We start from the raw sequence: 72,089 nt of genomic DNA, 5'->3' as shown, positions 1-72,089 counted from the left end.
TGATTTCTAATAAAATGGATACATAAATGACATCTCCGAAAGTTTTAAAGAATGTTCATGAAATTATTTATTAGAGCAATACTATATATATACACGTTTGAGTATATAAATAGATATACGTAAAATAGATATACATATAATATACCATCATGTAATTAAATATTATTTTATCTTTAATATAAAATCATCCAATCACAATTTAATTACATAATAATACATCAGATATATACCCATTTATATACTAAAAAATATGTACATATAGTTTTATTGTATCCACCAAAAGAAAGGTTATCCACAATAGAAAGGGCATTGTATATTTTAAATTAATATACAATGACATAATTAAATTGTTTTTATATATAAAGGTGGGAAAAATTAAGAGAATTGCACACCAATGAGAAGTATACCAAATTTAAGATATTTATGTGCATGAATATGAATAGATACAAAATATAAATATAAGACAAATAGTTTTTATGTGGTTCAATCAAGAAGATTAATAATCTACACTCCTGATATTGTTATTTTCTCAGTAATAGAATATTACAGAGTAGTTAAAAAATAATAATATTGTTAAATGTTGTTTTGTTATAATCAAATCCCTTGTTTCACCTGTTCACTATATTTATAATAGTAAAAGTTAAGATTACATAAGTTTAAAATAGTAAAATAATTAATAAATGATTATGATCGAAATGGTCACAATATGACTCCCTAATGATAAAAAAACATTTAATTAGTGTTAAACGATTGTTGTGATCATGACCAAATTGATCATTATTTCCTTGTCTTGTGGCTTCTAGAAGAAAGACATCCTACTCAAGAATTGTCCTATGAGATGCAGGTTTGAATGATAATTGTTCGTTTGTACCCTTGGGTTCACTTGAGAAAGAATTTTGTCTGAATAAAGTAGCTTAAATGTAGAAATTTGTAACTTTTTCTTTTGATCTTTTAAGCGTAAAAGTAATTGGTTTAGAGGGTTAAAAAGTGAATATAACAAAAATATGAAACACATGCCACCAATTCATCTGAAGCTCAAATAATACTCTTATTTTTCTACTTTGTGTATTCACAACTGCAACCAAAATTAAACTATTTTCTTCTACATTTTTTACTTCCTTTCTCACTGGCCAAATCTGAAACCCTAATTTGAGAGAATCCAAAGCTCACTTAACTTCTCATGACCGATGAAACTCCTAATCAAAATTTTCATGACTCCAAGGAATACAAATTAATTAATTGCCAAGAAAATTGCATTTCCTTGCCATTATGAATTAATTTGATCAAATTAATTAAACCAATCAATCTTCGAACTTAGCATATCACTCCATGGTTATGCAACACTCCTTCAGGTTCCAGGGGCCTGATGCTCACAGCTGTTTCCTGCTCAGATGGCAAATGCGCAACCGCTGATCCTGACGAGCCTGCTGGCTGGCTACACCCCACAATCTTCTGGCGAGTCTCAATCAGGCAGTGCCTGCATTTGGGGCAAGAAGAATGAGACTTCAGCCACTTATCGATACAGCAGATATGGAATCCATGGTTGCATGTCGGCAAGAGGCGCACACGCTCTCCAGGAACAAATTCGGACAGGCATATAACACATTCTGAGTCCAATCCTGGAAGATTCACCTCCGCTGAGTACTTCACCACAGGAAAAGTTTTCAGGGCCTTCTTTTTGATTCCTGTGTTGGGAATTTTAGCTGAGGAAGTGGCTGTGGAATCGAAATTGCCAAAGGCAACAGATCCTGATCTTTTTATTATACACCTGATGAGAAAATTCAATCCCAGAGCGCAAATTACGGCACACAGGAGGACTGACATGACCATCACGACATTGGGGTCAAAGATTCTGTTGGTTCCAAAATAATTCGAAGAGGGAGCAGCAGCCCTTGGTGCCGGCTGTTGTTGGTTAATGTGGTTGAACAGAAGCAATTTTCTTGAGGGAGAGTTTCCGGGAAAATCCTGGAAAGTAGGTGACATTTTGAGAGAGTTGGGAGGGATGGAGCTCAGGAGTTCTTCGAGGAGGTTGATTTGCTGGAGAGTACAGGAGATTACTCATTGTATATATATATAAAATTTTGTTATTAATTATATGGATCCACTTGCTGGTACACAGCTAGCTGCAGCAGACAGTGGCAGTTGCTTTCTATGAATCAAGATCAGTATCTTGAACCTACCACCTCCCCAGAAAGATAACATTAATTTATAAAAAAGGAAAAAATATCTCAATCTGAAATGACAAGGAAGCTGTGGTATTACCCAATTCAAGGTGTTTTTCCAACATTAATCACTAATTTATGAGTCAGATTCAACTCAAGTTAAAGCATACGTAGCTTAAAACAATATTTGAGCTCAGTAGCATGAAACTTATCTGCCATAGCTCTATTAAAAACTATTCACCAAATGATTTTGACCATGGAACCAACCGCGGACTCAGAAATAAAATTTAATGAAGCAAATATTGAACAAAAATAATACATATATAGAAAAAGTTAACGAAGAAATAATGATATTTAAATAAGTTAATGTGAAATTTTAAATGTTATATTGATATTTTATCTATACAAACTAAAAATTTTTAAAATTAAAAGGGTTAACGATATTTTATATGTGTCAAAGTAAAAATTTTTTAAAGTTAAGAGAGGTCAATTGGCCTTTTTTGGCCCCACCTTAGTCCACCCTTGCATGAACCTAAGGGAAAATCATATTCATCCTCAAGTTTGATCAACTATGCCTATGCCGGTATCTTAAAATAAAAATTTATGATCATAATCTTTCTTTCCGGCTGGCTAGTTTAATTAACAGTAAACAAATAGATTACAAAATCTAATTAGCATTTTTTTTGTGGTCCATGTGTAGTCTAAATCTTACACACAGATATATACTAAGTTATATGCAAAATTAAATACATCAAATTGGACTGGTCAATTAAAGATTTGAATTTGATCTCAACCTGTGTTCATGCACAAGTGCACAACTGTAATGGCTTGAGAAGCATCTGTGAAATATGAATGTAAAGCAATTCGGAAAATATAGATTAGTGAACAAAAAGTTGCTCTGGAGCACCAGTGGACAAATGCTTATTTTTTTTGGATTCCAGTATAGTAAGTGAAGCATCTGGAATGGGCTAGGCTTAAAGGCAGAAAATTACAACTATGATGTTTGCAGCAGTTCTATTTTGATTTTCTGGGTTGGATTTCTCTAAGAAATATATATGAGTGATTAGCATCCAAGGTTTGGTCTCGAACACTTTTCTATCTGTTTTATGTTTTAAGTCATATTTTTTCAACTTAAAACATAACGTTGTTCACAAAAAAATCTACAGTAAAAATGATCACTTTGCCTTGGTAAATAAAATAAAGCCCTCCTGCAGTTGCATCACCCAATCTCCTTATCCCAGGAGTCCTTCCGCCGTGTCAAGACCATTCTTAGATCTTCATGTGATGGCAGGTGCCAAGTCTAACAAGAATGACTGGAGCAGGAACTGGGAAAGAATGCATTCAAAGTCTGTCTCCACTGCTTAAACTGACACCAATCTCTAGATTATATCAACAAAGCCAACTAAGATTCAGAGAGTACCAAGTCCAGGGTAATATAACTTCAGTTATTGATAGATCGAGATGTGAGGGAAGGTATAAAGCCTTTAGAATAGAGATGATAATCTCGGTCCAAATTTAAAGGTTTTGCCCTTCTTTAACCTCAACAAGAAGGGGATTTTCTGATTAAAAACAAAGAAGGGGACAAAAAAAAATTATTACAATCAAGGACAAAAATATACGTGTTATCTCCCGACCTTGTCCTCACCCCCGTCCCCATCTTTGTTCCTTTATTTTAATATATTTACTTAAATATTAACATATATTTATATTAAAATAGTTAATATATGATATTTGTGACATTAAAATAATAGGTTAATTTTAATTTTACTCAATTTGTTATTTAATATATTTATGTTATATTTAGAGGGTATGAGGATGAAATTTTTTCCCATAAGTACAAAGAGGAGATTTTTCCCGGCAAGGATGAAAAAAAGATGGGAAGAAGATTTTTCTTTATGGGAAAAGAACGAGAGATCCTTGTTATCTCTATAATGGGGATTGATATTCTTTGTAGGGATGGGGATTGAGATCTCTTCCCCACCCCTCCCTGTTGCCATCCTTACTTAAGAAACACTTGAATTATTATTGATTGTTAAACTTAGGAAGCACCTAAAATTGTCTTAGAGCTTTCTCCCCTTTTTTGTTGGAAGCTCATATAAAATTCAATAAAATTATGTGTACAAGTAATGAATATAATTTTGTATATAAATGATGATATATCATTATATGATTTAACGATTTTGAATTAAAGATAAAATAATACCTAATCACATGATAACATATCATTATTTGTGTACAAGTTTGTGTTTATTTTTTAGGCCTAAAAGACTTATTCCCACCCAAGGTAAATTGTAATCTCAAACTTATACCTGCTAACTTTTAAAAACTCAAAGTCCCACCTATGAACTAATTTCTATTAAAATTTTTAGTTAGAGTTAAGGGTAAAATCATTATTTGAACAATAATATTAAAAATATATATAATTTATTACATTCCCCCCAAGTTTTAAAAACTAACAAATTCATCCCCAACAAAAGTTTTCTAATTTTGAAAAATTACATTTTCACCCCTAAACCGAATTTTTTTCTTCACTCTTCGGCCACTAGCGACCTCCCTTTTCTACCCTATACCATCGTCGTCATCGTCTCTTCACTTCTCCAACAAGAACCTAGCATCTTTTGGCTAAAAACTCATCATCCAGACAAAGAGATCTCTACTCCAACAGACATTAAGTCATCGCTTTCTTTCTTTATTCATCAGCAATGTCGACAAATCATGCTCGACGGAGAAATCGTAGAGAGGTGGCTACAAAGAAATCACATTTGACAGAGAAAAATCGTGTCGCCATCTTGCCAGAGAAGGATGTTAGGCTAATAGTAGCTTGATCTCGAGTAGAAAAGTGATCAGAGATGGAGAGAGGTGGTTGTTGAAAAAGGAACAGTGGAGGGATAGGATTTTGGGGGTGAAATGAAAGTTTTAGAGGGCGATTGCAAAAAAAACTTGAAAAAATATGAAACCCTAGAGTTTTGGGGGGTGGGGGGTTGGAGTCATTTTTCGAAAATAGAATTTATGAGATCAGGGAGGAAATTATTAGTTTTAAAAACTAAGGTGAGAAAAAAATTTTTTTTAATTTTTTAAATATTATTATTAAAATAACGATTTTATCCTTATTATTATTAAAATGATAATTTTATTCTTACCTCTAATTGAAAATTTTAACATAAATTGATTTATAGGTGAGACTTTAGGTTTTTAAAAGTTAACAAGTATAAGTTTGAAATTACATTATACTTTAGATGGGAATAAGTCTTTTAGCTTATTTTTTATGACAATGTGGCATAAAAACAAGAGTAGTTAAGGCTAAATTTCCTAAGAATGCTACCAGTTAAATTAGGTTACCAAAACCACTCTGATTGATTTCATGAGCTTCAAAGTTCTACCATTAGGATAAGAGGAGAGGGATCATGGGATGGATCATCTCCCTCCATTGTCCCTCCCCATTTTTCTCACTTAAATAATATTTTTATTTTTTCTCACAAATAGTGAATCATATTTGTTAGTGACATCTTCTTTCTTAAAGTAAATAAATAATTTAAAAATTTTACCCAAAATTATAAGTTGATGATACCTGAAATTATCCCATAAATAATTATGGGGAAGCTACATTAAGTTGTTTACTCCGTGTAACACCGTTAATTATGTTGAAATGGAAATGAAAACTTACAATTCAATGATTTCTCTCACGTTAATTTTCAAAAGTAGCAAGTTTGCCTTTAATTTAAATCCCTTTATTGCTTCACAAAATCCAAATGGGCCTTGGCTGGGCCTTAGGTGGGCTGGCCCAAAAGAACATGCAATTCAATGTAAATGGCTCAAAAGGGCTTCAACATAATACAATTCAATTTTTGCACTCTACATCAAGATAATTTGGATAGTTAAAATGTAGTTAATAAAAATTTGAATTATTTATATTTAATTAGTATTTTAAATATGTTATTTTGAATTTTTGAACAAAAAACTTATTAAATATGTATTTTATAATTTTTTTGTATTAAACACATATTTTTATCATTTTTTTAATGTTTTTCCTCTTTTTATAAATTTTTTAAAGTATAAAAATATCGTTTTCATTTTGAATTAATTATATAAAACAAAAACTCAATTTTTTGTCATTCAAATCTCTAATCTCTTTTGATAATCTTTTATGATAATTGAATTGTAATTATATATTATGTTATATTATATCCAATAGTCAATTAGTATTTTATATTTAAATTGTTAGCCATAAGATTTATAAAAACTGTTAAAATTATGTTTGATATTACCGTATTTTTAGAAAAATATTATTGATAATATGTTGTATTAAACTCATATATATACGTTTCATATCCAAATTTTATGACCCTTTTTTATAAATGTATTTTTTTATCATTTACCGTATTATATTGTATAATTCTTATATTATTATTTTTTATGTCTGTATTTATTAACTAAGGTTAAAATTACATTCTATTTGCATAACTAAAATTCTTGAGATCAATAACAAAGTTTAAATGTAATTACTAAAAATTAATGTTGAAAGTTGTGTTAAAAAGATGGGGACTGACTCTCCACATATATGTAATGTTTAGATATCGAATCTTAAACCCGGTTATGATCTTTTCTAATTTCACTAATTAAATTGTCAAATTGAGAAAACACTATTATTAAATCGATATGTGTTTATATCTTAATTATTTTCTAAAAGCTAATAATACTAACTTTGTTTTTTCGGAAATAACTTCAACAACAAAGCTTAAAGTTTGATCCTAATCTTTTTATATCTCAAATGCAAAAACTTTATGGATATGGTAAGATTACCAAAGAATATGCTAATAATTCATAGTACACTTAAAAATTAAAATCAATCAATGGTGGTGACACATCTCTTAGTACACAAATCGGATGGCTGGAATTGAACCTCAATTTTGGCCCACAAAAGGCCCATGAGTAAGAATCACCTACAGCATATGAATTTTGTGGGCCGATACGGTAAGTGTCAAGATCTAACGGACCTTGATCTCTAACAAATATTTCTTCATCAAATCAAATCATGGCAAGTATTAACCTCAGCCAATGGCCCGCACTGTCTCTTCTTCTTCGACTTCAATGAGAATTCCGATTAATTAAAATTACATTAAACAAAACAATTCGGTTCGAATTAAAATTCTGAACCCAAGTTTTAACTTTCTTTATTTGTATTCTTCAACTCAGCAACTGAAATATCTAACCGAAACACATTCGAAAACACTCTCCATGGTCAGTAAGTCATCTTATAATTCTATTTAACTTCGATTTTCATTTATTTTGCTTGAATAACGATACCCTTTTCGTGTTTTTATGTTTTGATGTTGTTACCGAAGAAAGTTTGAGTTTTTTTTTTTGGTTCTTGCTTGCAGGTATATGAATGCAAAAGGTTGTAACGCTACAAGGTTATAATCTTAATTTCTTTTAAAGGATTGTGTTGTTTGTAGTTAGTTTTTTTGAGTTATGGCATCATCTCATAATAGTATGCATTCAGAAGCAGCTAAAATGGAACAAATTGTTACTGAATTTTATGCTAAAAGTCTGCAAATTATACTGGAAGCGAGGTCTCCTTATATGTCTTCACGTAATTTTAGTGGTGAACAAACTTTATCCCCGTCTTCTTCCTCGTCTTCATCCTCTAGTGTGAGGCCGAGAGATAAATGGTTTAATTTAGCCCTTAGGGAATGTCCTGCTGCGCTAGAGAATTGTGATCTCTGGCGCCAGAGTAATTCTGAACCGATGGTGGTTGATGTGATTATGGTGCAGAGACCGGTTGGTTGGGACCAGATGAATTTTTCACCTAAAAGAGATCCTGTTAGGAATTTGTCTTTGAAGGAGAGGTGTTCTGTGGGTTGGAGTTCTGATCAGGAGGATTTTGGCAGTGCGGGTAAGAGTGAAAAGATTGTAGAGAGATGGATAGTGCAGTATGAGAGTAGGAAGGCCAGGGATTATAGTTCAGGAAGTAGGAGGTCGAGTAATTATGCTTTGCATAATGTGTATAAGAAATCGATCTTACTTTTGAGGTCGTTGTATGTGACTGTTAGGCTTTTACCTGGGTATAAGATTTTCCGTGACCTGAATTCATCTGGACAAATATGTGCCTTTACCTTGGGTCATAGAGTTTCTTCTTTTTTTGAGCCATTCACTCGTAAAGAAGAGGCAGAATTTCAATGCTTTGGGTTCACTCCTGTTGACACCTCTTCTGGTAGGCTTTGCATTTCAGTCTGGTATCGTTCATCACCTTCAGATGTAAGTTCTGAATCATCAACCCCTATGTCCCCCCAATTTATACCAGACTATGTTGGGAGCCCATTGGCAGATCCACTGAAGAGATTTCCCTCTCTTCCTATGTCTCATGGCTCACCGTCATCATTGCCATTGCCACGACCACATAGTTGGAGCTATGACCATTATAAGGTCTCTCCACCTTCAATTTCTTCCTCACCTTCGCCCACCCATTCAGAATCACATGCTTCACGCCGTTACCCCCCTACCAATTTGCCTCCACATCCACCTGAAACACCTCTAGTTCATAAAAAACATACAAGTTTTGATGAGTACTGTCCATCTCCTAGCTTTTCCCCCTTCCCTTCCCCGTCACCACCAATATATATTCCAGGAAGACATCTTTCAAAGGGTCTTTTGCGATCTGAAAGTGCTCCATGGAGCTTACATGCTCTTAAGCTGGCTAATTCCCCTGCATTGTCAAGCAAGCAAAATCTGTCCCCATCTCCTCCACAAAAAATTACAAGATCCAATACTTCTAAGATTGATAGAAGTATGGATCAAATACAGACTGGTGCAACAATTGAGAAGGTATTATATTTAGTCATTATTACCATATTTAATGTCCCAGGTGTGTTTGCTTCATTTAGGATGCCTTTTTCTTCCTGTTGTAGCTTCTTGCTTCTGGGAAGGATGACTCTCGAAAAGGCTCTAGTGTGAAGCTCTCGTGCAACAGCTCTCCACGAATTTCTTTATCTAGAAGCTCTAGTAGGTCTTTCCAAGATGATTTTGACGACGAGTATCCTTGCCCCTTTGATGTTGAGGATGTTGATGTGACAGATTCAAGTTGCAGGTATGTCAAAATCCATTGATTTGATTCTACTTTCAGGTTGAATTGTTCTGTATTATTGATCTGATTTACTGTCTATAATAATTACTTCAACTTTCTTTGTTCTATTGATTATTGCTTACCCTTCTTATATCTGAATTTGTTGTCATTCCAAGTTATAATGCTAGAAATTACAAGAGACGAGCTTTTGTTCAAGCTTTTATATAGAAACCTAAGAAATGTGAAAGTATGAAGCATTGATTGTGTCTTTGTAGGAATTCGTTTAGTCATGCTTGCCAAACCTGCAAAATTATTTGCAACATTTATTAGCATAGTATTAATCATTCTCTTTCTCTACTTCTCTGGCTCTTCATCTCCGAAGTAGGGAAGCCTAAATCTAAATATAAGTGGAATTATTCTAGCTATTCATTTATCATATCTTGACGGACTTAGAAGTTGATTTTGTTGCATTTTTACAACTTGATGGAAGTTGCATTTTGTTCACTGCCAACTATAGGTGGCTGCTTGCATGCTTTAGTGTATCTATTGATTTGCCGAAGACTGGGATGACTATTGATAATAAATGAGGTGTTTGGTTAAAAAAATCTCAAGTAAGCAGCAGTTGAATTAATGCTTACTTTTAGAATGCAGAATTTGGTTTATTTTATCAAAAAGGTGAAATGTTAAATATTTAGACCATTTTGTAGGCCTTTCATTATTTACAGTAAGAAATTATGTTACTAGATATACACTTCAGGTTTCTGCTAATTGTTAGATTTGAATGATGAAAGGTACCTAGCTGCTAGTGTGTTATCATCTACTACTAGTGCTTTGTATTGATCTCGAAAGTATTCTGGTGTGAAAATTTAAATTATTTTAGAACTAGAGCGAAGTGTGGTAGGTCTTGAATCAGAAATGCTGGGCTCTCTATCTGAGCATGAAATCAGCCAACTGCTGCAGTTTTAACAAATCAATTCTAGGTTTTGTGGGCATGGATCTCAATGCTTCTAGTGTGGGTTGTTTCTCAAATATGCTTGGGTCTAGATTAGCTTTCTAGTATGTTGATAAAGATATAGTGTGATTACATGAATTGACATGGATGGTGAAGAGTAGTTGCTGGTGATATGAATGGGTTGCCAGATCAGGAGATAGGGTTGAGGCTTTGATTTGAAAATAATACTATGCCAAGCACGGAATGAGGATCACTGGAAAGTTATAATGCATAAGGCCAGCATATATTATGAGTGGTGTGATATTATTATCATCAACTGATAGTTCTGTGAAAAATTTATTTTGTGATGGTGACACCAAACTGATATGGTAAAGCCTCAGTGAGATCATCATGGACAATGCTTCAAAGAAATATCATGCTTACTGACAATCTATCCATCATAAGGAAAAGGAAAAAGAAAAGAGAAATGTTTTCTGTTAAAAATGCTTGCTAACCATAATGAAATTGCACAATTCTTCTCATTTAAGAGATGCTTAGAAGCTTAAGTTTGTTGAATAATGTTTTATAAAGTCTTAAACAGGGTAGCTATTTGCTTTTAGCTATAGTGGACTATCATGATTCTTTGGTGTGATGTTGCTGTTAAGGCCCCACCAATGGTGTGTGGTGTGGTTCTTGGGACGCAACTTATACCATTTTGAAATGCAGGATGCAAATATCTTTGTTAGCTAAAATGTCTATAAAATTTTTTAAATTGTGTGCAATTGTCAGGATGTTGTTGAAACATAACACATGGTTTCTTTGCTAATACCCTGGATTTTAAGTTGTGAAATATCTCAGTGTAATGTAATTACCAAAAACATCTTAAAATTTCTTCCCTTTTTTTTTTTTTTTTGGAGATTCAGGTTTCATCATTAGTAGAGTTGATGCCCTAGAACCAAGAGTAGAATGAACCTTATTTTATTCTTCTAAAGAAAGTGATGAATTAAGAATTAATGAATATAATAAGCAGAAATGGTTGTGGGGGATGCAGTGTCAAATAATTCATCGCCAGGGAAGTTCTGGTACACTTATAAATTAATTGTTAACTGATAGTTTTGTTAGTGTCAGCCTTGGAATGAACTGACATATTACAGCCCAACAAAGTAACTAGTGGTGAACCAAGCTATATAGACAATAAATCTAAATAAATGAAAACAATTTCCTTCCGTAATACAAATGGAAAGAAACCACATGTGCTTTCCATTGGGCTCCTCAATATATTTGTCTTTCTTCATGTGCTTAATTTCTTCATTTATGTGTCAAATGGATCTGCCATAATGTTTCATATCTTGTTATACTGAATGTTAGTTCACCTTATGTTCATCTTCCAGACCAGAATCATTTGATCGAAAGGGACTTCTGTGTGAGCCACATGAGACTGGTGGGTACCCAATGAAATCCCAAGACGCTGCTGTCGGTGCTCTTGTACGTATGTTGAAGAAAGCACCGCCTCTTCGTCAAGATATCACTGGCTCAATAAATTTATCTGACGCCTCCAGACCTGAGATGTGGAGCAGTACCACCCAGGAGGCAAGACAGATCTCCGATGCAACTGCAAGCCAGCATGCTGCTTCTGCAAGCATTACATCTTCTGGTCTTGTAGCATCAAAAACAACAGCTGATGCATTAGAAGAACTCCGGGGTTACAAAGATATGAAAAACTTGTTGCTTAGACAAGGTGCCAGGTCCCCGTCCCACTCATCAGAAAATAATGATTCTACAGCAGAAGCTGCCAGCAGAGTTTCAACTGGGTAAACTATGCCTCATGTTAATGCACGACCTTTTGTACATATATACAGAAAACATGGTTTTTAAGTTGTGGTTTCATGTCATGTGGCTCAAATGCCGTTTTTCGTCAATATACATAACTATAAAATATAAGAGGTAAGGAGGCACGGGTTTTATGCCCAAGGTTTGTCTTATAACAGAGTTTATACGTTGCATTTACTGCTTTTAATGTAAAAAGCACTGGTTGTTCATAACAGTACATCGTGGTGGAGTGTTGGTTTTGGTACATTTCATATTTGTTCTGTTTTTTTCGTATTTATATTCCAATGCTGTGCATGTAGTCCAACCTTCTGATTTCCTGAGCTTTCTGCTGATGATCAGGATTTGTTAAATTACACACTCTGCATTTGTTTCCCACAGTTCGATGATTTTCTGATGTAGTCTGTTAAAAGGGTGTATATCGTCAAGGACTTGGAAGAACTGTGTGGTCTTAGAACTCAACCTTACCAGCCTATGCCGGGCCCAACCGGTGCCTGGTCTGGCCCGGCCTGGGTTTTTGCTGTCTCTATTGAGAATCAACAGTAAGAGAATGAACGATCATTGAGAAAACTGCCTTTTCTAGGTTAATATATAATGACTGGTATTTAATCTCTCTCTGTGACTTGCTGTGACATGGACTGCTAATAACCAGAGGCTTACGTTATTTATTGTTGAGCGTGTCAATTTACTGAGAGGTTGATAATATTATTTATAAGGCCGACAGACTCATTCCCATCCACGGTTTACTGTATTTTTAAATTTATATCTGTAAAATTTTAAAAACTTAAACACTTACATTTTTTATAAAATTTTTAATTAGAGTTAAAAATAAAATTATCATTTAATAAAAAATTTTAAAAATAAAAATTTTATCATATTTCCTCTTTAAATTTAAAAATCTAATAATTTTTTCATTCAAAATTTAAAAAATGATTATTTTTTTTTTGTGTTTTTTTTCTCTTTTTATCTGATGACCCATTCCTTTTTGGCCATTGGTCGGCCTTCCCAAAGCCTTCTTTTCCATCAGCCAATCTCTCTCCCTTTCTCTCATCTCATTATTATCAGAGACGAAAACCTTCATCTTAGATGAAGATAAATAATCTTCGTTTCAGACAACCAATTGAGGAAGGGAAGGTTGAGGGAGAGATCTAGAAGAAGGAATTTGGCTGAGGAGGGGAGAGAAAGGGAAGACCGACTGACAGTTAGAAATGAATAGATCACCGAAGAGAAGGAGAAAAACTTTAAGGAGTCATTTGATTCCAGAAATTTAAAGATTACTTTGATAATCTATCTTTTATTACTTCCATTACCTTGTTTAGTTTGTCAATAATAAAATATTACGGTAATATTCTATTACCAATATTGATGTGACAAGTAATATAGATGGTAATCTGATTACCATCTTCATCTTAGGTATTAAAAGATTATTTTTAATTAATATAAAAAATAATATAAAAATATTTAAAAATAATTATATTTAAGAGCATTTAAGTAAAACAATTTACCAGTATTCTTTTATTACTTTTAACCAAACACAACAATTATTTATATCTACTAAATGTTATCAAATATAGTAATCATTCATACTCAGTAATATTTTAAGTAATCTATCTTCAAGGTAATCTTCCTATTTTAATAATAAAATATCATCCAAATTAAACGTCTCCTAAGGATAAGTGATCATTTTTTAAACTTTAAATGAAGAGAAATAGTTAGATTTTTAAATTAAAAAAAGAAAAATGTGATAAAATTTATATTTTTTAAATAATGATTTTATCTTATTTTAATTGAGAATTTTGATCAATAAGTAAGTAATTGAATTTTTAAAATTTTGTGGGTGAAATACCTTAACCCTGGCTGGGAATAAGTATTTTGGCCTATTTAAAAATTTACACTTCTTCAACTAGATATATAACTGAGAACATTTACTGAATGTTATAATGACATATAAACAATGTCATCCATGTAATTATTAAGTAATAAAACAAATAATAACATTCAAGATGAATCGGCCATACAAATAAATACCCCATTTTTAATCGTACAATTTAAGAGAATCCATTTATAATAAAATTTAATACGCATAATTTTTAAGTATATAATTAGGTATATAAATAATATATTATTTATATACTAAATTATATATTCAAAACTGTGTATAACATATGATTAATGGTGAAATTGATGAGGGGATCATTATGGTATCAGACCCATGGTAGAATGATAATCAATTTCACTAATAATAATTTTATTTGAAGCGTGAATTTCAAAACATCATTGCTGGATGTTAGAAATTCTGTTGTTATAAAATTATTATGAATAATGATCTAATTAGAAACAGATGTATTAACCGAAACTGTTTTCATTTAGATCATTGAATTGAACATAAATCTGAAATAGGGTTGTTAAATACTGTTATAGATGATTTAAACAACTTGGATAATAAGTTCGATAATCTTGATAAGAAACTGAATTATTCAATTTATCGAATATTTTCAATGACTCAAGAATTGGCTAAACTAGAAGAAAAAATTTATAGTATCAGTTCTAATTTACAAAGACTAGTAGCTTTAGAACGTGTTCTTACTATTTTGTTAAATAGGTAGACGCGAAAACCTGCCCAATAACAATAATTTTGGTTTTTCTAATACTATCATCAGGATAGAAAATTATCCTATGTCATTAACTCTTAGTGACATAGAGTAAGTGGAGCCAATAGAAGGATGCACAAAACAAGAGATCAAATAGTGTACCCTTAATCTTTATAATGAGAATCCAAATATTCGTCTAGACTATTTGGAATGGTTAGGAGTAAAGAGGTTATTAGACATGGTTCGAAAAGCCTTATGCCAAGGTTGTACACGAATACTTTGCTTCATTCTAACCCAGATAACAACCATAGAAACTAGAGAATTATAATTGAAAAGACTTTAGTTGGATAAAGTAGAAGCTGTTATAGGATATTGGTACGAAGAATCTCAGAATTCTAAGGAGCCTTCAATATCACGTAACATATTTCCTAACTGAGATATGACAGACGAGGAAACACTTAAACAATTTGTTGCCAACCTACAAAGTAAATATCCTAGTCTCTCGCTAGGATATGCAAACTTTGTAGCTCAGGAATCCCAAGAGGATTAGGAAAAAGCTGAAAATTTAAACTTAAAGACGATAAAAGAAGAATACTTTGTTTCAAAAGAAGAAGGCAAAAGGAAGATTGATCTTCTTAAAATCTCTCATTCGGATGCTGAGAAAATAAGCAAATATTACAAATAAGAGCTTAAGAGACAAAGGAAAACTTCTAAAAAGGGGAAAGCTAAAAAGATTTCTCTAGGACTAAAAATAGAAGAACTAGATAACCTGATCTCTAATCTAAGGGAAGCTGAAATAAAAGATGACCCTTTTAGAAGGAATGAAGAATCCTTTACATTCATTGGAAGGATTTCTTTGTGAAATTTCTAAGTTTGAATACACTTCCATGACATATCCTACTCAGATTAAGTCAGAATATACTCTAAGACCAACACAAAAGATGGTAGAAATACCTTCTAGTGGAAAGCAACGTGGCCAAAGCAATTGAAATTTGGGAAACTATCAACTGGGCCCATGTGTAGAATAAAGCCTTTGACCTCGAATAAATGTACTGTTTTCTAAGATCTACACTACAAGGTATTGCAAGAAGCTTCTAGTTAGGATTAGAAGTAAGCACTAGAATATTAGAAACGATAAATGACTTAAAAAGTTGCGAGAGAATATTCGCTCTATTTAAGGATATGCTCTTAAGAGAATTTATTGGTATAACTATTACCAGTAGAAATCTTATAGAGGTAGTTTCTCTAGAAGTTATAACAAAGCTTAGGCTTTGTGACATGTGCCAACTTGAAAATTTTGTTTGTGAATACAAGCGATATTTTTATCAATTACCTATTGGAATGCAAGAAGTTATGAAAAATACCTTCTATAGGTATACCCAAGTCACAGGTGTTCCCTTAATCAATTTATAATCTCATAATCTATGTCTCATAGATATTGAATGATCTAATATCTCAATGGGATATCTGATCTCTATCAATACCCAATCTCTTGAAACTCTCACGGACTTATCTCAAGTCTAATCAATCTCTACTTAGGATTTTCTTTTCTTTTGATAATATATATCCTTTTCCCTTGGGCATTTGATCCTTCGAGTATCTATCATATTCATCTCTAATCCATCTCTTAGGTAGTTACCCCTCGAGTATCTTTCAACACCTTAACGAACCTTTTATCTTAATCACATTTGTCAGAAATCTAATTCATTTATGTCTCAAACATAACTAGGTCACAATTGTACTTTTTCTTTAATGTACAGGTGTACTAGTGGTTATTTATAGGTGTATGTATTAATAGATTGACAACTAATCACTCATAGGTTAAACCTGAGCATACGTCACCCAAGATTGTTAGGTATGGTAGGCTTCTTTTGGTTGCCTGATGTACCTAAGCCAAAATTTCACTTATGGTCATCATGTGAAAAATTCTTAGGCATATGCGGTGGGAAGAAGATGCATGGTTGAGCCTAGATACAAGCTCATGTGTATGTTACATGTAAGTGGATGTATGGGTGAGCTTGCTGTTAAGCCCGAGCATATGTTCCATGTAAGACAAATGCATGGATGCATGTCGTGTGACATACTTGCATGCATCACCCTTCTTCGCCATTATTCATCATCTTTTTTTTTTTTTTCCTTTTTTATGATTCTCAACCTATGCACGCTTGTGACCAGGTGATGCACAATTGTGCATGGAGTCATAGAAAATTACTTTTCGACCAATCTTGGCTAGAATTCAATCAATCATCATGGCTTTATCATCCTAGCATTATTAAAAATTCAAGTATCATAAAATTGAACACCACAATCAACATAACGCATTATATATATCAAGATTCATGAGTTTTAGAAACAATTCAATATCAAGAACTAAGTTCCAGTTGAATCACGGTTTGATCAATTTTATTCAAAATACATTGTTCTGACAACAAGATTAAGCATAAAGAATCATGCTATCTAGGAGGCTAGGTCATTCCCCTTACTTGGTCACTGACAAGAAATGTCATAGCAAGCTCTTTTTCTCCTTTCCCTCACTATTCCGTCGATAGAACTCTTTATTGGCCACCAAAAACTTTGTCTCTAATAGCTTTAATCTCTCTTTCTAGTTTATGGGAACGCCACAAAAAATTAGGGTTGCCATGAAATAACTTAGCCCTTATATAGCAGTAGATCTTCTCTTTGCATTAGGATTCCTTTTTCTTGTGGAATCTTGATTTTTAAAGGGTGTATGACTGTACCTCATATAAGGTATGAGCATACCTCTATAAAGTGGTGCACGAGTGTGACTTATCAAGGGTCATAGTTGTGCTCCAAGCCCAAAATTGAATTCCATCTATGATTTTGACCTAAATTTTATTCATATCAAAATCAAGGTTAGGGAAAGGACAATAATGCCTTTGGAATGTACTAGAGGGTGTTACAATGTTGTTGGCTAAAGACGTTGGCTTTTTGTGTAAGAATATATACAACCAAGATATATGCCAATAAAGAAAAGAAATATATATAATGAGATGATTAAACATTTAAACAAGGGTATTGTAGTGTGTATAAGGTAACTAAAATATTTGACCATATCAATCTATATTAATTAGGATATTTGATCATATCAGTCTATGTCAATTATATTAATCTATATTAATTAGGATATTTGATCATATCAATTATATCAACTTAATATGTCAACAGAATATTCTCAATAGGTTGGCTTACTTCTCAAAAAATGGTGTCATGGATAATGCTAGCCATCGAATGACATCAATCCAACTAAGCGGTTAGTGGTAAGACATGTTATTTGGACACAATTTAACCTAATGTACAAATGAGCGATTTCTTATCAAAGTGGAGATAACACAATAATATTGGCTCAAATAGAGAAAAAGTTTGGTCATTCAGTTAAGGCCACACATCAGCACTAAGTGAAGTGCATAGGCTAATGTTAGAACACTTATTGAGAGAAGATTCTCAACACGACAATCCTTTGGTCCAAATCACATTACATGCAAAATGGTAGCATTGCTTTTTGTAGTTCGGATTACATATGTGTCATTTATGTCAACAAAGATCTAAGGCCCTTGTATCTTTGACAATTACAATAATGCCCTTTCTTTCCTTTCATTTAAATGAAAGGTTACACAATAAAATTGGTGCGGATCAAATTTGCTAGGACAGAAGAAGAGCAATTCTCCTTGGCTAGGCAAGCTGCCAAGAAAAGATCTTTTTTTCAATCTTGATACAAACTAAAGAGAACAATCTCTTGAATAATTCTTTCAAGAACTCTTTTGAAAACTCTCAGACTTAATCAAACACAAAAAAACACAACTCATTGTAATTGTTACTCATGAACACATTAAAAAAAGAGTTTTAACATAATTATAGACGTAAGTTTTACTTAGACAATCAAACCATTACAAAACTTTTTTATATATTATTATTTATTGTTTTGTGTTTTCCACACATGGATACTTTCCATTGTAATGTCATCACTATTCTCGAATAATATCTCTAGTTATGCCATCAGGTCGATCCAATCTCTTGCATCAACAACTATAATATCAATTAAAAGCTCAATAATCACTTAAAAAAATTGAGTCAAATTGTTGACATTACAATCCGTAATATCTTTCTTGATATAAAATAATGACATAAATAGTATAACAAGAGATAATTGGCCACGAAGTTACACTTGCCCCTTGTTTTATTAAGCTTTGTCACCGAATTAAATGTATTTTGATGTGACTTTCCCCCTCTAAACAAAGTAAATGCATTCGAACTAATGGTATTCTATTGAGTTGAACTTGCAAACTAAGTTTTGGTCGTCAGGCTAAGTACCCAAATTACGCAAATTAATCTCCTATCTCTATCATTTGCCATAAACTAACAAATGATTCTATCGGAACTTGAGGACTAATAGACTTAAATCAATTTGTATTTTATAGTTTATTTACATTTAATGACAAATTGCATGAGGCTTGCTAACGGGTTCTTTCATTTTAAATGTCTTCCTTACATGACCCCTTCCTAGTAATTTTACATAGTGATTAACATTTTCTTACCCAAAGTTTGGCCTTAAAACATTTTTTCATTCGTGCAATGCATAAATCACATTTTTTAACCCTAAATTTAACTTAAATTTAATAGAAAAGTTATTAGTTAATAGAAAAGAATCCCATCCCAAACTTAGAATTTAAATTATCATATTACCTCTAATTATTTCAATTTTCATGATTACCTTATTACTCCAAATAAATAAAATTTTAATAGTCATTTGCATATAAAATTTTTCATCAATACTCTCTTATTAAGTTTGTGGTAGGTTTAGGTTTTAGAATGATAGCAATTACAGTTTCCAAACTTAATTTACAAGTTTTCAAACTTGTAAAGAGTTCATTTTTTTCAATCTCTTATTTTGATAATGAAATTACTATTTTATTTTTATATTTTTAATTTTTTTAAAACAAAGTTAGCTTTTGAAAATGAAAGTGTGTACCATGCATTTAATGGGTGAAAATGGTTTTGAGGTGGCACAAGGGAAATTACTCCTCCATCCATATATATATATATATATATATATATATATATATACACACACACACGGCCAATCAATAAAAAGAGCGTGTATATGAGACATGCATTGATGTGTTGTGTTTTTAGTAGTTGGTTGTATAAATTAATTTGTTAGACATAAATGGTTAAACTCTATATAATAACATGTTAAATAACCTAACATTAATATATAAATATAACAAGAATCCTACTTCTTACCAACCAAAAAAAATAATTAATTAATTACTTAATTTTATAGATAAGTGTGAATGTTTAATCATGATAACATATTTTTTAGATAACACAACATTCGTATTTTAAATTTTAAATCTAATAAGAATCCGGTCTCTCAAAAACAAGCAAAGGAGACAAGGCATTGAATTTAAATACAGTATTCTTGCATAATTTGACTACTCTAATTAAGTCCCAAAACTCTTGCAAGTAAAGAATGTTTTGAAGCTTGACCAACTGGCGATTTCTTACCCAATGTTTGATGACTTAGCATATTCCCACCCTTTAAGTTTAAAAAAACCAACTTCTCACCTATTTATCAAAATCAACTGTTACTTTTACGAGTACAAAATTATTAATGTTATTTTGTCTAAATATTATAGTAGGGGTGTAATCAATTGCATTTTGTCTCGAAAGTTTAATATATTACAATAACACCTCTATTGGACTAAATTGTGAACAATATTCTTTGGGGGTGCAATTAACATTTTTGAAACTATTAATGGGTATATTGAAATTTTATAAATTTCAAAAACCCTTGAAACTTTTTTCAAATCTCAAAACCCCAATTAAAAATTTCATTAACACCTCTAACATTTTCAAAAATTAAACTTTATTTACATATATTCAAATTTTTGACATCCTTAAATTGTTTTTTATTATTAATTGAAATTAATATAAATAGGGTTGATAAGATAATTAAAAAAAAAAACTTAAGGACAAAGAGTTATTCAGTTTGACAACTTTTTTGTCTTTTGGGTAATTTTATAAAAAATTTAACAAATTTTATTAAAAGAATTAATATACGTGTATGAAATTAGCTTTTTAAAACTTAAAGGGTAGACAAATATTTCATTAAACCTTTTGTGGGATTTAGTGATGTGGCCTTAAAATATCTCTAGTTTTTTTAATTTCGCACACATGTTTTGTGCTTCTTCAATGTTTATCAATGATCTCATCCTCTTTTTGTCTCTTCACATATGTCAAGCTTAAATTAATGGCTCAACAACAAAATTATGCGTGGAAATTCTCACCAAAGACATGCATCGGTGGGTCACTGTTATTTATAAAAATATATATGTTTACAAATGTGACTAGTATGACGTATTTGCTCATTATTATTGAATTAAAAAATGACTTTGCTGAACATTTCACAGTTGGCAATTGCATCCGAATGTGTAATTTATTTACATTTATTCAAGTTGCAACAGATTGAGAGAATAATTCTTTATTTATTGGAGGGTTATGCGAAGAATGCTTAAGCATGCAATAGTAAGTCCTTAATGGCATGTATATTTAATTTTAAATACTCAATTGAATATCTATCTTAATTTAAAATTATTTAATCCCATGATGATATATCATCTAAATATTTAATTAAATATTCGAAATTGAGCGTATATTATTCAAAACTAGCATATGTAAAATCTAATGTATGAGATCAATGCAAATGTCAATTTCCAGAGAAAGTTATAACCGATTCTTTTAAAAATAGTCCATATTCATTGAATGGTATAGGTCTCAAAAGGAATTAGGGTTTCATCTAGTTTTTTGTTGTTATATTCATATGTACACACATGTATGCATTTTGGGATGTTAATTAAAACAATCAAATTTGAGGGACTTTAATAAATATAGTCAACAACTTTGACAAGTTAGTTTAAGTGCAATTTTATGCTAAGAAATGGTAAAGTAACTTTTCTTCAGGTATACAAAAGGTAGGTGTAAGAATATTATGCTAGGATGGGCTATTGTAATTTGCCACTTGGCGTAGTCTATATACAATTAACGTAAAATCTTGAGTGTGGAATTGCTTTGACATATGTGAGGGTAAGCGGAAACATTTTGCTTTAAGAAGGGGTAAAAGGATCTCACTCTAGTCTCTTGGTATTAAAGAAAACTTTTACTTTAATAGGGTGGTTATTGCGATTTACAACATGAAACAGTCTAAAATGGTGAGCGCAAAATTTTAGGTCAACTGATTTTTTTTTAAATGTGCATTCAACACTTTTTTTTTTTTAAATCAATATATGAATTTGTTCATCTTTATGAGTGTCATCTATTTATTTGATTTTTTTAATAATATTAATTATTTTAACAATTTTTTCAACCGTTTGTACAAATTTAGTCACTTTTCTCTTTAATATACATTTATAATCACATTTATGTTTGCCTTCTTTTTAAATTTAAAAATTGTTCAGTCTGATGCTTAGTCGGTAAGCCTACTACTTTTTATAAAAAAAAAATCATTTGAAAATGAAAGTTGTTTAGTCAGATGTCTGATTAAGTGTTTGACCAGTCAACCAACCAAAAAATCCTTTAAAAATGAAAGTTGCTTGGTTAGGTGCTTGACTTGATGCTTGACCAGGTGCTTGGTCGGCTAGCCAACAAAAAAAAAATCTTTGAAAATGAAAATTGTTTGGCTTGATGCTTGGTGGGGTGTTTAACTAAGCAACGAACCAAAAAAAATCTTTTAAAATGAAAGTTGTTTGGTTTTATACTTGGCTTGATGCTTGGTTGAGTGTTTGATCGACTAGTCAACCAAGAAAAATCTTTAAAAATGAAAGTTGTTTAGCTTAGTGCTTGGTTAGCCAACTAAACACCTAACCAAATAACTTTTATTTTAAAAAAAAGTCAAATATAAATATGAATATAAATAGATATTAAATAAAAAAGTGACCAGACATGTATAGACAGTTGAAAAAGTGACTAAAATAATTAATATCTCGATCTTTTGTTTGCAAAAGTTAGCATTGGGTGGAAAAAAAATTAAGGTTCAAGACACAACACATGTAAATCAAGACACCACATATATAAATGTGTATAATAAGTTAGGGATACCACATATGTAAATCAAGACACTACATATATGAATGTGCAAAATAAATTAAAAGTACTACACATGTGAATCAAGATACTACTTGTATAAAAAAGAAAGGTCTTTAGTATAATAAGTTCAAGTTATAAGACACATTTGCCTTGATGGTGTCATTGGCAAATCCACATAATGGACAAGATTACCCCTTAAATTTTAAATCCTAAACCTATTTTTTAAAACCCTAAACCTTAAACTTGATACTATACATATGATTTAAGACACTACATATGTAAATGTGCATAATATAAGTAAATATATGTAAATTAAATGACACATTGCACCAATTTTGCTATTGTATCATAAATATAACTAAATATAACTGAATTAAATATTGCACCAATAAGCCGTTTTCTCAAAAACATAAGTAAGAATAATACATTCTTCTTGTATCAAAACTAAGTATGAAAGTTTGAGAAGAACTAAATCTCCTTCTATCAAGAAGCTTGAGTAGAAAAAAGAGAGGGTATGGAGGCGAATGGGTCAAACCTATTTTCATAATAAGGCGGTCAAATAGGTGCAATGTTTAAATCACTTATATTTATGATTAGGTTTGGATTTCAGGCTGAGTATTTTCAAACTTGAAAATAAACTCAATTTTAATAAGTTCGAAACAAGGTTAGTTCTAGTAAATTCAAGCTTGGACTCAAGTTTGAGAGTTAAATATTTTTTAGTTGAGATCAAGCTTGAATTTGAGGAATGAAAAAATTTGACACGAATAGACTAAAATAACATTTTTTGATCAATATTCATCAAAATGATATTGTTGTAATAATTTTTCATTCGACAACAGTACTAAACCAAGCTTTACTTGGTTTAGCACAAACTCGAGTTGAATTCAAGTTCGGTTCAAATTTGAATCGAACTTAAGCTCTACTCCTTTCAAACGAGCCAAATTTGAAAAACTTTGAAGGCAGCTTAGCGTGTTCAAGTTCAAATCTAACCTTATTTATGATACAATGGCTAAATTTGTGTATTGTATAATTCGTTTATGTTTATGATACATATGTAGTATCTTGATTTACAAATGCAATTTAGAGTTTAGGGGGGCCATATTGTGGAGTATGTAGTTATTATATCAAGTACCTTTCATATTTATATATGTGGTATCTTGATTTACATATGTTGTACCTTCAACTATGCACATTTACATATGTCAAGTCTTGATTACATGTGTATTACCAGGTTTAGAGTATAAGGTTTTGCAAAATAGGGTTTAAGGGGTCATATTGTCAAATATATGGATCTATTAATGACATTTTCAAAATAAATTACCTTATGATGCCAAGTTATTGCACTTTGACCTTTTCACATTATATTTACTTGTAGCATCCCATTCCTCAATGGATTGGGATGGTTTTTCTTTTTGCTTGTACATTCCCATAATGATGGTGTTTTTTCAAAATAAAACTATGTTATTCAGCATCTTCGACTAACCATCCCTTTGAAGGTATCATTAAAAGATCATCAATTCCTAATGAAATGGAAGTAGTAGTGGCTTGTTTGAGACCCATAGTTTTTACTTAATCCAAAATGTGTGATGCATGTGCCATTCCAAAGTGATCTATTCACTAGCGAATAAGTCCTTTAACAAAAGTGCCGAATATTAAATGGGGGAAAAGGCAATTGTAATTTAGAGTATAATATTGAGAATAAAACTTAGTTGGCATATTCTAGGGTGTCTGACTAGAAAATTTCAACCCTTTCCCCACTTATTGGTAAAATCATAAAAACCCCCTAAACTTATCACCGAACATATAAATCAAGACTCTATAGGTAAATGTGTATAATAAGTTGGAAGTACTAAGTATGTAAATCATAATGCATATATGTAAATGTGAAAAACTCCTTGTGCAATAACTAGGCGCACCAATATACATATTTCATAAAAATGGTTTAGGATTTAATATTCTGTGAAGTATAATTTTATTTCAATGATTAGAGATAGATCATTACATTGCATTTGTAGATGCTTTGTCACTTCAATACAAGGTTAGTTTTTGAAAAGTAAACGTAATTAATGAGCACAAAATTGACTTTGTTAGGTATTTTGTATAGAGAGTTTTAAGTATACTGGTAATATGTCATCATGTGATTAGATGATTTAAATTAAAAAATAAAATAAATTTTAATTATATGATAATATATTATTTATATATCCAATTATACATTTAAAAATATGTATATATAACACTGTTTATTCCATTAACATAAGATCCTTTTATACATAGAATTGTATTATTAATACATAGAATAAAAACTCAGCCTCGCAATCAGCATGAATACTTTATTTCTTAAAAAATTTTACAACCTTCAAGGTTTTAACCCTGCTAGACACTCCAACTTGTGTACTGTTCAAAGAACAAAGTTATATGGTTCTTCACTCTTTGGTTGAATGGAGCTTGATCAAGTCCATTGCCTGATTGAACCAAACTACATGGCAAAGCTCCAGGATTATATCTTGGAAACTGAATGCTTTTTCCATGGTGAAGATCCCATCTCTGCAAAGACAATTCCAGATGATGAGATTCTTGACAATGAGAACCAGGAAAGATTGCTCCAGATAGAGACAGAGCTCATGGATTTTGCTTCAATTAGTCAGCATTCAGTGAGCGGCAGCCCTGGGAGTTCCTTGGAAAAAGAACTGAGTCCAGGAATGGTTAAAGCAACAGAAGAGAAAGTTTTGAATGAAGCCCAGGGAGAGTTGATTGAAGAAACCAGTATAACTGATCTCTTGATGATGGGAGCTGAAGCTGTTGAAGCGCGAAATCATGTTCTGTCTTCAGCCATTATTGCAAAACTCAACAATCTGTTAAGTGAAGGGGAAAATTGCGATAATCCTTTTCATCGGCTGGCTTTGTTCTTCACTCAGGGCCTCTTTTATAAGAGCATTGATGCTCCTGATAAATTCCAGGAGCCTGTTGCTAAACAGGAAGACATTTTGGCCACTTTCCAGGTGCTCCAGGAACTCTCCCCATATGTTAAATTTGCTCATTTCACAGCCAACCAAGCAATCCTGGAAGCCACAGAGGGTGATGCAGAAATTCATGTCATTGATTTCAATATCATGGACGGGATTCAATGGCCGCCTTTGATGGTTGATCTTGCATCAAGAAAGAATGTTGTTTCTCTTAGAGTAACAGCCATCATAACTGACTGGGAAACTTCAGTAAATGTTCAGCAAGCAGGAAGAAGACTTAAAGAATTTGCAGAATCAATCCATTTTCAATTCACATTCGATCAGATGCCAATGATGACTGACAAATATTTTCAATCACTCGAAGCCGGCCACACTCTGATAGCCAATTGCATGATGCATCAGCTTCACATCCCTAAAAGAAGCCGCTTACTGGTGAAAACTTTCATTGATGGTGTGACAAAACTCTCACCAAAAATTCTCATTTTAGTGGAGGAAGAACTTTTCAATTTTACAAGAACTCCGTCAATGTCATTTGTGGAATTTTTCTGTGAGGCCGTCCACCATTATACAGCACTTTCTGATTCACTGGTAAGCAGTTTTTGCAAGAACTCTGAAGCAGGATTAAGGCAGATAGAAAAAGTGTTTCTGGGGATCAGAATTCTGGACACTCTGAGCCAATTTCCTTCTTCAGATGAAGAGAAAATGCAATGGGGAAAAGGGTATGACTGTTTACGAGAATTCAAGCCCATAACTATGAGTTTTTGCAACATTTCCCAGGCGAAGTTCCTGGCGAGCCTCTTCAGAGGAGGCTATTGGGTACAAAATGAGAAGTGGAAGCTGACTCTGTGCTGGAAATCTAGGCCTCTGACCACAGTTTCCATTTGGGTGCCAATTTCAACATCAAGGTGATGACACAGTTGAAGCCCACTTGATTTGTCAACTTATGAAAATAGATTTGAATGGTTTAGGTATCGCTTGTTCATATGTGAATTTCTAGTTAGTTGTGCTTCGCGTGATTAGTTGCAACTTGCCACCATCTTTAAGTATTGTTCATGTTCACCAAACATCATGCAGACAATTTGCAGAAATACTTATGCATGTAATTCTGTGTTCAGTGTAATGGATCAAGGAGATGTGCACAAAATATTGTAGTAGAATTTATCATTACATCAATTTGATAAACCAGAAAGAAAATAATTATGGAGATATTTGAAACCTATTTCACCATGTTCTCCTACTGACAGAAAGTGGTAATTTTCATAACTGGGGAATGTTTGACCCCTCAAAGTATAACTGATTTCTAAAAAGCCCCGTAAGTTTCATAGTTAAAAAAAAAGGGCCACTACACACACACGCCATGTGAAAGCATAAATTCTAGCTAAGCAACGGAAGCATAAACCCAGAGCAGATATTAATTTTTAATCATGAGCAACTTTCAGACCGCAGTGGACCCTGAAACGTCACAAAATATCTCCAATAACTTAACTAAACTAGCTGGAAACTACCTGTTGAAATCGAAGCTTGGGGAGAGTCCTTCCTCCACGGTGTGGAAAGCGGAGCACGTGTCATCGGGAGATGTAGTTGCGGTGAAGCAAATTTATCTCCACAAACTGAACAAACACCTGAGGAGTTGCTTGGACTGTGAGCTTAATTTTCTTTCTTCTGTAAGGCACCCCAACATAATTCGCCTTTTCGAGGTGTTCCAGGTGGGGTGTAAATGCAAAATTTTGATCTTTGGTGATTGTTTTGTTGTTTTGTTTTGATTTTTAAGTGATTTGAGCAATGCCCTTTTTGTGTTTTATGAATTGGGTGTGTAGATTGTTGGTTTTGGTTGTTTAATTTTTACTTTTAGGCAGTTTATGGACTACCCAGTTTGTGTTTTCCGAATTAGAAGGTGCGTTTGGTGTGATTTTCATTTGTTATTGGATTTTTTATGGGGAATTTTCACTTTTCTACTGAATGATCTAACGAATTCAAGAGTTTTGTTCGGTGAGAAAGCGAGGGATGGTAAGTAGAGATTGTGAGTAAGAGAAAACCCAATTTAGGGAAGAACAGGCAGAATAAAGAGAGCTCTAATGCAGGGTGATTTCAATATTTTTTATGTGACTTACTTTAAATACAAAGACTTCTCAGAAACTAGTTCTTATACATTCTATTGTCTTTATCTTAATTAATCATTTATGCTGTCTTATTAGTTTCACAAATGCTATTTATTTTCTTTGATCTCAGGCTGAAACTTGCATATTCCTTGTTGTTGAGTTTTGTGCTGGGGGAAATCTTGCTTCTTATATTCAGCAACATGGGACACTTCCGGAGCTGACTGCCAGAAAATTTATGCAGCAGCTTGGTAGCTAATTCTGTGCCATTTCATCAATTGTGAAGGTCATTTTCATGCTATCAGTTTTTCACTTCGAGCTAAATATATCATCATTCAATTCTCTGTTGCAGGAGCTGGCTTGGAAATTCTACATTCTCACCACATTATTCACAGGGACTTGAAACCAGAGGTACCAGAGAATTATTAAACATACACATGAAGAAAATTGTAATATCCCTGGTCTAATAGCCTAATCTGCTATTAAAATATTGTCCACTCTGGACACATAGCCTATCATGGTTTTGCTTTTAGATTTTACAATCCAAAACGTCTCTTAACAGTTTAAGGAGCTCATAGACTATTTAACCAGTCAAATCTCTCATCCTTAATCGATATGGGATACACAGATAAAGTATAGACAGACTCAATATTTCTCTCGTGTTTTGTCGATGTGAGATTTGTTTAAAAGTATCATATACACTCTTCCTTACAGGACTTAGCATCCTCGCTGAGGTTTACCCTGTCATCTTTCAAGAAGATATGTGAAGCTGCTCTAATATCGTTTCTAATATCCTTGGTCAAATACCCAACCCACTGTTAAGATATTGCCCATTCTGGATATACAGTCTATCATAGTTTTGTTTCTAGGTTTTGCAATAAAAAACACGTTTTAACAGTTTTAGAATTTCATAGGCTATTTAACCATTCAAATCCTTCCTCTTCTAACTTATGTGGGATACACAGACAGAGTACAGACAGACTCAATATCTCTCCAGTGCTTTGCCAATATGAGATTTGCGTAAGAGTATCAAATAAACGTAAAGTTTGATCTTAATATGTCGTCAAAAAAGAATTGAACTCATATTCTCTTATACATAAAGTTTTTTTTTTTATCACTCAAGCTACTCTTTGGGCAAATTCCACATTGGCAAAACACGAAAGAGATGTTGGATTTATCTGTATTCTATCTATGTATCCTAAATCGGTTAGAGGTGAGAGGATTTGATTAGTTAAATACCTTATAAGCTCCTTAAACTGTTAAGATGCGTTTTTGGTTGCAAAGTGATGTACTATATCTCTAGAGTGGATAATATCTTGACAGTCGGCTAGGTAATTGGACCAGAGATGTTAGAAATAATATCAGAGCGGTTCTGTGTGTCTTTTTAAACGATAGTGGGGCAAACCTTAGCAAGGAAGCTGAGTCCTGCAAGGGAGGGTGTATGTGATACCCTTAGACAAATTTCACATTGGCAAAGTATAAGAGAGATGTTGAGTCTGTCTGTACTCTATCTATATATCCCATATTGGTTAGGGGTGAAAGGATTCAATTGGTTAAATAACCTATGAGTTCTTTAAATTGTTAAGATGAGTTTTGGGTTGCAAAGCGTAAAAGCAAAACCATGATAGACTGTGTGTCGAGAGTGGACAATGTCTTGACTGTAAGCAGGATTATATGTTTAGAGTGAATAATATCTTGACAGTAAGCTGAGCTATTAGATCAGCGATGTTACGAAAATTCTGGATAGTTGTTTTATTTAATTCTTTAACCTGTTTGGAGTAGGTGTATAGCAAAATGCTTATGAGAATGTTGACAATGCCATTCATCGCTGATAGTTTAGAGTGTGAGTCTATTATTGTTAGTACTTTGTTTATTTGTCTGGTAACCAACAGCAGGATGCCATCCTTGACCTAACAGCATGTTACTTCTTCCACTGTTATGCCGTTATAGTTCAGTTCATGCAAATGTAAAATGCTACGACTGATATGAAGACAAACTGGCTTGGTCCTAACCAGATCAACTCTCTTGTTAGGATGCAGATTCAGAGCAGTTGTTTTTAGTGGGCTTCCTTTATAAGTTCCACTCATATTTTTCCATGTTGATCACCCCACTTATGAAGAACAAAATTAAGATAAAACAAATTAGCAATCTTGAAAATGCTATGAAGCTCCCTCGGCTATTAACATCTGTTTTAATTGTAAACCCCAAAGCAACTTTCAATCTTGTTAATTGTCGTTAAATTCTAGCTGTTTCAAATTTTCACCCAGGTTATGCATGCATTTTTTTTCTCATTATGTTTTTTGCAACTGAAAGCCTTATTAATTGACTAATCCTTTTGCTTTTGATTGAGCAGAACATTCTACTATCTCATGCAGAGGATGGTGTGGTGCTCAAGATATCTGATTTTGGTCTTTCAAGGTAAATTATAGTCGTAGGAAGCAATATAAGGCATGTGGATAGGCCTTAGATATAGAACTGGCAGGAAACTGTAATGAGCTTTATGCAATTTCATTTTATTGTTTAGATATAAAGATTATGTTGAAATAACTTCTGTTTTAAAAATTTTGGAAACTTAAATTGATTTTTTTCATCATATTATGAACAGCAATCTCCATCCGGGCAAGTGTGCTGAGAAAGTATGTGGATCGCCATTATACATGGCTCCTGAAGTTCTGCAATTTCTTAGATATGATGAAAAGGTACTTCTTTTTCCCCTAACTAATTGTTGATTTTAAAACACATTGTTAATGTATTAAAATTCCGAACTTATATATAGGTAGACATGTGGAGTGTTGGTGCAATTCTTTTCGAGCTTCTTAATGGCTACCCACCCTTTCATGGTAGGAATAATGTCCAGGTATCACTTCTCCCTAGTGAGGAGTTCTTAATAATCGTTACAGTAGTCTAGCTTCCTCTCCATTAAAAAGCTTTGTTCCTTTCAGTTGCTGCAGAACATCAAGTCATCTACACATCTACCATTCTCTCAGTGTATTCTACCCTGGTTGCATCCAGACTGCCTTGATATGTGTTTAAAACTACTTTCTAAAAATCCAGGTTTTACTTTTTGGTATCAACTTCGCATATTACTTGAATTCCATCCCAAAAGTCTCTTTGTTTGCTCTTGGGTTATTGCAGTCATCCCCTTAACTGGCTTTTTCATTTGTTGCAGTGGATCGTATGTCCTTTAGTGAATTCTATCAGCATAGATTCCTGAGAAGAAAAGAGTGGGAAACTGACACCAACTTTTGATGTTCCATGTTTAATTCTTCCCCTGTATGGTAAATCAGTCTAATCCATTACAGCTATCCATAGTCACTCTTATACTGCACATAAATTTGCGGTGGCGTAGCAGTCATCATAGGTTCATTAACATCAAACTAAGTTTTCTCTGGTGAAATAGTCTTAATTTCTTGTGTCTTCTACTACCTCACGAACCATATTTCCAATTGTATCTTTGATATCACCATGTAAAGAAGCAACTGAAAAATGGCAATTTGGTGGAGGTCGTGGCATTGTAAAGGATTTTCACTTGTTATTGTTAAATAGGTGATCATAGGTAGTGCGAGATTTTGTATCATTGTAATCTACAGTAATACCCATTCCATCAAGTTACATAATTTCCCTCTTTGATGCCTGCACCTTTCTAAGTAGACGTATCTAATATATAAGAATAAGGAAAGGGAAGCGAGACAGCAGAGAAGAAAAATTTAGTCGGATGTGGAAACCCTTAGGAGAGAACCTTGTCTCTCGAAAACCAGGTGTAAGGAGAGGATTTCGGCACTCTCTAACTTGCTAGAAGATTGTATTGAACAGTGAGACAGAGGTACCTAATATAAATTGGTATCAGAGCACTTTTTTGGGATAAATTCGAAATTTAGGGAAATTGGAATCAATAAGAGGAAGCAAGAGAAATGAAAGCAGAGATATAAACACAAATTGGAGACGGATTTTCGAAGAAGTTCTCTGAATTGCACAAATATTGGGTCACTCTTCTGCAAATAAATTGCGAGAGCATTTGATGAAGATTGACACATAGATGATGACACAAAAAAATCGATTCCAACAAAAATGTAGTTAAACTTGACAAGATTCAGTCACCGTAATCTATTCCGTTGTCTAATGGCTTGAGTTTTGTGGTGATAAAGTTCAGACAGAAAGAGCGGGAACTGAATAAAGTGAGCGGAGATGAAAATGAAAGAAAAAAGATGGAAGTAGTAGTGAGTAAAGAAGAAGGAAATCAGGTGTTTGCAGAAATAATAGAAGAAACCAGAGAGAAACTAACGGCGGAGGAAGAGAAAGAAGATAAAAGAGGTACTAATGAAAACTCACTTAGTCAATAGGGTTGGATTTAAACCGAACGTGTTTGAGCTCCGTTCGACTTAATAATAATATAGTTCGAGTTCGAGCTCAAGCTCGTCAAGCTCGTTATGTTTGAGTTCAAACTTGATTCGAATTTAGTTTGACTTATTTCGAATTCGAGTACTCATTATTAAAACGATATCGTTTTAATATATATTAATCAAAACGATGTCGTTTTGTATTAAAAATTTTAATTTACAAGCTTTGACAATTAAGCTCGAGCTCGCGCTTGCTTAAACTGGCTTAGGGTTGACTCTTTTTGAGCTCATTCAAATCGAACTTAAATAGGTTTGGTTCAAATCTAACCTTATTAGTCAAGGAGGAGTCCATTTATGTTAATCACATCAGCCCATTTAAACACTTCCCCACAATCTTAAAGCCTCAAACCCAAGCCCGATACCAAGAAAGCCCACTTCTTACTCAAAACCCGACCCAACCTCCATTTTATGTTAATCACTCCACTAGCCAAACCACAGCCCATTTTTAAGCCCGATTTCCTACCAAATCAGCCTAAACATTTTTTCCCTTTAAACCTAACACCTATCCCAACCCAAAACTCCAACAAACCCAAACCCCAATACTCAATCAACCACTTATAGTAATAACCCAAACCCAAGACGTGACGCAAAAGCCAATAGGGTCAATCTAAGGACCAACACTTAACCCAAGCCTCAATCCATTCAAAACCAACTTGCCTATTTGAGTTAATCTGTGACACATCCACTTCCTTCACCTCTTCCATAACACCAATTTTTATACTATTAAAATCATCATGCATAAGGAAAAGCAAGAATAATACTTTTCTTATTCATAATCATAAGAAAAATAAAACACTTCTATAATTATTAATCACAAGGAAAAATAAGTATAAGTACTTTCATATTCATCAATCATATAGAAAGACAAAATTCATCCTTCTTTAGAAAATAATCTGGAGAAAATTTATAAATGTTGTTCATAATTAGAAAACATAAAATTCATAAGCATATAAATAGAAAAAAAAAATTTGTTAGTTCATAAATAGAAAACATAAAATCCATAAGCTTATAAATAGAGAACATAAAAATATGTAAGGTCATAAATAAAAAACATAAAATTCATATATAACTTTTGTCAAGTAATGTCACTTGTATCTTCGATGACCTTGTTGTTTTCTTATTCATATTCATCATAAATTTGTAAACTTTTTCTCATTCATATTCGTATTCGTATTAGTCCGTAGATTCTTTATCGTATTTGTATTCATACTCATATAGGTTCATAAACCTTTTCTCATATGCATATTTGTGTAGGTCCGCAGATCTTTTATCATATTCATATTTATATACGCATGCAGACTTTTCATCATATTCATATTTATAACTATTTCATAGACCTTTTTTCATATTTATATTCATAATATATCTACATATCTTTCATCATACCAATATGTATCCCTAGATGATTTTATAATCAGGTCATATTTATCAATTCATAAATCCATTAATTCTTCATTTTACTACGGACATTCCACAAAAACAATTCTTATAAAACTTTTTCTTTCTTGCAAACCTTTATTTTGAAAAATATCTAAAAATCTTTATTAAATAAATTTATCCAATACTTTCATATAAGTTATGTCTATAAAAGAAATAATTTTCAAAATACTTTAAGTTAAAACATTAGATAGCATAGCCTCATTCAAAACATAAATCATCATGAGATAAAATAGCATAATTCATTACCTATTATCTAAGTTTTTACTTACCTCAAAAGTAGATAGTTCTTAATTACGCCTTTAATCACCCAATGAGATGCAAATGTTCTCATATTGTTTTAGCAACCATAAATCAAACTCAACACTGATAAATCTTAGTCTGATAAATTTCTCCTATTAGTTTGTAAACCTTACAAATCATGATCCTATTGCTAAATCATAAGAAACCCCATCAAAACCTACTATGCATACGCAAAATCTTCACTGGACATATATTGTGCATGTACATACCCTTCGCCAAACCACTATTGTTATAAGATTTTTAATAAATTAATCACTCCTTGTAAATTCACAAAATTTGAAAAAATTAAAGTATATATATAAGAAAAATTCATAAAAATTTTCAAATGAAACCTTCACAAAAATTCTTGACTCTAAATTAATTCATTTCATATTTGAAATATTTGATAAAATCATAATATAAAATTGTCCAAAATTCAGAATTTTTACTGAATAATCTTTGTTCTAAAATTTTTAGTAATTCATAAACACATCAAAAATCGCAAAACTTTGTTATGATTTAGCAGAAATATTAATAATTCTTTAAGAAAAATTATAGAAATAAATTTTAATTCAATTTCATTTTCAAGAATTCAATAAAATCAAAATACGATTATTGTCCAAAATTTTCAGAAAACTTTTCAATTACAAATAAAATAAATTTCTTCGTCAAAACATTTAATAAAGATAAAATAAAAAGGGTCAAGATTTTCGATTTTTTAATATTCACAGACACAATTTTAAACCGAATACAATGCTAACACAATTAAAACCTAAGTCATATATAATTTAATAGAGGAAATCCAAAATCCTAAAATTTAAAGTAACTAAATAAAATAAAAGAAAAGACTTAAGCTTACTCGATTTTTTAGCCTCTTAGCGAATTGATACAAACCTTTCACCTCACTTCCTCCAATTGCTCAAAGGTGAATAAAAGAAAAAGAATATTTTTTTTATAAGGGATGTAAAATCTTGGAATAAAGAAAAGAGTAGTTTATATAGGACTCCTTTGAGTAATAAAAGGGATAATAACTCAACTAAAATCCATTTAATGCCTTATATCCCTAAATTTATCTAATCATATGTCTTGTTTTAATCCTTTTTTAATTTGAAAAGTGATAAAATCCATCCAAACTTAAAATCACTTTTAATAATAATAATTTATCTTTAATCTCAAGGATAAAACTTCCTCCAATTTATAACACCTTAATATCCTTTTACATCTATATATATCCAACAATAAAATTATATGTACAAACAATAATATCTCATCATATGATTGAAAATTATTTTATTTTTAATTTGAAACTATTTAATAATATAATAATACGTTATTGTTTTAACACAAAGTTTTACGCATTATTTTTTCATACAGTGTTACTCTTTATCTACTCTTGTCTTTTTCTTTATCCATAAGTATCTCTTCATATTTTTATTTATCATTAATATATTTTTTCTCTATTTTTCATAAAAATTGATATATTAAAATTCTGACACTCTTGTACTTATTAGAAGATTGTATTGAGTAGTGAGATGGAGGAATTAACAAATTGGTATTAGAGCTCTATTCTAGGATAGATTCAAAACTGAGAAAAATTGGGATCAATAACATGAAGCATGGAAAATGAAAGTAGAGATATAAACACAAATTGGAGAGGGATTTTTGAAGAAACTATTTGGATTATACAAATATTAAGGTAGGAAATTGAAATTTTTACCTTAATTTACACCCACATATACATTTATATCACACTTTTTACACTCTAACCATTTTTACCATTTTATATGTTAAAATACCTAAATTGCTCTTCTCTTCAATCTTGATAAACCAGAACAAAGGCAGTAGTATTACTTTTATCTTTTTATGTACTATAGAGAGAGAACATGTGTAGATATTTAATATCAATATTTTGAAACAAGATTTATATATATGTGTTAAATAAGATCAAGTAAATTAAAAATTTTTGAGTTTAAATTTTTAGATTAAATATACAAAAATTATAAATTCACTTGATTTTATCTTCCTAAATTTTGGTTGGTGTCAATCTCATATTGAAGCAGCACATAAAAAGACAATCCAAGAAGCCACCCATAAAGATCAATGATATTATGTGTATAGCATATAACATATATAGCATAAAAGAGAGAGTTGACATATTTAGCACAAATTTGCACGAAGAAAATTCAATGAGCAATCCGTCGACGACGAAAATTCAATGAGTAATGGTAGGATAACAGGTGAGGTTTCTTGTAAAACATAAGCATAATTGTATCGTACCAAATTTAATTCAATTTAAATTTAATGTAAATCAATTAAATTTAATTTGATCTAAATTCAATTAAGTAATTCAAAATATTATTAAATGTAAATTTCGATTTGATCTCAAAATATTGTTAATTAACCAATTGTTGCAATTTTAAAATGAATTAATTTCATGAGAAAAAATTGTCAAGAAATTATAATGTGGCAATTATAAGCATGGTGCATGATGTTATGAATAATTCAAACTGATTTTGGCTTGGAAGGCTAATTAGATAACCAACCCCTTAGCAGTGGGGGTTGGTGTCGCCAACCCTTTTCCTAGATTTTTTCTATTCTTTTAAAAATTTATTGAGGAATTCATTTTAATTAATAATTCAATTTTTTTATTCGAATATTACATTAGTTGATGTTAATCATATTAATTTAATAATGACTTTCTAGTTTGTTTGACCAACCTTCTTTTTGCGAGGTTTGATTCCAATTTTGCTTGTCACCTACCTTTTTTTTTTTAAATGTTACTCATGAAAAAATTCATTTTAATAATGCTAATTTTATTTTATTTTTATTCCAATGTTACATTAGTTGATGCCAACCATGTTAATTTAACAATGATAATCTAGTATGTTTGATTAATCTTTGATTGAAAATGATTGTCTTTAATTAATCTTTCATTAATGTAATTAACGAATTAATATATTTTTTAGACATTTGCAATCAACTACTAGAAGGGGGAATACTGATTCCATGATACATACAAATTTCGAGTGTACATGTCACTTCAGACAAAGATGGACACCGTGACTATAATTAGGAATAAACTAAAATTTACTCAGAGAGCTATTTTTTGGAAAACTTGTTTTGGACACTTTTTAGATTTGGTAGAGCCACGGTTTAGTGCCATTTTTATACAATTGATGTTGCTTTAGATGATTAATCGTGGGAACCTTGAAAGAGAAATATGGTTCAGAATAAATAGTGTTGAGTTCCAATTCAGCCCTGTGGAGTTTGCACTAGTTAGTGGTCTAATTTTCGAAGAGGACATTGACGTGTCCAACTATGTTGATTGCATGGGGATGCCTCGACTGAGAGAGGAATACTTTCCACACATTCAAAGGTTATTATAGCATGAAAGGATCGAGCAAGCAGTTGGCAATCAAATATGGGGAGACAATGAGAATGATGCAGTGAAGTTCATGGTATTGTATTTTGCATTTATGGGATTATTAGGGGCAGACAACAGAACAAGAATATCTTATCATTTTTTACATTTAGTAGGCAATCTAAATGCATTTAGTTGGTATCCATAGGGGACGGTTACATGAAATAAAACAATTAAATCGATGCGGAAGGCTATCTATAACAAATATCAATATTATGTTGAACACTGCCCACCCTACACACGTCTGCTCCCATTTCTTAGTTACAATGTTTTGAGATACTCGATTACTTTCCAGGTAAATATCGCATAATGAATAAAGTTAACATTCATCCTAATGATTGTAAATACTAAACATAAATGTTGTACATTGTGTAGCATTAGATTTATGAGACGATTCACAATCTATCACCTTATGTCTGTCTAAAAGCAAATGATCAAATCTTCTGTATCCTAAAGTAGAAGGCAAATGTACTACCGACTAGGATGACATATCGATACTTTATGAAGCTCCTCCGATAAGTTGCTCATTGGTTGATTTACATTTTATTATTCACTTCATCATTTCATTAATTTTTATAAATTTTCGTCATGTTTTAGAAAGGGATTATAGTTGCATTGCATCCGACTGAGACTGAATATAACTCTAAGTGGTACATTCAAGCTCTGAAGTTTATAGAAGAATAGATACTGCTCGCATCATTAGATGACAAGTCTATAGATTCTGATGATGATGCCCAATCGATTCATCTTATTCCCTGTCAAACAACCTCTAAAGGGTTTTCATAGTCTTCATTTGCTAGGTCATAAGTCTCCTATGTCCCAATGGCATCCCTATTAGTACAAGATTTCCCTCTTTATGTCGCCATCGTATTTATACGAATATCTTCATCATGAATGCCTTGACCCATTGTTCTTGGGACGTCTCATGCTAGATAGGTATCTCCTCTATAGGTGTCATCTTCTCGTACTACGTACTCCCGAGAGTCACATAAAGCCTCTATTAATGTACGTCTATCTTTTCTATGTAGGTTCACCTCCCCTGCCTCCCATCCTCGAGAGTGCCAGAGGGACGAGCTTGTAAGACACTTAGTTCACAGGAAATTGTATAAAGGTGTCTTGTATGACCATTTTCAATAGATTTTAATGGAACATGGAAGAGGCATTAACTCTCAGATACAACAACAGTTGGACTAGCACATTGTGATAATGCATACAGAGTGGGAGCAATATGCAGCGATGATTCATGGAGAGATACAAGGGAAAACATCAATGCTTCGTAGGGACATGTAAGAGCATTGGTAGTAACAAGTATCGATGTTTCGTGGGAAGTTGAAGGAGTAGTGGTAGTCACAGGCATCAATGTTTTGTGGGGATATGCAAATGTAATGGCAGTAATAGGCATCGATATTCCATAAGGAGATACAAGATCAATGGTAATAGCAAATATCAATGTTTCATAGGGATATGCAAATGCAATGGTAATAATAGGCATTGATGTTTTGTAGGGAGATACATGAGCAACGGTAACAGCAAATATCGATGCTTCAGAGAGAGATGTAAAAACTCCAGTCATCTTTAAATAATCAAATGATGAGACTTGAAGATTCTTATGTTTAGGTATGAGGATTAGTAAAGGTTATTATCAAGTATATATATTTTTTAATTTCAATTAGTTGTATTATAAAATAATGATAACCATAAATTTCTTTTCAGTTAATGACTCATCAGATGACGATGTTTAACAAGAAAAGCAAGATCAACCAACAACTATTGAGAAGTCGATGACAATAAAAAAAGTATCAACATTCAGTCGTGTGCTATGAAAAGGAAAACAATTAGTCAGTCTATTCACAGATCTAATGAAGGCCAAAAAGAACAAACAACCCATACTTAAGTTCCATCCTATTGACTCGCGATTGGTTAAGGCCTACAATGAGTTTTTACTGTGGTATTATAATGCATCAGATAATGATAATCGACGTGTCTTTCTTGGGAGACTAACAAAAATGATAACCTATGTGAGCAAACCTTGGTGAGCCCAAATTGTTACTCTGGGTCAATGGTTAGAAAACATGATATGCACTTTTCCTTTGTATTCATTCATATTGGGTATCACTATCAACTTATGGTCTTACTTGATTATGTATACAACACATCAAAACTTTTATAGGAATACTCCGTAAATCTTTTCTAGATGATAACTAGACGACTATTTTGACCCATTTTGTAGCACTTTTCCACAGTGCTATGATGAGTTCGAATAGTTGGGAGCAAATATGTAGTGATCCTCATTTTTCCTATATCAAATTAATGGCACCTCACGTCTACAATCTATTGAATTCTTTCGGCCATAAGGTAGTGTTAACAAGGTCGTTTATAGTATACGATTATTAGTAACTATACTTATTTCTCTTCATTGGTTAGTAGACATTCATTCCCCTTAACATCGACAACTAACATTGGGTGTGTGGTGTATTGGATATCAACGAATGAAAGTGACTAGCTTAAAGAGGGTGAAGAAGTTGATGATGCCTATAGGACACTAACACACCTAATGAAAGAGAGTAATTTTTATACATCAAAGGGAATTTAACCGCTAAATACTCCACCAAAGTTACAATACAAGTGTGTTCGTGATGTCCCAAAATAAGATGTAGCAAGTTAGGACTGTGACATTTTTTTACTTATTTTTATGGAATACCTTGCATGAGATTGTTCATTCAATTTCACATCAAAACATTCTAGGAGGATAAGAATGCGCGTGACCACTACTATATTCCAAGGGAGGGCCTTCAGTAAGTATTTAAGGTTTATGGTTTATTTATATGTTACTGAACCTGACTTAATTTGTCGTACTTACTAAATCAATTGGATTCTGAAAATGCAGGTTTCGAGGATTTCGATTAAGGCATAGAAGGGCATGCATATGAATTAGATTTCATTTTAGGCCAAAGGACTATTTCCCACCTAAGGTATGCTTTTTTCCCAATTGCACCTCCGTTAACTTTGAAAATCCTATTTATCTACACATGGGCTGTTAAAATTAACTGAGTCTGTTACTCATATTATTTTCCCCTCAAACCTTAAAAATTAACAATTTTTCCCATCCTAAGTTTTCAAAAACTACATTTTCCCCTTAGGGTTTCCAAACCTTCAGACCCATTTCTTTGACAATGATTAACGATCTCCAAGTACTTACTCTCCCTCTCCGATGGCCTTTTCTTTTCGTTATAGATCTCTCAACGTTGTGTGGCATCGTTGTTGATGAAGATGATGCTTCTTTGTCGAGACGAAGACAACTTGTCTTTATCTCTGACGAAGACAAATCATCTTCGTTCAGAGACGAAGACGACGTCTTTATCGACGACAAAGCCTAAAAGGGGAAGACACTACATGATTGAAAAGAGAAGATGCCAGGAAGGAAGAGATGTCACCTGGAGATCGTTAATCGTTGCCGAAAAATTTAATCTAAAAGTTTGGAAACCCTAGAGGGGAAAATGATGTATTAGAAAACTTGAGTTAGGGGAAAATTGTTAGTTTCAGGGTTTGGGGGGAAAAATAAAATAAAATTTAAGTTTATTTTTAATATTACAGATAAAATAACGATTTTACTCTTAAAACCGTTTTTTTAATAGTTTATGGGTAAATAAATTAGATTTTCAAAATTAACGGGGGGAATTTGACAAAAAAGCATACCTTGGGTGGAAAATAGTCCTTTGGCCTTCATTTTATTATTGTTTCAATGATGTATTTTATTATTATTTTAGTGATATATTTGCATTTATTAATTATAATTTCTTTTAGAGGATTTCTTAATGTTTATTAATGAAATGAAACAAATTAATAAAACATATTAATACAAAATACGTGGTGCAATATAATACAAAATCAAATATACACATAAAATGAACATTAATAAATAAATGTCGTGGTAATTTCATTTTGCTATTTCAATCTATTGTCATTGTGTACATGTAAGATCCTAAACATAAAAAATTAATACATTAAAATTTTTACAAAATCCAATAGATAAATTTGAAAAATTAAACATGCAATATATATAATTAAAATTACTATATTAGACGCGATCATAAAATTAATCATGATTACCTATTTGGCCATACAGGTTGCACTGTGAGTACGACAACATTATCCTCGCTTGTTACTTGATATGTGTGACGAGCCAACCATTGGCACTGGAAGTAGACTTAGACAGTTTGAGTGAGTACGACCAGGTTGATGATATCGACTATAATTTTGTTGTCGAACTTCCTCTCCTTGTGAAAGTCTTCTTGTATGATTGGAAAAACGATCGAACCATCGTTGTTCTATCATAGGAGGATAAATTGTAGACATATTTGATGGTGCCCAAATTGATTGATCCTTTAGTGGATTAATATCTTCTCCATACATCCCTCGCAAATATTCAATTGAGTAATATGTACTGACCCAACCTATACAATCCGAGAGGTTATTATACCTTGCAATAGTTGTGGTGTGTACATATGGAATCTAGGAAAGTTGAAATTTCCCATAATCACAAGTTTGATAGAAAAGATTCACAATGAACACTTGTTGTCATGGATCATGGACTTCATATACATACATATTGATTAGCTTAACAACAATATTGGCAAATTTGAAAACATATTGAGCAAGCTTGTTCTCAGCCTATGGTGTTAACGGGTGAGATCTGTCACTTGTAAAAACAACTAATAAATGCAATGAAAAAAAAAAAAACACCGTTATAATTGTAGTTATATGTACTAACCATGTTTTGTCTATTGAAAAACCAATATTGCATTGTGTTCCTAAGAAACTCAATAATATTGGTCGTTATAATGTTGTACTGTTACCCTCTAAATTGGGCACACACCTATCTTTCAGACTCAATATTGGTCAAATAGGCGACTGCAGTGGGACTTACTCGGGCAATTCTACTCATAACAGCTTCAAAGTCCTTGAGGTGATATGTCTTAACAACTTTCTAAAATAATTCTTCAATATATTTAGTTTATTTGAACTGTTAATGTATGTTAACATTTATATGGTAATTACAAAACTCATGATGTGCATGAGGTATTACGTTCCCGACCGACATAATTATTAAATGATGGTGATAAAAAATAATGGCCAAATTTGACAAATTACCAATGCACATGTGAAGGTATGTCAAAAAGGGCATTTATGTATCTATTCCCTCATTATGCCCAATACTAAATGCGAGTAGGTAAATTTGATTATTACCATCCTTCGCAACAACAATGAAAAGAGACTTAATATACTTTCTTTTTAAGTGTGAAACATCAATGCATATCATTGGGCGACAAAATTGTTGAAACTCTTTTATTGAACAATGTATACACATGAAGAAAAACTTGAACCTATTTTTTGGGTCGATATCAATACGTGTCACGGTTCCTAAGTTTTTAAGCTCCAAATTATGACAACACTCACACAATAGACTGAAAGACTCTTCTGGAGATCCTCTTAATGCATTTATTACATATGTTTTGGCATGTCATGCTTGCGTGTAGGGTATGTCAATTCTGTACCTATCTGTTATGTCTGAAATAATTTCCTTCGATCGATAAATGTGATTAACCATAAACATTAACTTAAGTATGTTCCCCAAAGACTTTGCATAACTTATCTATGGTGCAACAACATTTGATCCCGCGGACAAGTGTGTGCCTTGTCTATACGTTGTAAAACCCAATAGTCTCTATCTTGCTCTCTCGTTGCTCGTGCCCACCATTTACATTGTGGATATATGCACTTAAGCTCATACCATATATTATCAAAGTGACCAACCTTCCATTGAATTCCTGTCTCTAAGGCATATGTTTAAAATAATGCTTTCAATTTTGCCTTCGAATTATAAAAACCCATCACTTGCAAATGGTTGTCCTTTCATGATGCCTGATTACTAACACTTGCATTCTCAACATCAATAGTAAGCTCAAGAACCCATTAAAATAGATTTGAATTATGGATGTAACTTGGATATGCTCTAATATTCATAGAGCCATGACATCTCATGCTATATTTAACCCTTTCATTACAAGCATGACTTTGACTTCTATCGATGTCTTGGCTTAGAACACGTACATATCCTCATCAAACCTCGAGAATTCATCATCATTATCATCTTTATTACCCTCTACTTCATAATCCTTATCCACGTCGTCATCAATATCATCATCAACACCATAGTTCCCACCAATCTCTTAGAAACTTTACAAATATGTCCACTCATCTATCGAATGATTTTCTCTTTCTTTCTTATGAACATCTTCAACTTGTTGATTGTCCTTTCCATCAATTGGACTCTTGATAACATAGAGTTTTGTTGATCCTTGTAAACTTTTTACTATAACCATCAAAAACTTCATATTACCATCATCTACAAACTCTATTGGAACCACATCACTTAGGGTAAATACGTGCACATTTGACTAAATTCGATTGATTCTTAGACAATAACTTATTCTTGCAATGAATCTTTCAAAATCAATACTTGTATCAATACACATCCCTCTCTCATTCCCACCAACATATCTTGTCACATTATCATCACCTTCGATCCACTACCCTCTCTAGCAAATCTTACTTGTAGCTTTTTCCATCTTGACTACAAATAAATCTAAAAACATAAAAACATCTGTGTTTAGGCAAAATTGATGTATTGTAGATAGTAACTGTTGGTGAACAGTAACTTCGGTAAAGAATAGCAACTTTGAAATGAAGAGAATCACAGTTAGCTCACACAAACAACTAATGCTCTGAAGAATGGAATAAAGGAACTGAGTAGAATGGAAGAAAACAGAAAAAAATAAATTCAGGGGTTGGCATTACTAACCTATTATTTTTTTGAAAATTTTTTAGACTTGAATTTTTGTATTTTATAACCATCAGTACAATATTATAACAACTTTAAATAATAAAAACAACATGAAATAACAACATTAAACAACATGAAATTGAATAGAATGGAAGAAAATAGAAAAAAATAAATTCGGGGGTTAGCGTCGCCAACCCATTCTTTGTTTGGAAATTTTTCATACTTGAATTTTTGTATTTTATAAAACAATAAAAACAACAAGAAATAACAACATTAAACAATCTAACAATATGAAATCACAATAAAATTAAATTTCACATGAAGTCATGAACATGAATATACCATACATTATTTAATTTTCAATTGTTCATAAAGAAAACACATAACATATGAGCTTAAATCAAGATTGACCTGAATGTAGATGATTCTGCTGTGAAATCCTCGCAATAAATGCTAATTCTCTAAATAAATTTAACAATTTTCGTCTTTCCCTCCCTTCTGTCCAATTTGAATCCTTTATAATAGTTTTCTTATGGGTTTTATTGTTCAATGACATGTTTTCTCTATTGAAGAAGTGTTTTTTTCCATACTGTAGAAATTTTTTCCTCATTGGAAGGCTGAGGAAAAAGAGGGATATGATATTCTTTCTTTCTACATATATGAGTTACATTAATGGGGATATTTTGTAAAAATGAAATAATATTGTTATATTTTTATTTAGGCTTTGAGATGAGTGACATATATGTATATACGGTTAAAAAAAGAGATAAAAATTTCAATTTTCCTATTAAGGTTTCTTTATGCAAATAAATTGTAGGAACATTTGGTGAAGATTAAATCACAAATGATGCCACAAAAAAGGAGTCGACAGGTTATGCGATAATAAAAATCGATTCCAACAAAAATGTAGTTGAATTTGATGAGATCTAGTTGCTAGAATCTATTCCTTTGTCAAATGGCTTGAGTTTTGTGGTGGCGGAGTTAAAATAGTTGGGAATGGAACCGAATAAAGTGAGTGGAGATGAAAATGGAAAAAAGAAGATGGAAGAAATGAGTTAAGAAGATGAAAGTAAGGTGTATGCAGAAATAGTAGAAGAAACGGGGGAGAAACTAATGGTGGAGGAAGAGAAAAAAGATAGAAAAGATATCAATGAAACCTTACCTAGTCAAGATATCCGATCTAGTCTAAATCGGGTTTGTCTTAACCCAATCTTTTAAATCCAATCAAACCCAACTCATTTTTACATGTCAACCCATTTAAATGCACCCCTCTTATTACAAAGCCCCAAACCCGAACCTAATACCAAGACAACCTATTTCTTACTCAAAACCCAACCTAACCTCCATTTTATTTTAATCACTCCACTAGACAAATCACAACCCATTTTGCATACCCAATTTCCAACCATATCAACCCAAACATTTTTTTCCCTTTAAACTTAAGCACCACCTATCACAACCCCAAAAACCTTCACACTAAAAAACCCAAACCTCAACACTCAATCAACCACCCATAGTAATAACCCAAACCCAAGACCCGACCTAAAACTCAATTAGGTCATTCTAAAGATCAACCGACCGTCTACCAAACCAACCTAAATGACAATTATCCCATTCTCCAAGCCCAAACTCAATTAATTCATCCGGTATTACAGGAAAATGAGCATTTAACAACTAAGAAAATGAGAGATGTCATCTTAAGATTATTGGTGAGAATAATATTAACGACATAAATAATATTATTAATTAGATAAATAGTATCATTAGTGAAATAAATAATATCATAAAAAAATAAATAATATTATAAAAAATAAATAATATCACTTACAGAAATAAACAATATTGTCAAATAAGCTTCATTGTTGAAAAGACAAGATAAAAAGATAAAAACGAAAAATTGATAATTGAAACTATGAAAAGGGAAGTGATGTGTTGAATTATGGCCTGTGAAATGAGGAAATAGCACAACCTCACAATTGTGAAGATAAAGTCAAGTCTTCTTGGAATCTTGGATTATCTGTGGAAAAAATGCAATGGCAAACAATATTAACTAAAATTGATATGTATTTTCCCTTAACATTTGAACTTGAACTGAAAACTCAAACTTTATCAGCCATCCAAAGGAAAAAAAATTTAAATTTTTAGAATTTAAAATTTTAATGATAAAATATTGTTTTATTTTTTTTAACTAACGATTTTAGTTAAGTTAAGAATGTATAGATAAATATTTGAATTTTTTATACTCAACATGTGTGTGTTTGAAAATGAGTTAACTTTGAAATGAAAAGAAGCCTTTTGGCCTTAGTAAAAGCATGCAAATTCAATATAATTATTCTTACCAAAATGTTAAAACAACACAATTTCCTTAACATATTAATTTTATATTATTAGTTGAAGGATCATAATTTAACACTCCTTCTTGATGTTTTTATTGACAAATCTAAGCTAAAATATCATGAACTCAAATCTTGTTCTGGTCAGGTTTTGGTGGAAATATAACTTCAAAAATCTCAGATCACCAAAGTATAGTAGAAATATTTTGTTTATTTGTTCATCTCACATCACTAAAGGATATTAAAATAAGATTGATTAAATAATTTGTTAGTTCTTTAAACTATTAAAACATGTTTTAGATTGTAAAATCCAAAAGAAAAACCATGATTTATTATATGATCAAAATAGACAATATCTTGAAAATGGATAAGACTTTCAGAGACTCTTGAAACCATCTGTTTCCCTGCTAGGAGATGTTGAAATGTGAACAGTGTATTGGTAGGGTGTACAAAATTCTGCCATATGACCTTATCAGAATTATAGAAAATAAAATTCCCTGAATCAAGCATCGGTGCTTTTGCAAAAGGTTCAGAAATTCACACAATGGATGTCTCCTGACCTTCTAGTGATTGTTGAATGAATCTACCAGCACATTTAAGAATCAATGTAACATCAGCGGGAACTGTACGGTTGTCATAATTCGCTGTCCAAACAACAATTTTCCTATCTATTCTGGCAATAAAGATTCCCACTGTAAAACCATTCCCTGTTTATAGAATCCAAAACCATATAAACCAGAAGACGACAGCCATGAGGAGTTTCCGCAGGTGATAACAAAGCCCCCAGACTTGTATTAGCATAACAGAAAATAAGATGGCAACCATTTTTGTAGTGTTTTCGTTTTTGTTACAATCCTGAGAACTGGAGTAATAAACTAATTTAGTACTAGTGGGAACATAGTATTCTACGAATGTGGCAATTGCATTTTCCAAGTGGTATGTATAAGCAGTGAAGAACAGTCAAAGATTTTTGTGCCTTCTAGCAACAAACCTTACTGGCATTCCATGGTTATATTTAAGTAGATTATCGGGGTGGCTTCAGTCTCTTTGGAAAATATTTTGGTTTTTAAAGCATTATAAAAATGGAGTGGAGCTTTCAGGATTTTCACTTTGTGTTAAAAGAAAAACGGTTTAACAATCCAAAACTAACTATTCCTACATAAATTTGAATTAATCAAGTGATAACCCCTTATCAATGTTAAACGTAAATATTTTAAATATACAAAATGGGCATACGGATAATGTAATATAATATGATTGTATGTTATTTTATTTTTAATTTAAAATTATCAAATCACATAATAACATATCATTTTTGTACTTATTTATATATTCAAAAATATGTGTATGTAGTTTTATTGTAACCCCCAAAGGTAGTTGACAAAAGTTAGGGCACCCAAACAATAAAGAAAGCATGAGTTCGAAACTTGTTAATGATATATCAAAATTAAACTCAATTTATTGGGTGTCATGATTGTGGGATTGGTCAGTAGACCGGGAGTCCCTCGTTGGCATAAACAATCCCACAAGTTGAAGGATTACATTCAAGATTAATATTAGCTACTCTTTTTTTTTTTTTTTTGGGTAAACTAATATTAGCTACTCTATCTGCAATAAGAGTTACCTTATTCTAAATTATGATTTTTAGATTCACAAGAGAATGGTTATTATTAAATGAGAGGAAGTAGAACATAAATCCACTCTCTAAATTACATAGATACATTTGAAAGAAATAAAAGAAATGGAAAATCGGTTGAGCTTCATTCTCTTTTGCAGGACTCAGATAGAAGTAACAAAAGAGGTAGAGCTTGGAGGAATTGGAATCTCAACACTTCCTTCAAGCATTAGTAAAACTTTCTTCATTGAAGGACGTACTGATGGCTCATCAAGAATACACCAAAGTGCAACTTTGATCATCCTCTTCAATTGTTTTAGATCAACCTCTTCATTTCTTACCAGTTGCCTCAAATCACCAGCATCAAAACACTGGCAAACCCAATCTTGGAGAACAATTTGATTGTCTGGAAAGTTTTGGTCCATGCATCTTCGACAACATATGATCTCTAACAACACCACTCCAAAACTATAAACATCTGTTTTTACTGTCACGGCTAGATTTCGATACCATTCTGGTGCAACATATCCTCTTGTTCCTCTTATGCCGGTAAAAGTGTTAGTTTGATCCGGTTTCAATAGCTTCGCCAATCCAAAGTCAGCAATTTTTGCGCACCTATTCTCGTCCATGAGTACGTTGTGAGGTTTTATGTCACAATGGATGATTTGCGTTCGACACTCACTGTGCAAATAAAGAATTCCTCGTGCTATATCCCGAGCAATGTCCATTCTTTCTATCCAATTAAGCTGTTTTTCTGGTGTGAAAAGTAGATCAGCGAGAGAACCATTGCTCATGTACTCGTACACTAACACCTTGTTAGGTCCATCAAAGGAATAACCAAGCAAACGAACTAAATTCTTGTGATGGGTTCTCCCAATTACCTTTATCTCAGTCAGAAATTCCCTTTCCCCTTCTGCTAACACCTTCTCTAATTTTTTGACAGCTACAAACTTATTGCAATGCATCATAATCCCCTTATAAACTATACTTGAAGATCCTTTGCCAATCTCTTCCTTGAAACCATCAGTTAGTTTCTCGATTTCTGCAAAAGTAAAAGATACCGGTGCGATGTCCTCACAAAACCTGAAATTACCGTTTCCAGCAATTATTCTGTTTGACCAGACTTGGTATCCGTGAATGAAAATCAAGCAAGCTGCAAAAACAAGTATAGAAGCACCAAATACACAACTTAATGTAATTATCAAACCGGTTCTGAGGCATTTCTTCTCCTTTCTAGGCTCATTGTTTACATCAGAGGATGCAATTCCCACCTTGATGAAAGCAAAATTTTTTGATCCATTACCTATATCTCTTTTCCCAAATCTCAAAGGAAGCTTTTGCATTCTGCACTTGCGATCATTGCTCTTGAAGAGTGCAGCTTCGCAATTGCAGTCCTCCAAACATGCTTGTTGACAGTCTTCTTTGGTTGTTTCTGACAGATCTAAGTATGAGCCATCTTCCCAGAGAGTATCCTCCAATTGTTCAATCTTGACTTTGACAGGTCCATGCCCATTGCTGCAACTTTCTAGAATGAAATCTCTTTCACACCCGGATGTCCAATTGCCTTGGTTTACAGAGGCAAATCCTGGAAGACAGCTACAGTCGGTTTTTTTATCATTTGTAAAACAAAAGCTGTTAATGCCACACTGACCCTTAGGATCACACTTGTTTTTTGAAGATTCCCACAGAGCAGACCATGTACCATTTGGTCTCAAATTGTGTGAATATAATCTTAATATCCCATCCCAATCAACTCTCATCAAATAAAGTATTCCCCCTGTTGGATACCCTTCTGTAATACTCCATATATTGAAGCCACTGGCGTTAAGCAGGTAAAGATGGCCATTAACATCAAGGTTTAGCGTCACATGATCACCTCGGCCCCCTGTACCAGTCGACCAATAGGCATATGCAGGTGCGTCTTCAGTATGCGTTGGGTACTGAATAAGGTTCCCATCTCTGTGTATCTTAAGCCGGAATTTCCCTGTGGAAGGATTTGTTTCTGAAACACTTGAAAACAACTCATATCCTGTCAAAAGACGTTGAGTTGGCAAAATAGTGTCAGTTGGGTAATCAAAACTTTGCCAGATTATTTCCCCACTAGAGTTGTAAAGCACAAAGTTTCCAGAGTCGAGCATGGAAGCAGAAGAGGCAGACCCAGTAATCTGATTAGCAATATCAGTAACTTGGCTTTGTGCTGATTGCAAGACAAGCCTGCCTTCAGTATTCAACAGCAAGGTAGCGTTGCTGGGGATTGGTGGATCATCGCGGTACACTGTCCACACTACAGTTTTCTCAGGAATTCCGGCAAGGAAAATTCCAAAAGCATAGCCATTGCCTCGTGGGTAAAATCCGAAGGCATAGAGTTTAGAACTTGACAGCCATGAGGAGTTTGTGGTTGGTCTTAGAGAAGATCCCAGGCTTATATTAGACTGTCTTTGTTGAGCCGTAACACAAGAAGATGCAAATAAGAAGAACAAGAAGATAGAATGGATTGAAAGAAATTGAAATCTCTGCATTCTAAAGTAAAAAAAATGAATTTTGATTGTAGTGAATCGATTTGGGGCTAAATAATAAACAGGATCCTGGAATGCATATTTCTAAGACCTATGAAAATTAATCAAAAGTCTCCTAAGTCAAGTAGTCATCCATTAGGACCATTACCATTCAGTATTATACCAATTAGTGGCATGCTGACTTCTCTTCTTCTTCTCCTTTTCTAGTTCTTTTCACATTTTTTCCAATTTTCATATCAGCTTTGAAAAACAAAGATTATTCTAAATTTCAAGTATAACAAATGAGCAATATTATTTGCACCTAGTTTTGAACATTTAATTAGATACTAAAATATATTTTATTATATGAATGACTTTTATTTTAATTCAAAATCACTCAATCATATAAAGACGTATCATTTAAGTATCAAATTGGATATTGAAATTAGATGTATATAATTTTATTAAAATACATTTTTGAATTTGAATTATAATATTGTGCTCAAAAGTCTGTGAAGTGATCAATTTTCTTAACCTTTGTAGAACTGTCTCTCTTATTTGAATTTGAAAATTGATCATGCAGTAATTGGAAGAATAATGCAGCTAGAGATGCTCATTGTCAAAAGCTACTTCCCGCAAATTACTATGCCACTAACATACCATTTCTAAGTCTTTTTATTTTTCTCTAATTACACGGCTTCCAGAAAAGCTGATATCCCTCACCCTACTAACACGGGATTGAAACTTGGGCTGCCCAATATTTTTACTTTTTCATTGAAAGAAAGAGAGATAATTACAGCAGACAGTTCTATTACTAAACTTTGCTGGTGTGCTAATATGTTTTAATTAGATTTTGTTCATACGTTTATGAGGAGTCATTTTTATAATTTTAGCATTGTTTTTAAAATCCGAACTATTGGTTATTACCGTCGTGAACCTTTTGCTAGCATTTGTTGATATGAAGTCAGACTTTTTAACGAATCTATCAATACGAATGTTTAAGCTTTTCAAAACTTATTTAAATTTATAAATGGATTTTGCAACTTACATAGCTTACCAACTAACTAATTGAGAATGAAACCATCGGGGTTGTGTATAAAACACAGCCTCAACAAGGTTTTATTTTTGGAAAACGGTCTTGATATCCATCTATTAAACTTTATAATACATATGCAACAATCATAAGGGAAATTAGGATGGACTTTAGTATCATAGTGGGTGAAAAGGTTCTATCATAATTAATGGCATGCTTTTGTTTGAAATTTTTAGCATCCAAACGTGCTTTATAGGTATGCACATTACCATTTATGTCGTTCTTCTTCTTGAAGACTCATTTATGCTTTATGAGTTTTACCCTTTCATGTGGATTTGCCAAAACTCATACATGGTTTGGTATAAAGAGTTAATCTTAGATTTCATGGTTTCAAGTTATTTAATGAATTTTCAATCTGATATATCATTATTGAAAGTCGTGGGTTTATAGTCATGAATGACTAGTATGTTGTTGTGCTCAATTATGAGAAATCCAAATCTCTCGAGCTTATAATGTACTATACTAGACTTACATGGCTCCGATGTAGCTAATGGTGGTTCCATTAGGTGTGGAATAACCTTCTCATGATGTTAAATCACCTCATGTGGCACTTCACTTTGTCCAACATATATGTTATCCTATGTAATCAGACATCATTTCTATCTTCCACCACAAGTCCTTCTTAGAATGAATACATCCTCTAAGAAGATTTCAAAACAAGCAACAAAAAATTTGTCCTCGTCTGTATGGTGGAAATAGTATCTTTTAATTTCTTTAGGAAACCCCATAAAGACACACTTAATAGATTTAGAGTCCAAGTTATTTGAAGTCAACTTTTTTACATAAGTATCACAACCCCAAAACCGTCAAATAAGTTATGTTGGGTTTTTTACTTGTCCACAGCTCATATAGAGTCTTGCCCACAAACTTGAATAGTTCCTAGCTTAATGTGTGAGCAACATCCTTTAGGTTATAACTTTAGAACGATGTAGGCAAATTAGTGAAACTCATTATCAGTTGAATCATATCCAACAATGTTTGAATCCTTCTTTTATGCATAAGACTAAATTTACAATATGCTTTTTTTTCCCCAATTTTAAGGTGTAGAGCCTATTTTAAAAACTCGATCTCATAGTGCGTATGTGGGTCTAGATTGTTGTAGTACGTGTGTGGGCCTCAATCCCATAGCACACATGTCAACCTAAGATACCTATAGTACATGTGTAGGGCATCTTTCATAGTTTTCAAAGTTTTCATGACACTCACAAAAACATATTTTCTCATGACAGTTTTTACATATATTTTATAAGAGTTGTTACAAGGAAACGCTCGTGAGACTCCTCCCACATCGCCCGTAGTAGAGCCAACAAAAAACATGGACTCCTGTGAGTGTCCATATATGGGATTTTTTTTCGTTGAAACTTTCATATATGATGCTAATAAATGTTTTTCTAATTATTACTGAACCATTTGCTAGAGTTAAAGATTCTTCAAGAAAGTATATATCAAACAGTATTGAATCAACTAGTTGAGCTCTACAAACAAGTTAAGGTAGGAGATCTGCTAGAAAAAGGTGCCTTGCTTGGGCCATTGCATACTTTTACGTCAAGGCAGAACTTTCAGAAAGGAGTAGAGAAAATAACCTAGATTTATTGATTTTTGTTGATATTTACTTAAGTTGGATTCCATTTTATTTGCTTTATATTCTAAAATATTCCATCTCAATAAATCTGTATATTAGCTATCTAAACAAACAATGAGATGCAAAAAAGTTCAAGGAGAGCTTGAACTGCCGTAAACGGGAAGCTTAGAAAGCAATTAGGCTATGAGAAATAAACTGTGTAAATTGTGTGTGGATTTTAATTTCTGCTTTTAACATACGTTGGTTTGATTTCATTGTGGATTTTATTTTATAGTACAAAGTCCTATGGATGTAAGTTGTATGAATTATAGCTAAACCCTGTGAAAAAAATTTTGTCCCCTCCACATTTCAACTTTGTTTTGTTTAATTCATTTGGTTATTGTTGTGTTAATTGTTATAAGTTCTCTTTTCAAACCCATATCATTCACTTAGATGTGAAATTTCTAACTTCCACTTTCGCCTTTTTCGAAGAAAAATCGACCAAATTAATGAAATGAAACCTTTCAGAATTTTTGTTTTGTAAAAAAATTTAGTTACTTTACTTGAAAGCTCAAACACATTAAAATACAAGTAATATTACATATGTAAATAAATTATACAAACTGAAATGATAGCATCTGATTGAGATATTTTGAAATGAGAAAACAAATAATCGATCACAAACTCTTACATAAGTTTATACAGATAAGTCACTTTAATTTGTTTATGCGTATAGTTATATTTAATACCTATAAATTAACTAAGCATATATAAGAGACTTCACCCTAAGGAAGAAGTTGGACAGGGAGGGATAGAAATGTCAGTAATCCCTTCTAACATCATCACTACACTCTTCATTGAAGGACGCAGAGCTGGTTCATCTTGAACACACCAGAGCCCCACCTTTACCAGGTTCTCGAAAATTTTCTTATCTACTTCATCGCGAACAAGTTTTTTCAACTCTCGGTTAATGAAGCACTTGTAAACCCAGTTAATAAGAACCATTTCATCTGGGTTTGATGCTTTAGTGTCCATGTTTCTTCTGCAAGCAATAATTTCAAGGAGAACAACTCCATAACTGTAAATGTCTGCTTTGACTGATATTGGAGTATTCTTCGACCATTCCGGTGCCATGTAACCTCTTGTTCCTCTCATCAAGGTGAAAGTCCTCGTTTGGTCTGGCATTAATAATTTTGCTAGCCCGAAATCTGAGATTTTCGCTGTCCAGAAATCATCTAGTAGGATGTTCTGAGGCTTTATATCACAATGAATGATGGGTGCTTCACATTCATCGTGAAGATAGAGAATTCCTTTAGCAACATCCAATGCGATTCTCACTCTCTCGTTCCAATCAGGGGATGTTTCAGAGTGAAAGAGGAGATCAGCAAGGGAGCCATTACTCATGTATTCGTACACCAAAAGCCTCTTCGACTCCACAGCGCAGTAACCAAGCAACCGAACCAAATTCTTGTGATGAATTCTCCCTATTACCTGCATTTCTGCGTGGAATTCTCTTTCACTACTCTCATTCATCATTTTCTCCAGCCTCTTCACTGCAACAAGCTTTTCGCCTTTGTAAAAGGCTCCTTTATATACTGCCCCAAATGACCCCCTGCCCACCTCTTCTTTAAATCCGTTTGTTGCCTTCTTAAGCTCATTGTAAGAAAACGATCGCATAGTAAGCTCATCTGTCAAGCCGAAGTTTCCAGTTTCCAACAGCCATTTGTATTTCGCAACTCGGTATTTGAAAACAAAAAATCCAGACATTCCAAGGAGAATACATGAACAAGTAACGAAGCTGAAAGTCATTACCAGAATTTCCACAATTGCCTTCTTGCTTGTCACTACCGCTGGCTCTCGTAAAATATTACCACTTGCATAGCTTGTGATATTTCTCTTGCTCAATTTGAAGTAAGCTATGGCCGAGGAATCTCCACCTTGGTCTCTCCTAGCAGTTCTCAATGGAAGCTTTTGTTTCTTGCAAGTCCCTTCGTAGTACGTATACAACGCCGCATCACAATTGCAGTCCTCTAAACAGGATTTCTCGCAATCTTCTTTAGAGTTCATTTCTTCTTGGAGATATGGATAATCATCCCATGTGATCATCTCCATTGAAGTCAGGTTGTATAATTCTGTAGTAGTTAAATTCATTTCTGCGCAGATTTCTTCAACATAATATCTCTCGCACCCGCTTTTCATGTCACCAGGGTCAAGAAAATCAGTACCAGGAAGGCAACGGCATCTGGGTTCATCATCATAAAGTGAACAATAGCTGTTCCAGCCACAAAAAGTCTTAACCAGACAGTCCTCTTCCGGTTCTCTCCATTTCAGTGATGTGTTGTACTCACCATTATGAGAATACAAACGAAAAATCCCATCAGGGGCTAGAGTTGCCCAGTAAATTATTGAGCCGTTGTATAGAGAAGAATCAGCATACAAAGTCTGTATAGGTTTAGATTTGTTATCGACCAAGACAAGTTCGCCAGTAAGATTTAGATATAAGCTGTGAACTGCATAACCGTAACCGTAAAAGGAGCCACTGGTCCAGTATGCCTCTGTCTCATCACCTATTGTGTTTGTGGGATATGCGACAAGCTCCCCATCTTCTTGCAAGATCACACGAAATCTTCCAGTTGAGCTATTTGTTTCAGATACACTGGAAGTCAATTCATTGTTGGTATATAAATTCTGGCCTCCCAGTAATGTATCTGTGGGGTAGTCGAAGCTTGACCAGATCTTTTGAGAGCGATCATTGTAGAGCACGAAATTGCCCGAATCAGAAATCGAAGCCAAGGCGGCAGGCTCTGAGGATTTACCAATGACAATATCCTTGGTTTGCTGATCACTAGGTCTCAGAATGAGCTGACCACCCATGGTTAAAGTCAGCGTAGAATTTGATGAAACAGGGGGATCGTCTCGATTTGCGGTCCAAACTAGTGTGATATTTGGTTTAGTGGTTAACCAAATTCCCACTGAGAAGCCATCGCCTTGTTTGTAGAACCCAAATGCGAAAGAGCCAGAAGGCGAGAGCCATGAAGTGGGTTCATTGAGAGGGGAGAGTGAAGAGCCTAGTGTTATGTATGGAATGTGAATAGAATTTGCTTCAAATTCAAGCATCATCATCAACAGTAATAGTGAAACAAAAATATATGTTGGAGTGGCCATGAGAGAAATTAACTGATTAGTTCATTGTTCCATTCTCAATTTAACTTTGAGCTTGATCATTGAAAAGACAAGATAGAAAATAAAAATGAAAAACTAATTATTGAAACTATGAAAAGAGAAGACCCAGGGGTCACCAAAATTGATGGAGCTTTAAGCCGTATGCGAGATGTGCACACAAACCCAACATAACATCTTTCTTGTGCTTTGCGGATGTATGATTTGTCTAAAGATGTCATTGTTGAGAATATATTGGGTCCCACGTAACATCTTTCTTGTGTTTTGTAGATGTATGATTTCCCTAAAGATGTCACAGTCAAGAATATATTGGGTCCCTAAAGGTGTCAATGTCGAGAATATATTGGGTCTATAAGTGTGAAGATCAAAACTCATATTACATAAAACCAATTAATTTATGTTAAAGTTCAATATTTCATATCACCCCCACAAACCCAACACAATATCTCCCCCATGCTTGGCTTGTGTTAAAGTACAATTTTTTATACTTATATACCACTCATTTTATTATATTTATTATATGTGAAACTTTAGTCCCCAATACAATCACCCCCACAAACCCAACAAAATATCTCTCTTATGCTTTGTGGATATATGATTTGCTTAAGGACATCACAATCACCCCCTTATGGTGATGTAGGATTTGCCTAAAAATGTTAAAATCACCCCCTTGCGTGACTCAAGGTCCTCACTGATGGTTTTATTTTTGGGTTTTATAACCCAAAACGCTTTTTAATAATTTAAGAAGTTTACAAACTATTTAACTAATTTAAACTTAGTATTCTCAAATGATGTGGAATATACATATAAACTCAATATTTCTCTCGTAGTTTGTTAATGAGAGATTTTTCTAAAGGTGTTTTACTCAGTATAGTAATTATGGATTCGATTATAATGCTTTGAAGTTTATTTATTCAATCAATTCATGTCAGGTTTCCAAACACCAAAAACAAAAAAAAAAGAAAGAGAAGTGATGTGTTGACTGAGTTATGGCTTGTGAAATGGGGAAACACCACAATCTCATAGTTGTGAAAATAAAGTCAAGTCTTCTTGGAATCTTGGATTGTCTGTGGAAAAAATGCACTGACAGACAATATTGACAAAAATGAATGTGGTTATTATTACTGTCTATTTTCCGTTACCATTGGAAGTCAAGTCTTCTTGGAATCTTGGAATGTCTGTGGAAAAAATGCAGTGACAGACAATACTGACTAAAATGGATGTGCTTATTATCACTGTCGATTTTCCCTGAACATTGGAGCTCGAACTGCAGGCTCAAACTTTATCAGTCATATTTTTTACATATAAATGAACATAAATATGATATTTGAATTGATAATTTTAAAATGATAATAAAATAAAAATAATATTTTATATATTTATTTTTTATACATAATTTAAGTATATAAATTATGAAAAAATTAAATTAATTGCCCATTTTGCCTCTTATTAAGCAAAAATACCCACTTTTCTTATTCCTAAGCAAAAATGCCCACTTTTCAAACTTTCAAGCAAAAATGCTCTAAATATTTTTTAAAATACCAAAACTATCCTTCACCATATCTATATAAACCCTCTCACTCTCACTCTCATTATATACATTTCTCATATTATTCAAATGGGAAATTAAATTAAATGACCATTTTACCCTTTTATTGAGCAAAAATGCCCATTTTTCTAATGCCTTAATTTTTTTAAAATACCAAAATTACCCTTCACTACATTTATATAAACCCTCTTACTCTTATTACATACACTTCTTATATCAGTCAAACACTCACTTTTACTCTCATTTTTACTCAATATCAATTACTACGGGTTTATTCAGAAGGAAATAGTTCGTAATTCTGAATTTGAATCGAAAAAGTCAATTCATAAAAAAAAGTATTTATACGAATTTTAATTCAAAACTTAATTTTATTTGTTAAATCTAGTTTGTATGCCATGTAAAAGGGGTATTTGATTATTAGATAATAATTTAGGGGTTAAAAAAATGTTAGAAAAATATAGGGGTATTTTCGTATTACACAATATATAAAGGATTTACAAAATATGTTAAGAATAGATAGACATATTTTGATACAAGACAACATACAAGGGTGTTAAATGAAGTGTTAGATAATTATGGAGGGCTAAATGAAATGTTATAAAAGTATCAAGGGCATTTTGATAGTAAACATTGTAAGAACGTTTTAAATGAAATATTAGAAATAGATAAATGCATTTTGATACAAGACAACATACAAGGGTGTTAAATGAAATATTAGATAATTATAAGGGTAAAACAAATGTTAAAAAAATATGGAGGTATTTTGATATTACATAATATATGAAATATTTAAATAACATATTAAGAATAGATAGATGTATTTTGATACAAGACAACATATAAAGATGTTAAATGAAATGTTAGATATTTATAGGGGGAAATGAAATGTTAGAAAAATATAGCGATATTTTGATATTAACATTGTAAGACAGTTTTAAATGATATGTTAAGAATAAATAAATGTATTTTCATACAAGACAACATACAAGGGTGTAAAATGAAAGGTTAGATAATTATGGGGGTAAATAAAATGTTTAAAAGATATGAGGGTATTTTGATATTAAACATTGTAAAAACATTTTAAATGAACTATTAAGAATAGATAGATGCATTTTGATACAAAACAACATACAAATGTGTAAAATAAAATGTTAGATAATTATAGGGGGTTAAAAAAATATTAAAAAAATATAGGAGGTATTTTGATAGTAATCATTATAAGACTGTTTTAAATGGTTATTGTGGACTTTTTCTTATAAATGATAAATTTTTTCCAAAAATTTATCATTGTAGGATTAATAATTAAAATGGCTGGTTATACGTCGGTTCATTTCTAAAAAGAATGGATTCAAGGTGATGACAACACAATGAAATATGTTGGAGGATCTAAACAATTGATTAAAATTCTCTCTTGAACAACATTTGAGGGATTTATTCAGCTTTTGAAGGAGTCTTGCGGTCTTGATCCAATGAAAAACTACCTTCAACTATCTATGAAGCCAAGAAAAATTGAGTTTGATCGTCTTGTACAGATTCAAAATGGTGAAGATGTCCAGGGTCTTATTGATATATCTCAATACTTACAGGAATGTATTATTGTTTTTGTCACATGTACCCCGATTGGAAGACAAAAATAAGAAAAATAAAAAGAAATTAGTGAAGTGAAAAAAGAATATGATTTGGAAAACTTGATTGATTTCAATAATCACGCATTGTATATTGCAAACTCATGGGCTTATGAAGAGAAAGATAGGGTTCCCGACTAGGATGACTTTGATGGGAATGACATGACTGATATTCCTTTTGAAGAGGTAGAGCCCAAGTATAAGCTACCTGTTACTAAGGATATGAACAGTTTACAGCTTGAAGATCCTATTTTAGGTGATGGAAATTATTCTGGGCCATTTTTTGACAATGTCCCTATTGATTTGTTTAGGTGGTTTCTTGATTTTCCTCTACAGCCATTAACATCATCAGGTGGTATAAGATCGATCTGAGAGGAGAATGTTGTAAAACTTAGTGATATTTTTCATAATAAAGAACAATTGAAAGATGTTATGAAGTAATTTACCTTACAGAAAGAATTTCAATACAGGGTAAAGAAGTCTGACACAGGACGATAGAATATTAAGTGTGACGCTGAAAGCTGTCACTGGTATATTTCTACAATCAAATCCAAAGTTGGTAAAGTCTTTCAAATCAATAAAATGAATCCAACCCATGCATGTTTAGTCAATCAAATAATGCCACATCACCGAGAAGTTGGGGCCCGAGCTTTAGGTCAATTAATGAGGTCAAAGTTTATGTTGATTGATTGAATTTATCGACCTAAATAAATAATTGTTGACATCACCGACTGATATAAAATTGACATTTCATATTCACAGGCTTGGCGGATAAGAAATTGGGCTTTAAATTCACTAAGGGGCTCACTGAAAGAATTATTTATACTCTTACCAGATTATTGTTATAATTTACAACGTACTAATCCGAGAACCATTATCGTTATTGAAACGGATGATGACCATCGATTTAAGTATTTTTTTCATGGCATTAGGATATTTTGTTCGTGCATTTAGAAAATATCTTCGACCTATTATTTACATTGATGTTGCTTTCCTTAAAGGTCGATATCTAGGTCATTTATTCCTTACGGTGGGCCTTGATGGTAATAACCAGATATACCCCATTGTTTTCGATGTCAATGAAAAAGAAGATCACGACACGTGTTGTTAATTTCTTAGGAAGATTAAATAATGCATCCATGACATCCCTAAGTTGGCAATAATCTCGGATCGACATCATGCTATATACTCTACAATGGCTGAAGTCTTTCTAGGTGTCTACCATGGATGTTATTGTCATCACCTTCTGTATAACATGCGAGCAAAGAACAAACGAGACTCGAAGGTAACATGTTTAAATATGTATAAAATTTTTATTCTATTTAACATTTTATAAATCTTGATAATAAAGTTCTCATATTATTTATTACCTTGCAAGTTATCGGTGCATATTGAAAAGCCACAAAATCATATACAGAAGCAGATTTTGAGGCTATGAAGTGATCTCTTGATGCAATGAATCCTTAAGCTAAGGCTTATTTATGTGAGGTCGAATTTGAGCAATAGAGCAAAACACACTTTTTGGGCGTCGATACAATATAATAGCAAGTAATATTGCAGAGTCATTTAATGCCTTTGTCAGACATGCACATGGTCTACCTATCATGATGCTCGTCGAGTTCATTCGTGACATGTTACAACAATGGTTTTACAAGAGGAGAAACCATGCAAGTATGTACCCAATTGTTAATAACTTTGTATTTTAGCATGTGTTTCTTCCCTTATGTTTATTGTTAACATATGTGTTGTTACTTTTTTTTAAATTACAGATGAATGCCCTAACTTTGTTACCCTCTGGATGAAGAAGAAGATCAGCCGTCGTGTGTCAAAGTTTATGCACTTGGAAGTTCGGCCAATTACACCTCTTTGGTTTTAGGTTGTTGGTCTTATTGGATACATAGACATTATGGACTTAAATGAAATGTCTTATGCATGCAAAAAGTTTTAGCTTTCACGTATTTTGTACAAGCATGTCGTTGTTATTGCAAGACATATGAGGCTCACAAATGTCAATACATGGGTTCATCCATTCTTCCGTATCGAGTTCTACCATGTAGTATGTAAGGAACCTGCCAATCCTCTTGGAAACCAGTTAGAATGGTTATATGTACCAAAAGAAAGAGTTATCCTGCCTCTCATTCACGATAGTCATCAACCGGGTCGCTCTTCCAATAGAAATCGATGTCCTTCACAAGGGGAAAATGTTACACCCAAGATTTGTAGTCGTTGTAAGCAATCAAGGCATGTCCGAACTCAATGAAAAACCTAGCACTAATCCCAAGCTCGGTCCTACAAGGTTCATCTAGAAAAGGTAAATGATCAAGATCTTGACAAGCTTCTGTTTAGTTTTATTAATTACATAATTCACGACTATTGTTCGAATGATATGTAATTGATGTATTTTGATTATTATTTCTGATGAGTAATTGAATTCATATGTGATGTAATAAATTTACTGTGAATAATTTCTTCATTTCATAATTGTTAGCATGAACATTATTCTTGCAATTGTTAGAATTAACTATTAATGATTTGATTAATGTATGCTTTACTTACATATGAAGCTGAACTTATAAAAATCAATAAATTATGTCATTGAACTTGAACTATATTTGAAAGATGACTTGTAGCATCATACATTAACTTATAAATTTCAAGCAATTTATTGATTCAACATTATTTCTAAACTAATAATATGATTAAGTCCATACAATTATTTTTTAAAACAATCACTCCAAAATGATATCTTGATTTATCACTTCGCTTGAAAATTCAAATGGTGTACTGCTCTATTAATAATTTTCATATGTTAATTTTAAATAAACAATAATGATATTAATGTTAAAACTATTTTAGTATATCACTAATATCATCATTTAAAGTTAGTAACATTACTTTAATCTCATAAAAAAATTTTTGTGAGAAAATTATTTAAAAAATGAAATCAAATGCATATCCATATATAATGATAGATAATGTATACCATACACATGAACATATACAATAAATATATACATAACAACTTTCGTATCAATAAAATAAACAATGATCGACCTAAATATACATTCGTGATTTGCTCGATACAGTGGAAATGCAATTGCGAGGCTAAATGCTAATGTATAAAGGTGGACAACTCTCGGGGAAAATCCACGCTTTGTGACAATGCCAAACACTCTATAAAGCATAACATAAAAATATCATAGTTACCAGGCCCTTGCCCTATTGGGGGACACCCTTCACTCAATGTAACATTAGGGGATCTTATCATGGTGTACGCCTAAAAGTCGTCCAAAAATTCATCACCTTTAATAATGTCGATATGAATGTCGTGTACGATCTACTCGATACAGTGAAAATACAATTACGAGGCTAAATACTGACGTATAGAGGTAGACGACTCTCGGGGAAAATTCACACTCCGTGACAATGTCAAACACTCTATAAAGCATAACATAAAAATGTCACAGTCATCAGGCCCTTGCCTTACTAGAGGATACCTTTCACTCAATGTAACATTAGGGGATCTTATCATGGTGTATGCCTAAAAGTTGTCCAAAAATTCATTGCCTTTAATAATGTTGGTATGACTGTTGTGTATGATCATATTCGTTATTCGAAACACTCTATACTCCTTGAGTATGATACCTTGGAGTCGTATATCATAATCGATCAATCATGAAAATCTATAGCTCTAACTACCCAATATGTGAAGTCGAAGTTTATAAGGATGAAAACCTATAACTAGTGAAAAATTAGAATGGATACACGTGTAGATTATAAATTAATTCAACGTAAATTATAACAGAAATACTATTATACTATACCATATCAACCATCCCCCATGGTTTGTAAAACAAACTCGAGGTATAATCTACCTTAACCATCTTCGTCAAGAGCTCAGGAAACTGATACTCCCCTATCAGTGTGGTATATCAGCTGGTGAATGTCATCTTGATATGTCCTACGAAGAAGGTGTGGGCAGTCATCCAATATTGTGAAATGATTGCATGGTGATCATCCTAGTGTCGACATAATATAGCCAAGAAAGAATCGATATGTTGAAATGGTATAAAAAACTTTAATTGTGCTAGTTAATGACGAATATATAAACCTTTTAACCAAATTATATAGTGCACATAACTTACATCGTTGGTTAGCCGCTCGCGTAGCTTTACCATAATCCATTAGAAACTGTCTTTCAATTTTGCTCTGTGAAGTAAACTTTATGGTCATCAGATACTACAACTCTAGTGTACCATGCAAGAAAAATTGTCGTTTTGTCATTGCTTTGATTAGATTTGTATACGGGGTGCGAACAAGTGAACCCTTCTAAATGATCTAACCGTGTGCAATATGAACCAATTGCAAGTATATACAATTGTTAAATCATTATTTCGTCTTAAGTAACAATTACGAATTAATTGTTTAATGTTACCTTATCCATGTATGTTGGAGAAGGTTTAACTGGAAAATCCTCTATCGTAGTCAAGTCAACCGTGTGTACCCCCTTGACGGATTGCAAAATGATAATTTTGAAATTATTAGTGATCAGTATATATGAATATTTATATACTAATTATAATGGATATACCTTAACTTGGTTTGCATCAGAAAATCTTTCTGTAAGTCCTTCCACTGTGAACTAATATCCATTGCCCTTTTGCTGGAGCTAGGGATATCAACAAGTAACCAAAATTGCTCATCCTGAAAAAGAGACAAAACATTTTTAAATAAACATAATAATTAGAAAGACAAATTGATCAATAACATTTTGTCAAAAAATACACTACCTCTATGGTCGAAGAAGGTGTACAAGGATAACTCTTGATAGATAATGCCTTTGTGCCAATACCTTATACGAGTGAAAAGAACAAAATGATAAATAAAATTTCATATAAAATAAAATAACAACAATAATTTCCATACCTCATATGGGGGATCTGAAGCAACTGAAGGTCTGACCGAAACACCTTTATGAGCAAGACCCTACACAAATATATAAAAGGAATTAATCAATGAAAATTAATTAAAAAATAAAGTGACAACAATAAATGACATACCTAAGATCGAAGAGGTGATGTAATAGAAGGGCTAACTGATACCCCTTCATAGCGACTACCCTAGGATAATAGTAATAATAACTTTATCAGTGACATTTCATATAAAACATAATAAAAATATAATAAAATTTAACATTAAATATCCTTAAGAAATTAAATACAGACCTCATGTGGGTGACGGGAAAGAATTGATCTGTCAATAGGGGAGGTCATCCCGACACCATCGTACATACCCTATACGAAGTTAAAATAGATGTTAAAGCAACAATGAAATACCATTTTTATAAGGAATAAATGAGATATGGCTTTATAATCTGGTCGACTGTAGGTTGACATGTACGCATGATGATTTCCTCCAAATGAGTCAAACGATCCTCTAATCGAGTCATTTGTGAAGACACCTCTTTGTAAAAACAAGAAATCTCACATAAAATCATATTACCCTAGTACGCCAATACAACATCTACTATGGATAAAATGGGTGATGCAAACGGGGGATACTCTTGTGTGACAGGATGGGTAGTATGGTCCTCAACCTTAGGAAGGCCTACAGTCTCGACCACTACAGTCTGAACTATTGGGGGACATAAAGGCTCATCAAGTGTCCTAAGAGTACTGACAGGTATATCTGAAAGTGACACGACTAAAGTAACCCCATCTCCTATTAAAGGAGGCATCGAAGATGATGAGAAGGAATGCAAATCTAGCATATTGGTGTACTCACAAATGTTCACATATCATGGTCTACCTCTTCAATCAATGACGAACAAAGTGGGATGTGACATCATCCTAGTCATTAAGATATATAATTCAACATAATTGCAATATTCAATGAATTAATTAACTTAATGATTAACTATTACATACTTGATCACTAATGAAAATAATGCCCATATGACTCCAAGTAGCAACATTCTGTATACGCCACCTAAAAATCCATGAAGATGCATGGATATCAATCATATCAACCCAATCATACATGGTGTCCAACGTTTTATATATCCAATATTGTAATATAACTATAGATTAAAATAAATCAATTCGTATTTTTGCCAATTAATATATATAATCAATAAATATAAACTTACCTAAAATGCAAAAAAGAAATCTGTAGAGGTCATACTTACGTATTTCAGGTATCCGTCCGGAGTTGACTCTGTCATTTGCCTGTGACATCTACTTATATGTCATTTACTACACTGTAACACCCTAAGGATAGGAATTAAACCCATCCAGATGATCAACCAATTGTAAATATTTGAAAGATACTTTCTTTCGTTAATCATTCCTTAACAACACTATATGTAGGAAATACAGTAAGGTTATCTTAACGGAGTCAATATCGTTATCCCTCTATGGCCTAACCAATAAAACACGTTTGATATCATGATACTGCACCTTTGGATAGCCCAAAAAGTAGGTATCTTTGATCCTATGTCCGGATGAGCAGGGAATATACGATGAAAGTGCAGTGAGTCGGCTAAATGATAGCCTTATCATCAAGAAAAACTCGAACGAGTTGAACCTTACATCAACCCCTTTAACCCTAAACCATAACTCATCTCTGACGGAGGACCAATATAGCTGTCATAGTAAAAATACATGTACCAACACTTAGGAAAATTTGATATTGGGTAGACGAAGGAAATGCTCGAAACATGTCCTTTCAAACAATCAAAGCTGATCCAAGGTTAATGTTGACCTAATCTTGGACATGGCAGTGTGTTGTATACGACATATAACCTCAGCCCAGAAGTGTCTTGACTTGTCAGGGATTCATAGTTCGCCTTCAACACATTTCTTTTTATGAGAAGTATCCTACAAAAAATTTTGAAAGTTCGTAAGAATTTTATCAAAAACAGATATATAAACAAATGCTGAAATGACAAATAAAAAAACATAGAAAGGTAACATAGAAAAATAAAAAATGGAAAAAAATCAAAACAAAAATGAAATTTGAAATCAACACATTGAAATACCCTGGAATGTCAACAATAAAAAAATGATTCAAAAATCATTTAAAAATCTAAAGATACGAGTTGATATATCTTAAAATGACGAAATTAAAAAAAACAAAATTGAAATTTGAATTTTGTACATTGAAATACCCTGGAATGTTAATAATCAAAAAATTGCTCAGAAATATGAAAAATACCAGTCGATATACCTAAAATGGTGAAACTAAAAACAACAAAACTAAAAATCGAATTCTATACATTAAAATATGAGTTGATATATCTTAAAATGATGAAAAAAAAAAGAACTAAAATTCGAATCCTATATGTTGAAACACCCTAGAATGTCAACAATAAAAAAGTCACTTGAAAATATGAAAAATACGAGTTGATATATCTTAAAATGATAAAATTCAAAAAAAGGGAATTGAAATTGGAATTTTATTTGTTGGAATACCTTGGAATGTTAACAATCCAGAAATCACTCAAAAATCTAAAAAATACAAGCTGATACATTTTAGAAATGACAAAAATCTGAAAAACAGAACTGAAATATGAATTCTATATGTTGAAATACTTTAGAATGTCAACAATTGAAAAATCACTTGGAAATCTAAATTATACGAGTTGATACTTTTCAAAAATGACAAAAATATGAAAAATGAAACTGAAATTCAAATTCTATAAATTGAAATACCCTACAATATCAACAATCAAAAAATCGTTCAGAAATCTGAAATGCATGAGTCGATACTTTTTAGAAATGAAAAAAATTTGAAAAATAGAACTGAAATTCGAATTTTATACGTTGAAATAACCTAGAATGTCAATAGTCAAGAAATCACCTCGAAATCTAAAATGTATGAGTTGACATTTTTCAAAAATGACAAAAATCTGAAAAAGGAAGCTGAAATTTGAATTTCATACATTAAAATACCCTAGAATGTCAACAATAAAAAAATCATTCAAAAATCTGAAATGCATGAGTCGATACTTTTCAGAAATGACAAAAATTTGAAAAATGGAACTTAAATTCGAATTATATACGTAGAAATACTCTAGAATGTCAACAATTAAAAAATTATTCAAAAATCTGAAAAATAGGTGTTGATATATCCTAAAACAGTAAAAATAAAAAAACGGAATAAAAATTCGAATTCTGTACAGTGAAATACCCTAGAATATCAATAATCTAAAAATCACTCAGAAATCTAAAAAATTGGATCTGAATTTCAAAAACTACATCATAATTACGTCATAATATATGCTTAAAAAAGCAAAAAAAATGAAGAAATCGACGTTAAATTTGAAAACTACATATCGAAAAACCCCAAAACAGGAGAAATGGATATGAAATTTGGAAACTATACGTCGAAAAACCCTAGGTGTGAAAGATATTAATTTACCCCTTACAAAATTTATACTATCACATAGGTCAAATTTTTTTTCTTTGCCCCCTTTGTCAATTTTCTAATCTTTTACAGGCCCTACAATTTTAAAAAAGTAAATTTCTCCTCTAACCCATGATTTTCTATAAAATATCACACAAACCCCCGTGGATTTCCTCTTGTTTCCTTGGTCCCTAATACTTTGAAAAAGCTAAATTTCCCCCTATCCCATGGGCGATCGTTCTTGCCCTTGGGAAATTTCATTTGGTTCATGGGATCCACTGTTCCCAGAAACCCATCGTCGAAGTTCTAACCCAAATTTTCAATCAAAAATTGTCATTTCAACCACCAATTTCAACACAAATCCAATCTATACATCCTATAACACAAAACCCCTTAAGAATTTCAACCAAAACAACCAAGAATAAAAACATTTTATGCATTATTCAAAATGAAAACCCTAAAAATTCAAACCTCAAAATCTCCCTCAAATCTCAATAATCTTAACAATAAATTGATTCAAACAAGAGTAAGGATGGTGTACTAACCTTCTTTGCCATTTTCAATTGTCAAAAAACACGAAAATCGCTTCGCCCGTGGGAGACCTGAAATTCTTTGAATTTACACAGTAAATTCGTCGAAAAATAACGGGAAAAATATGTAAAATTCTTGATTTATATATAGAGACAGTTTGGTCATTTCACAAAAAAAGTGCATTTTTACTTAATACTAATTGTTTTAGGTAATTTTGCTTAGACCCTCTTAATTTCAGGCATTTAATATAATTTTCCTATTCAAACACTCACTCTCACTCTCATTTTTACTCAATATTAATTACTACGAGTTCATTAAAAGGAAAAATTCGTATTTCTGAATTCAAATCGAAAAAAATTAATTCATGATAAAAAGGTATTTATATGAATCTTAACTCAAAACTTAATTTTATTTGTTAAATCTAGTTCATATGTTATGTAAAGGGGGCATTTGGATATTTGATAATAATTTAGAGATTAAAAAAATGGCAGAAAATATGGGGGCATTTTGATATTACACAATGTATGAAGGATTTAAATAAAATGTTAGGAATAGATAGATGTATTTCGAAACAAGACAACATATGAGGGTGTTAAATGAAACGTTATATTATTATAGGGGGTTAAATGAAATGTTAAAAAAATATGAGGGTATTTTGATATTAAACATTGTAAGAAGGTTTTAAATTAAATGTTAGGAATAGATAGATGCATTTTGATACAAGACAACATATAAGAATGTTAAATGAAATGTTAGATAATTATAAGAGGTTAAAAAAATGTTATAAAACTATGGGGGTATTTTGATGTTAAACATTGTAAGGCAGTTTTAAATAATATTTTAAGAGTAGATAGATACATTTTCATATAAAACAACATATAACGGTGTTATATGAAATGTTAGATCATTATAGGGGGTTAATAAACTTTGGGAAAATATGTGGGGCTTTTTTATATTAAACATTTTAAGATGGTTTTAAATGACATATTAGGAGTAGATAAATGTATTTCGAGACAAGACAACATATGAGGGTGCTAAATGAAATGCTAGATAATTATAAGGGGTTAAAAATATTAGAAAAATATAGAGACATTTTGATAGTAAACATTGTAAAATGGTTTTAAATGACATGTTAGGAGTAGATAAATGTATTTTGAGGCAAGACAACATATGAGGGTGTTAAATAAAATGTTTAATAATTATAGAGGGTTAAGTGAAATATTAAAAATATGGGGTATTTTGATATTAAACATTGTAAGAAGATTTTAAATGAAATGTTAAGAATAGATAAATTCATTTTGGTAAAAGACAGCATATAAGGGTGTTAAATAAAATATTAAATAATTATAGAAGGTTAAATGAACTGTTGGAAAAATATAAGAGTATTTTGATATTAAATATTGTAAGATGGTTTTAAATGATATGTTAAAAGTAAATAAATATATTTTCATTCAAGACTCGATTAATTTGCCAAAATGATATAACTAACAGATTTTGTTTTCAAGGTTTAGAAGGGAAAATAATATAAATAACAGATTCAGTTAATTATAACTATCTATAAGTAGATAAATGAGATTTTTAAAGTTAATAGAAAAAAACTTGAAAAAACAACCTATTTTAGGTGGGAAATAGTCCTTTGGCCTTTTGAAAACGGTTGTGTTTGGTCATTGTTTATGGGAAAGAAGATGAGTCTACAAATTAATAGTCAACCAAGTTTTCAGCATCAAATTAATTTGCCAAGATGACACAATCAGGTGTCTAAAACCCTGTGGATTTCAGTTTTAGTGTTTTATAATCTTGTATATGTGGATTGGCGATTTGTTATGAAAAATTACATGATGAAAATTACATGGTCAATTCACATTTTGCTGACAAATCTGACAATGATCCTGTTTCAATTACTCCATCAAAAGACATTGCTAAATTATTTTAAATAAATGGACAGAAAAGTGTGGCAACAGGACGAAGGTACGGAGAACTTCAAAGATCCAACAAGAACAAAGCGAGTACAATCTATTTTCATTATTTAAAGCTGGCGAAAAGAATTGTCCTCACCTTAGATACAGTGGAAACTCAAAATTTTATCTTTAAATTTTTAAAAACTCAAATATCTATCTATGAATAATTTTTTATTAAAAATTTTAATTAAAATTAAGAGTAAAATTATTATTTAATAAAAAAATTTAAAAAGACTAAACTTTTATAATATTTTCCCCCCTCAATTATAAAATCTGACAATTTTTCTTCCAAATTTTCTTTTAAAGTTTGAAATTTCACAATCTTTCTTTTTTTTTTCTCCTAAGGCGAATCACTCTTCTCAACCTTTGGCCGACCTTCCCTCTTTCTTCTCTCTCACCAATTAGTTCTTCTTGCTTTCGTTTTGCCTTCATTAGAGACGAAAACCGTCGTCTCTGTCTCAAACAAAAACTAAGGCATTTGTCTTCTTCTCAAACAAAGATGAGTGGTTTTTATCACAGACGAAGACTTTTGGTCTTTGTCTCAAATGAAGACTTTCGTATTCGTTTGAGATTGAGATGATGGTCTCCATCTCCAACGAAGGATGGAAGGAGGCAACCAACCAAGGGAGCAGAAGAAGGGAAGGTTGGTTGACAACTAGGAAGAAATCGTTGTCTGAGAAGAAAAAACCTATGGGAAAATAGCCACTTTTCAAACTTTGAAGAAAATTTTGGGGACGAAATGGTGAGTTTTCAAATTAAGGGGGGAATTGTGATAAATGGTTAGTTTTTTAATTTTTATTACATGATAGTTTTACCCCTAACTATAATTGAGATTTGAACAGAAAATTGCTCATCGGTGGATATTTGGGTTTGAAAATAGGAGTATAAAATTTTGAGATTTCACTATACCTTGGGTGGGGACATGTCTTTTGGCCTTTAAAGATTTTACTGCTTGCGTCTTGAACTGGTGTATTTTCTCAAGCTCATTATTCTTGAAATAGTCCTTTTAGTCTGTCATTTAATTGTAGACACTATAGGGGAGTTGCAAGTTTTTTTGTACAAATTTGAGTTTGTCGTTATGATGGATAAAGGTTGGTTATCGTATGATGATTATTGATGGTATTGTAACATCTTTGGTCCAATAACCTAGTTCACTCTTAAAATATTATCTATTTTGGATACACAGTCTAAAATGATTAATCGATGTGGGATACACAGACAGAATACAAACAAACCTAACATCTTTCTTGTGCTTTGTCAATATGGGATTTGTCTAAGGGTATCACACACACCCCCCTTACAGGACTCAGTGTCCTTGTTGAGGTTTGTTCCACTATTATTCAAGAAGACACACAAAGTCGCTTTAATACAATTGTAACATCTTTGTCCACTATCAAGATATTGTCCATTCTGGACATACAGTCTAACATGATTAACTAATGTGAGATACATAGACATAGTACAGATAGATTTAACATCTCCCATGTGTTTTGCCTATATAAGATTTACTTAAGAATATCACAAGTATGTTTAAAGTTAAATAATAGTGGTGGTATTATTTGCCTTCGTTATGTCATAAAGTTAAAGAATATCACATGATTAACTAATTTGATATTATTGAACTTG

At 32.3% G+C, this 72,089-nt stretch overlaps 6 protein-coding genes across 10 annotated transcripts; 3 read left to right on the top strand and 3 right to left on the bottom strand.

Moving 5' to 3' along the window:
* Window positions 1–1,049: 1,049 nt before the first annotated feature.
* Window positions 1,050–2,202, bottom strand: LOC123206816 (RING-H2 finger protein ATL78-like). The gene is made up of 2 exons (XM_044624069.1): window positions 2,116–2,202; window positions 1,050–2,037 (listed from the first exon to the last, which is right to left on the bottom strand). Exons 1-2 carry the CDS (start codon window positions 2,200–2,202, stop codon window positions 1,315–1,317), a joined length of 810 nt encoding a protein of 269 aa, XP_044480004.1. The 3' UTR covers window positions 1,050–1,314.
* Window positions 2,203–7,209: 5,007 nt separating this feature from the next.
* Window positions 7,210–12,229, top strand: LOC123206822 (autophagy-related protein 13b-like). Of its 2 annotated transcripts, none has more exons than XM_044624077.1 (4): window positions 7,210–7,404; window positions 7,541–8,984; window positions 9,068–9,246; window positions 11,545–12,229. In XM_044624077.1, the coding sequence occupies exons 2-4, from the start codon at window positions 7,632–7,634 to the stop codon at window positions 11,966–11,968; spliced, it is 1,956 nt and encodes a 651-aa protein (XP_044480012.1). In that variant the 5' UTR covers window positions 7,210–7,404; window positions 7,541–7,631; the 3' UTR covers window positions 11,969–12,229. The 2 variants fall into 2 exon arrangements, with proteins under 2 accessions (XP_044480012.1, XP_044480011.1); XM_044624076.1 differs by having other exon boundaries at window positions 7,211–7,400.
* A 12,928-nt stretch (window positions 12,230–25,157) lies between these two features.
* LOC123206815 (protein NODULATION SIGNALING PATHWAY 2-like) lies at window positions 25,158–26,694 on the top strand. The gene has a single exon (XM_044624068.1). It carries the CDS (start codon window positions 25,158–25,160, stop codon window positions 26,547–26,549), a length of 1,392 nt encoding a protein of 463 aa, XP_044480003.1. The 3' UTR covers window positions 26,550–26,694.
* A 308-nt stretch (window positions 26,695–27,002) lies between these two features.
* Window positions 27,003–31,370, top strand: LOC123206805 (serine/threonine-protein kinase ATG1t-like). Of its 4 annotated transcripts, none has more exons than XM_044624059.1 (8): window positions 27,003–27,346; window positions 27,870–27,987; window positions 28,089–28,147; window positions 30,090–30,154; window positions 30,342–30,435; window positions 30,513–30,593; window positions 30,679–30,803; window positions 30,906–31,370. In XM_044624059.1, exons 1-8 carry the CDS (start codon window positions 27,065–27,067, stop codon window positions 30,922–30,924), a joined length of 843 nt encoding a protein of 280 aa, XP_044479994.1. In that variant the 5' UTR covers window positions 27,003–27,064; the 3' UTR covers window positions 30,925–31,370. The 4 variants fall into 4 exon arrangements, with proteins under 4 accessions (XP_044479994.1, XP_044479995.1, XP_044479996.1 ...); XM_044624060.1 differs by having other exon boundaries at window positions 27,004–27,346; window positions 30,513–30,576; XM_044624061.1 differs by having other exon boundaries at window positions 27,006–27,346; window positions 30,513–30,576; window positions 30,679–30,790.
* A 16,729-nt stretch (window positions 31,371–48,099) lies between these two features.
* LOC123206814 (G-type lectin S-receptor-like serine/threonine-protein kinase LECRK3) lies at window positions 48,100–50,584 on the bottom strand. The gene has a single exon (XM_044624067.1). It carries the CDS (start codon window positions 50,582–50,584, stop codon window positions 48,230–48,232), a length of 2,355 nt encoding a protein of 784 aa, XP_044480002.1. The 3' UTR covers window positions 48,100–48,229.
* A 3,276-nt stretch (window positions 50,585–53,860) lies between these two features.
* LOC123206820 (G-type lectin S-receptor-like serine/threonine-protein kinase RLK1) lies at window positions 53,861–56,427 on the bottom strand. The gene has a single exon (XM_044624074.1). The coding sequence runs from the start codon at window positions 56,377–56,379 to the stop codon at window positions 53,995–53,997; it is 2,385 nt and encodes a 794-aa protein (XP_044480009.1). The 5' UTR covers window positions 56,380–56,427; the 3' UTR covers window positions 53,861–53,994.
* Window positions 56,428–72,089: the final 15,662 nt, after the last annotated feature.

This window comes from Mangifera indica, unplaced genomic scaffold, assembly GCF_011075055.1.
Source record: "Mangifera indica cultivar Alphonso unplaced genomic scaffold, CATAS_Mindica_2.1 Un_0050, whole genome shotgun sequence".
NCBI classification, from domain to species: domain Eukaryota; kingdom Viridiplantae; phylum Streptophyta; class Magnoliopsida; order Sapindales; family Anacardiaceae; genus Mangifera; species Mangifera indica.
Note: the sequence above shows the minus strand (reverse complement) of the source record. Positions and strands in the feature narration are given on the sequence as shown.

Coding starts and splice junctions, on each gene's coding strand:
- LOC123206816 (XM_044624069.1), bottom strand. CDS start 2,202: ATGTTATCTTTCTGGGGAGGTGGTAGGTTCAAGATACTGATCTTGATT. Junction 2,038..2,115: donor TGTCTGCTGCAGCTAGCTGT/GTACCAGCAAGT, acceptor TGTACTCTCCAG/CAAATCAACCTCCTCGAAGA.
- LOC123206822 (XM_044624077.1), top strand. CDS start 7,632: ATGGCATCATCTCATAATAGTATGCATTCAGAAGCAGCTAAAATGGAA. Junction 8,985..9,067: donor CTGGTGCAACAATTGAGAAG/GTATTATATTTA, acceptor TTCCTGTTGTAG/CTTCTTGCTTCTGGGAAGGA. Junction 9,247..11,544: donor GTGACAGATTCAAGTTGCAG/GTATGTCAAAAT, acceptor TTCATCTTCCAG/ACCAGAATCATTTGATCGAA.
- LOC123206815 (XM_044624068.1), top strand. CDS start 25,158: ATGGCAAAGCTCCAGGATTATATCTTGGAAACTGAATGCTTTTTCCAT.
- LOC123206805 (XM_044624058.1), top strand. CDS start 27,065: ATGAGCAACTTTCAGACCGCAGTGGACCCTGAAACGTCACAAAATATC. Junction 28,148..30,089: donor ACAGGGACTTGAAACCAGAG/GTACCAGAGAAT, acceptor TTGATTGAGCAG/AACATTCTACTATCTCATGC. Junction 30,155..30,341: donor TCTGATTTTGGTCTTTCAAG/GTAAATTATAGT, acceptor TATTATGAACAG/CAATCTCCATCCGGGCAAGT.
- LOC123206814 (XM_044624067.1), bottom strand. CDS start 50,584: ATGCAGAGATTTCAATTTCTTTCAATCCATTCTATCTTCTTGTTCTTC.
- LOC123206820 (XM_044624074.1), bottom strand. CDS start 56,379: ATGGCCACTCCAACATATATTTTTGTTTCACTATTACTGTTGATGATG.